The sequence below is a fragment of the Lichenostomus cassidix genome, chromosome 2 (genome assembly GCF_008360975.1).
Source record: "Lichenostomus cassidix isolate B80296 chromosome 2, HeHo_3.0, whole genome shotgun sequence".
Classification (NCBI taxonomy): Eukaryota; Metazoa; Chordata; class Aves; order Passeriformes; family Meliphagidae; genus Lichenostomus; species Lichenostomus cassidix.
In genome coordinates, this window is record NC_139482.1 from 89,886,748 (window position 1) to 89,938,131 (window position 51,384).

Consider the following 51,384-nt stretch of genomic DNA (forward strand, 5'->3'; position numbering starts at 1 on the left):
ATTCTGCTGCTGTCATCTGATGGTCATTACTATCTTCAGCTGACATTCTAGGCATGTATACTGGTATGATCACTCAGGGATTTCTGTCACTGATTGAGAATCAAGGCAAGGAAAAATGATCAAATTTCTTCTGAAGTTAGTAAACTGCTATGGAATATTCTTCTGGATGATGCAATACCAAACTCTTTGAAAAATATAGGACTTGGTTTCTTCACCAATGAAACAACCTAAGCCTCTCAAACTGTTCATTAGGGTAAGATAACAGAGAAAACTTAGGTTGGAAGATAGGATGAGACAAAACAAAACCAAGATTCTCACGTGCAGATTGTGTGTTAGTTGTTCAAAAGATTTGTCCAAACTGCATCTTCTTTGTCCAGTCAGTGTAAAATGCATTGCTTTTGACAGAAATTCCTTCACGTCAGTCCTGTTTCAGTTTGTATAGGTCAATATTAGATTGCTCCAAGGTTAAAATAGTTTTAAATGACAGAAAAAACCCTGATGAATGAAAAAATCACTTTCAAATAAAGGAGGTGAGAAAAGTCCAAGGAATAGAACAGGCCCACCAAAAAGTGCAGAACAGATAAGGCAAGAGCAAACATGGAAAGTCAATATTTGTGAAACTTTTCTAACATAAGTCTCCACTGCTAATGATCTCAAAACACCAGCAGGGAAATATAAGCTTTATTGGTGCTATTCATCATAAAATGTGACATAAAAGAGATAAACTTAGAGTCATTGTTCTACAAGACTCAGAAGTCATCATTTACCAAACAAAGCCTAGGAAACCATTAGAGCATGTAATGCACCTTTGGAACTAGTAAAGTAAGTATAATATGGCAAATATGCAATGATGTAGAACTACAGATTGGCCAAGTAATGACAAAAAATTCTGTTGCTCTTACAGAATGTAATATATCTGGATATATACCGTGACACATGAGCAAATTTCTACCTCATATATAATTCATGATCATGTAATATGGAAGACTGTAAAATTGCCATCATAATCAAAAGCATCTCAGAAATATAAAAATGCAAGTAGTCAAGCAGTCTGTTCCAAAGAAATCCATAAAACCAGAAACAGCTGACTCACTCATAATCTGCATTACCAAAATCTGGGGATGGTGGTATCTCAAATCCCCAAGTATGATGACATTTTTTCATGGATATTCAAGGAGTAAAAGGCTTATTTTCTACTGTAAAATCTTACTGATGGGAATCACAAGAAAGTCATACTTCTGAGAAAAAGAAAACTGTAATTTTTACTATGTCTTTTGTGTGAAGACCCTTTTATCTGCCTTAATGAAAAGGCAGACACGTATATTAGAAATACCATTACAGAAAAAAAATGCTTCCCCAGTATCACTGGAATCACATATGTTAACTGCAGTCGTTTCAGGCATAGAAACAGAAACAACTTTGAAAAAATTACTAAAAACCAAATGGTAGTAAGTGGCTTCAGTGTAGGATGACAAAGATTAATTTCACAACATAATATCTGTTTGACTTTGTTCAAATTTTAAATAATGGTCTTCATCTTGTCTATTATAACCAGCTGCTATAACCTTATGAGGAATTTACTTAATTTATATGTTTCACAATATGCCAGCCATAGTTCTGACAAACTTTCAAAAAGTATTTGCGACTCAGTATTTTAATTCACTGTGTCTTCACAAGGCTGTATGAAAGATCAGTCAGGTTTCCAACAAAACATACCTTCATTAGAATGTCATATCATACCATACTTTGTGGGCAGACCTGCGGTTTTGTTCAAATATTTTCTGCTAAGCTTCCTGGCCTCAGTTTCCTTTATGTACATTATCTCTTCCACTGCCTGCAGTTCATGCTTGCTATTTAGCTTAAAAGAACAAGTATATGCCAGCAATACATACCTACATCAAGTAAATATAGTGGTCAATGCCTTTAACATTCATATTCTGTTTGTCTTTATGCTATCCTGGCTTGTATGTGACCTTTTAAGCAAGGCATTTTGTGTGTATGTGTATATTTATGTTATATTACATTGTATTATGTACACATATGGATGTACATATGCATCTACATGTGCACATATATGTACTACAGAGATCTGCAAACTGCTACAGCTGAGGTCTTGCCCAAGTAATCCACTGAATGCCACCTCATTTTACTGACACATCACTAGGAGAACTGCACATCATTCATCAGTCTGATAGAAGATCCCCGAAATAGCCGACAGTTTCCATCTCACTCATCAGGTCTGGGGTTTTAACCTGTTTTATTTTCAGGGTTCTTCCTCTCATCTTAATTCCTGAATCTCTCTGCCTCTGCACTATGCACCCAAGGCCTACTCTTTAAAACAGGGTTTCTGCTGAAGCTCCGAGGACCCTCTGGCACAGACCTGCACTGGCAAAACAGGGTGTGGCTCATTCCGTGTTTTGCATGTGCTATGCAGCTGTCTCAAATAAAGAGACTTTCAATGCAAACACATTAATTAAAAAAGTCCTTGGCAGTGTAGTACAATGGGCTCAATAATAATTTTTAAATATTTGTGTTAACAAAGGAGAAAAAGAGCAGTCAAGGTGGCAACTGGGGGGGGGGGGGGATGGGCTGTTTCAGGGCAGTTCTATTTTATGCACCTTTAAAAAAATGGTGAACAATGATCCCATAGATCCAAAGCTATCTCCAGTGGGTATGTTTTATAATTTGAATTAATCCTCCTCTCCTTAAGCAAATTTCCTATTTGTGTCCAAAGTATTTGTACATCATGTTCCTATCATGTTCTTCTGATAATTTTTTTCTCTTTTTTTAGAATATGTAAGCACTGGCTGTTTCTAAAACTAGTAACTTTATTCTGAAATACATTATCTGATCATTTATTTTTACTCTAAAAGTGTGAATTCAGAGAACAGGAAGCTCTTCAACTTATTAAAAAATGCAGCCTTTATCAGCTGATACTTCTTCCCATTCCATTTCCATTTTAGATTTTTGCTTTGTTTTTACTGAAAACACAGATCTAACAAAAGAGAAAAGGAAAACTTTGAATGAGGTAAATTTTAAATATTTTTCAAAATTAAATGCCTCTATTTTTTTCTGTAATGTACATGTCACACTAAAAATAAGAGTTCTTTTTAATGATTATACATGTGTCAAACAGTTCATCTTAACTTACCTCTGTAGGTGTTTGATCTATGTTAACTATTCCTTCAATAAGCTCACATATTTTAAGTGAGCTAAATATTGCCTGCAATTCAAATATATTTCAGAAAGGAATAGATACCCTTAATTTCAGCTACTACATTCACTACAATGTGAATTCTTATGGACAATTACATATTGTTGCGGTTAGTCTTCTTCTCTTAGTGCTTTTTGAAAGGTTTAGTTAATATTTTTATTTAATCAGAAAGAGCTCATAGCTGTATGCTGTGACTCTTTGTGATGAAATTTTTTCCCTTCCTCAGTGTTAGTTTCATTTACTCCTCAGTAGCGCTGGTGAGCACCACCCAGTGCTGTGTACAGGGCTGAAGTCCATCTGTAGGGATGACCAGACTCCACTGCTGGGTTGATCTTGACAGGCCTCCAACAGCAGGGGATGTTGCAGTGAACAGTCCCTTTGTAAAATGCGTGGAGCAAATGACACCTCAAAAACAGTTTCAGCTCCCTGCTGAATGGGAGAGAGAAACTGTATTCAGTTGTGTTACATTTACATTAAAGCATTTCAAATGCAAAATCAGGAATTCTCATGTAATCTCACAGCCTCCAGATCACAAATTTAGACAGATGGGCTGCATCCTGTTAGGGGCTGAAGTAAAAAAAAAGCAGTATGGATATATTCTTGAGTATGATGCAAATCTGAAAGTTTTGACTAGTGCTACTGCTGGGTTTTCGCCCCATAATTCTGTCAAGCCTTAGAATGGACTTCCCATTATCTCGATAATAACCTTGGGATTTTCACTAGTCTTTCACTAGATTTCTCTCTCTGAGGCTACATTGGTTGATATCTTCAACCAAGAACACTCCTTTCTCTAGCAAAAGAGCTTGTTGTTAATGCCCATAGCTTCTTAGCCCATGTTCTACTCCACTTCTGAACCACATGCTATTCTAGAGGCAGCAGAATGGATGAAGCCTGGTGGCGTATCAATTTGTTTCCTTCAGCCTCCTAAGCTCCTCAGTACTGTCCCTCCCTTGCTGTCCTGCAGCTCTGTATAATTCTGTCCGTAGACAGCAAGCCTTGGCGCTGTCCCAGTCACTTCCAATGGCCAAAGCAGCTTGCAGAGGTCCTGGCAGCTCTGCGCCAGCCGAACTTCCTTCCCCTTGCTAGGGGGTACCCCCGCATATCTGCCATGCTTATGAAGGTCCCTCAAGCTTCAGGGTGACCAAATCAGCTTTCGCTTGAAGGGTGACAGCAAGTGTGCAAAGGGAATACGCCTTCCTCCCTCCTCCCCATATCCCAGATGTGGGTGACTCGGCAGAACCGGGATGACCTCCGCTCCCTCCCTGCCCCGAGATGGGTCAGGACCGGTATTGGTTACACCGGTTGTGTCCCCAGGGTGAACGCGGAGCAGGCTGGAGCCGTGTGCCTTCCTGGGGTGCTGAAACCCTCGGGGGGCCAAGCAGCCTTCCTACCACCAGGAAACCCAGGGGCATCGTTCCCTCGGGAGGTGGCTGGCGGGCGGCAGGGGCGCTGCCGCCCTGGAGGACAGGCGGGGCGGGTCCCCTGCCCGGGGGTACCGCTCCCCGCCCCGCAGCAACACCCGTGCCCAGCTCTTCCGCGCCGCGCCCCTCCGGGCTGGCCGGCGGCGGGGCGGGGAGGAGGGAGGAGCCGGCGGCGGAGGAGCCGGGCTGGCTTCCTGGCGGGGCAGCCAGCGGCGGGCGGGTGCGGCGGCGTGGGCGGGTCCGTGAGAACTTCGCTGAGAGTGCCCGGGGCGGAGGCGCGCCCGTGTCCGTGAGAGGGCAGCCGCCGCCCGCTCGGCATGGCCGGCCGCCTCGGCCGCGGGATGTGCTGGGGCAAGCGGGGCCGGGGCTGCCGGGGCGAGGGAGCACTGCTCGCCCTGGGGCTGGTGGCCGCCCTCGGCTTCCTCGTGTGGCGGCACGGCCCGCCGCCCCGCCACGCCGCCCGCCGCGCCCCGCCGCAGCCGCCGTCCCCCGACGCCGAGCTGCTGCGCCGGCCGGTGTACGCGAAGCCGGCTCTGGACCCGGGGGCGCTGGGGGAGCTGGGCCGGGCGGTGCGGCTGGAGCTGAGCCCGGACGAGAAGCGCCGCCAGGAGGAGAGCATCCGCCGGCACCAGATCAACATCTACCTGAGCGACCGCATCTCGCTGCACCGCCGCCTGCCCGAGCGCTGGCACCCGCTGTGAGTAGCGCCGGGGGCAGGTGGGGCCGGGGCGGAGGAGCCGCGAGTGCCGCTGCTGTGGTTCACAGAGCCGCTCCGCCAAACCGGAGTGTCTGCTGGCAGCGGGCAGCGCGGGGTACTCGTGTCTCTCTCGGGCGCCTCTCGCTCAGGAGCGTGGAGGCTTTTGGAAACTTCCCCATCCAGATGCTCTCGGACCACAAAGTTCGCTCTCAAAGTTAAGATCGTTGCTGACTTTGCCTGGCTGCAGCACCTACACAAGACAGCACAAAGTCGCGTGTTGGTGGTGGGTATGCAGGTCTGTTGTTTTACACCGAAGCCCTCGTAGTGTGGTTTCAGTCCTAAAGCAACGAAGCGCTGCCGCGTTTCTCCTGCTGCTGTCCCCTCCTGTTGCTGCTGCTGTCCCCTGGGTAAGTCACCATAGGCAGCGGCATTCTTTTCCAGTCACTCCCAGCTTTACGAATGTTACGCTTCCTAGACTTCAGCTGTGCATTGTATTCAAATGCCTTAAGACACACAGTTTAAAGGAGATTGTTTTATCAGCAGTTTTACCAGGAGCTGGCTAGAAACGCTGCTAGCAGAGGTGTGTAATCGTATCCTCGGGCGGGACTGTGCTTGATCCGGCATGGCATCAAGTTACTGGGACAAGTTACATTTACAGTCACGACACTAGTGACAGATGATGGCATAGGCAATTGTAAACGAAGGATTAGATACTGTTTGATGAGGTGGCTCTAGTTTACAGGTTCAGTGCAGCTGTGAAGCCAGCGTGGCACAACAGGTCTGACTGTTCTGCCCTTACTCAAACACTCTGTGTGGTACCATCTTGGGCTCTCCCGTGACTGAGCTGCCGGCTGGTGAGAGTGACGGACTAGCCAGTTCTGAGTGTGTGCTAGCCACCATAGGGGACGACATGGAGCCATGGCTGCTACTGACTCCTCACAGCCCTCTCTGATGGTACACGTGAGCTTGGCTTCAGCCAGTTTATTTCAGTGCAAATGGTTTGTACGATATGGTGGCAAAGAGCTATGGAGAAAGCAGAGCTCTGGCTCTTCTGTGCATTCACTTCATACCAGTGTGCTCTCCTCGGTATTTCACCGACTCTACTTGTAAGTGCTGAATCTAAAACATGAATCTTACTATGGCTTTCAAAAAGCTGCTGTGCAAATGCAAGGCCTTCTCATCATAAGTTTAAGCTTGACACTAGGCTTATTTTGCTTAGTTATTGTTCTCCTTTTATAAGCAGTCTGTAGGCCGTAGGTCAAAAAGGACCATTTTGGTTTCATTTCCATGGGAAGAATTAAATCATTTCAATGAATTAATTTGGACTTCTGCCATTTCTCTATGACAGGATGTTAGAAGAAATGGAAGGTCACAGTTGTTGAACAGGGGACATTATAGATGCGTGTGGGTGACTATTCTAGAAATGAAAATAATTTGAATAGGTGGATAGATTTTGCTACAACAGCAGACCCTTTTTAGATTTGAATATATGGATGCTGAAATGACAAAATATATCCAAACCAAAAGAATCACTAAGTGTCAGTAACATAATCTCAAAGATAATTGCCTTCTGAAGCTTGGGCTGTATTGTACTGTTGTATCTGCTGGCAGGTGCTTCATGCCTTTGTGCACAGTTAAATCTAAATTATGGCAGAAATGTCACAGAGCATCTCTCAAACTCACACAGCAAATGTAAAAAAAACTTCCCCAAAGGAAATTTTGCAGTGAAGTTTTTAACTCCTTCTCTAAAGAAGGACGACCATATAAGAGTCCAAAGGAAAAAAAATTGAAAAAGGTATCACAAGCACAAAGCAATAGAAAATTCATTGCACTTCATTCCAAGATTGGAGTGAATACAGTTTGAAATGTCAAATCTAGGGAAAATCTTACATTTTTTTGTTTTTTTTTTTTGTTTGTTTGTTTTTTTTAAGGTGGGTAGTGTTTGACCATTTATGATCTTTAATGAACATTTTGGTGATGAGTGAGGCTACAGTGGTGGGAAATAAGTAGTTAGAGTAGATGGCAACTAGTCTTCAGCTGTTCACCAAAATGATGCAAAGGCTAGATTTTAGGAGTGATCAGTGAAAAAATGTTGGTACCCAAAGACCAGAAGGTGACAAATGCGCCATTTTTTTAGTGGAATCACAGAGGACAACCAGAGAACTGTGTGCTGGCAAGCCTTGGATCTTTTCCAGGCATGTTATTTACAAACTGTGGTAAGGGAAAGAATTAGTAACAGATGGGTAGGTGTGATCTGCTGAGAAGGTCAACAAGGCTTTTGTCAAGGATGACGTGTCTCACAAACCTATTTGAGTTCTTTGAAGGTTGTAATTATATGGATAAAGAAGTGTGTTGTTACTTGATGAGATCCTTAAACAACTGTGAAATAAGGTGGAAATTCCTTGCATTTATTTATAACTGAGTAGAAGCTGTGAAGCATTTTTTTCTGGCTTTTTGTTTGTTTATTTGGGTTTTTAGTTTGTTTGGGGGTTTTGTGGGTTTTTTGTTTGTTTGTTTGTTTGTTTTGCTTTGTGTTTTTGTTTGTTTTAAACAGTGCAGAGTCACTGATAAAGTCCCACAGAAATCTGTGTTGGACCCAATGCTGTTCAGCTTACAGCATGGCCTTCATAAAGAAGTGGCTAATTTACAGGTCTTCAGCCTGAAAGGCAGGTGGGCTGCTGAAAGGGTACCTCCTGCAGGGCTGCTGCAATACATGGTTGATGCATGAAAGTGGATAAAACAAATTCTGCCACCTCTCTGTTCCAAAAATCCATTTACTGTAAAGCATAAGAAACACCATCAACTAGAAAATTTAAATCAAATATTCAGGAGATATTGACAGATACTATGCTTGGAGACTCTATTCTGGGCTATGGCCTTTTGGTCTGTTTCAGCATATTATTGTGTGTGTGGAGACAAGTCTGGAAATTTTAGATACCAATAAAATGGGAGAATAAAATCAGTTTAATGTGTTATGCAAAATGATTGCACAAGGTGTTGCTTTATCAGAAGCTGGTGCCAAAAAATGTTTTCCTAGTGCGGCAGGTTGTACATCCTGGACCTGGTATGGGAACAGAAATGTGGCAGATATTTGCTAATACCTATGTCTGGTAATACTGTGCAGGAAGAGAAGAATAGTTTGGCTAAAATTACTCTCTCAAATAATGTATTGATTGATGATATTTGACTATGAATCCAGGATTCATTTCAAATTTAGATCTTTCTCCTACTAACATATACCCGGCAGACAAAATATTCAGGAAATCTTTATTCCTTCTTGTTCCCCCCACCTCAACATGCTTTTTTTGATGACTGATCCTGTTTCTATTGACCCACAGACCCAAAGAACTCAACAACTACTATTGTTTCATTTAGACAGTTTCTGCTTCCTTTAACTGTCTGAGCTTGAGATCAGCAACTGATAATGTGTTTCATCATACAAGAACTCTTCAGTTTTATTGAAAGTATACAAATAAATATAACAATCCATAAAAATGTTCATTTGGAAAAATCTTATGGATAAGAATGTAAGTTACTAAACGATGACACAGTTTGTACAGGGCTAGAAGTGAAGTAAGCCATAAGGTCAGAGAAGGATAGAGGTTGGTAGAGAACTTTGGGGTGTCTAGTCCAACCTCCAAGTCTCCAAAGATGGAGATTCAACAGCCTTTGAACACCTCTTTCAAGGCTACATCACTGCCACAGTGATTTCTTTTTCTTTTTTTTTCTCTGATCATAATGTTGTCGGCATAGCCCAGCTTGTCTTCCCGACATTTACCCTTCATTTCATACTTACCCTTCATTTCTTACCCTTCATTTCAATACTCATAAAGAAAGCAACAATTATAGGAGGTTTAAAACCAACAAGTGTCCTCTGTCAGACCTTGACTTACTCAGGGCCCTGTTGGGGCAGATGCCCTGTAAGTGTGATGTGACGAGCTCTGGGCCATGGGGTTTGGCTGCTGCTGCTGCTCTGCCTTCCTCCCCCTGCAACAGCACATCTGCATCCTGTCCTGTGGGACTTCTTGTTGTGTGCTTGTTTTACAGGACTGTAGGACTAGGCAGACAACTGATACATTCTAGCCTTTTACAGCTTATCACAATATGTAAGAAATACATTTCCAGTTTTTCTATTTGGGTTCTTATAGATTAAGGGCTGTTTTCAAGCATTATTCCTGATTTTAGACCTTCTACCTTCTTTTTTTTTTTTTTTTTTTTTTTTCTTTCTTTCTTTCTTTCTGTTTTACTCACAGTAGGGATGGATTGCTCCCTTATTTTGGGGATGGTTTCTGTAAAATAACACAAACTGCCTTTTGGCTGACTCTTGGTACAAAAGGAACAAGTCAGGAATAGGCACTTCTGTGCCGATTTAGCATTTCGTGTTGTGTCTTTTATGGTGGAAGCCTGATTCAGCCCTTGGGGCTCATTTTACTTGTGATCACAAAGAAATGGATTTTTAATTCTTTCCTGTCTTTCCTTAACTGGGAAAATTATTTTAAGTAGCCACAAAAGCCCCCAAAATTTTGAATGGGGTCTGCAAAATATTTTTCAGCTATTAAAAAAAAAAAGCTTTAGAGGTTCATTCTTTAATTCTAGGTAATTTTCTGTGTTTTGGAGAGAGAGATTCTTTATATAATTTTTGTATATGTATGATTTTATGTATATGTTTAAGTATTTATGTATATATCTTTTAAGAGTCTTTGTATAGATAGCTAGATATATACAAATGCCTAAATTCCTCTGTCACCATAATTAATACCTACAATATTATTTATTTTGGGGGAATATTATGTTTGACTTTGGTGTAAAAATCTTGTGCTAAGATGTTTCAGACTTTCAAAACTGTTTTTCCTGTTTGTTCCCGTATTTGAATTTGATTCTTTCAGAGTCTTGCATTCTTCTATGGTTTATTTTGTTTTCCGGGCTATTAATACTAAATTATACCAGGATATTAATCTGGTAGTATCTTGCTAGCAAGTTCCCAAAATAAGCTTTGATAGTAGGTTTTGGTTTCTTTTCTGCTCCAAAAATCACAGCTACTCCTGCCAGCAGTTTTAACCTGACCCTGTTCTGGAAAAAGGCACAGCAGCTGAGTGTTTCCTCCTCAGCCCCCAGTGACTGTCTGACTTCACTCTGGAGCTTCTCTTTCATCTCTTACCTAAGGGCGAAACAACTGCAGTGACTTTTTTTTTTTTTTTGCAGCCCATATAGGAAATTTGAACTCTTTGAAGAGGTGAGCTGCAGCAGCCTGACCTTGCTGGCAAATCCCTTCCCTCTAAACATATACCTGACGGTGCACCTTGTGCCCAGAGCTGGCTTTGGCATGGGTATTCCCATGCTTTGTGTCTGATCAGGAGACACAGCACACTACTTCTTACAAGCAAAAGGCTTTGCATTAAATTGTTAAAGCTGTACTTGGTAAAGCAGTTTTGTAACGCTGTGATCATTTCTTTGGTGTTGGTATTTTTTGGTTTGATTTCTGAGCTTTTGTGAAATATGTAATTGGTTACTAGTAACTGTATTAATCATAATACCTTTTAGTCATTACTTTAGTGTTAGTTGGCAGGATTTCTTGCATATATAAACAGGCTTTAGACCTTCAAAGCAGTGTTTCTCTAGGACATTTCATTCTTTCCTTATACAGTAAGTGGGGTAAAAATAATTCTTCACTATGATTGTGTTTTTGTGTTTGTTTGTTTTTAATGAGAAGGCTTGTGTTTTATAGTACTGCAAAATGAAGCAATGCTTCCACTTTTGCTTTGATATTTAGGATATTTTGCTATTTTTGTTTTCTGTCTTCTGTAAAAATGTGTCACTTTTCTTTGTCATTATGCTTTTAACAATCCCCAGCAAATATTTTCCAGAAGAACTCACATGATTATTTTTTAACCATTTTTCTTTCCAGCTTTTGGTAGACTTACTGAACTTCCTTTGACATCTAAATTAGTGCTTGGTTTCAGCTGATTTAGTTTTTAAATTGACAAAGTTCCCAGATCTGTGATTGATAGTAAGCAAAAATTGATTTTTTTTTTTAAATTCAAAAAGTGCTTTTACCTGTAAACCATTATCTATAAGGATCAGGTGCATCCACACCTCACTTATAGTGATGGATACAATAACTTCTTTGAGTTATTACTTTGCAAAATGTTTTTTCTTGTCCTCAATCAAATTACTCTCACTAAAGTAAGTTTTTGCATGCATGTGTAGGAAATAGTATGTCTCTGTGCAAAGGTCAAGTGCATCTCACTATCTTAGATGAAAATCGAAAACACTTGAGCAAAGTAAAATAACAGTCAAGTGAGTTTCTCCACTGTCACATACAGAATTTCCTTCTCATCTGCACATACAGAATCTCGGTCAGCTAGGAGCTTCTGTAGTCTTTCTCTAACAATTTGGAATTAGATGGCCCTATGGATTTCCTAAATTTGTGGCTTTTATGATACAGATTTAGTCAGTTCTCATACTTGGTCTTTTTAGACATTTTTTTCTTAATGTGTTTTTAGTCTCTCTTAAACAGATCTGCTTTCTGTGCCCACCTCCCCCCCCACAACTTCTTAACAAATATTTTCTTCTGTTACAGTCTTACTGTCTTTCTTCTTTGCTTCTCACAATGTTTGTATATGAGGAAGCACAGCCCTTTATTATCTGAAATCTTAAGAAGGCTTTTGGCCCTCTGTCTTGTCAAGACCTTCTTGTCTTTGGGAGAATCATTCTATAGAACATTAAATAACCTGGAAAACTCCTTCACAGTATGGCCAGCCTCTGTTTCCAGAGACTTGATCGTATCATGGTGTTGTAGACTGTACAGGGCTGCTCTCTCTTTAACATGGTTTGTTCCAGCAGATATAATTTAGGGAGCATTTAGCCAGCCTGCTGGGCTGGGACAGGTGGTGGGGAAGTGCAGACCATCATCCTGAATTCACCTTCTTAAATGTTCCAGCCTTGGCCCTAATAATCAGGCCATTATGGCAGTTATCAGCAACTTGCTGCAATTTGCTTTGCTAATCACACCAAGACACACCTTCTGTAAACATATTGCACCTTTTGCTGCAATAGCTGAACACACATGGCTTGTGTAGGTGTGTAAAACTAGGTGGAGCCTCTCCATGCTCCGACGAAAGCATGTCTTCTTCTGCTTCTTTCTTTTTCTAAAAAAAAAAAAAAAGAGAAAATCCCTGAACTGACAGTTGGTTCAAGGTAGTTTTACATGAGAAAATAAATCTGGCATGAAAAGTTGGGTAGTTTTTGGAGGAGATAAGAATAATGTGGTTTATCATATCCTTCATTTCCACTGGAAATGTTGCACTTCTGTTTCCCAGGCTTTGGGTGGTGTTGCTTTTGGCTCGCATGCTGGATTTTATCCATAGGTTGCTCTCCCCCAGGGAGGGGTGAGGAGAGGATGTTCAACTCTGTTTTCAGCCTGGAGTAAGGGACATAGCCTTGGTGACTCTGTGGGTTGGCTTAGAAACCCGTGCTGCCACCTGTGTCATGCTACAGGCCTTGGGATGCTTGTGGATGGATGTGCAGAACCCCAAGCTGCTGCTTGGCCAAAAGTAGAAAAGGGGATAGAAGAACCCAGTACAGCTGTGTCCTCTGCCATGGCTTTGGGAAGGTGGGAGAAGGAGATGTTTTCTCTTGGGTGAAGATACCTAGCAGATTCCAGAGTCCACATTGCTGCCTCTGCTGTTTATGGAGTGGGAATGACGATGGTGAAACTAGATTGAGATGCCCATGGATGCTGCTGTTCATCCCTATCAGCCTTGTTTACTCAGAGCCTACAAAATGCAAAATGCCACATTTGAGCCCACCTCTTACTAAAAGAGCAGTTTAAGTCACTGTTCAAATTAGGAAGAAGAAAGGAGGCTGTGTGGTTGATGCCTTAAATGCTGATAAAAATTTGAGACACAGACACACAGTATAGGAAAAGGGTATTACCTTGGTTTAATAGGATTCCAGGTGCACCACAACAACTCAAGCTCCGACGATATCTCCCGTATACAATTTATGGACCCTGTAGATTAGCATACTTATCTAAAAGTCTCCAATGAGAAGTCTAACGAATGAAGTAATTGCCCCTTTATTAAAATTACCTCCCCCCAAAAAGGTTACAACTTAGTTTACAAAACACGTCTCAGTGATGGGGCTCTGTTCAAGGCTGGTGCCTCATGCTTTTGATATTGTGGGGATGTTTCATCTTCCTCAAAGAATTCTGAGCAGGGCAAGGGTACTAGGGCTATAAACATGTAGGGTTGAGATACAGGGAGTAAAAAGCACAGGAATGGGGAAGGGTAAAAGGATATATAAAAGGAGTGTAAAAGTATAAAGAAAAAAGGACAAAAACCCATCAGGCATCATGGTGAGTCAGCACAGCTGATGGTCTATGGCCCATCATAACAAACCCAGCCAACCTGGTTCCTAGCCCACCATGCAAAAGCTCACCTGAAGTACAACCCTGGCAGTGTTTTCTAGATGAGACTGTGATGGGGCATATATGTCACATACTGTAGCCACATAAATCATGCAGAATCAGCTCCAGCAGTGACACGTGCTGTTTTGAACTTCTTGAGAGAAGCTATGCAATCCTGAACTTGCCTCGGGTGTTCACACTGAAACTTCAAAACCAAAACTCATGTAGTATACCTTCAGAAAGCATTAAATAATTTATAAGCAATTTGTGTTCTTAACAAATCTTTGAAAATTCACACAACATTTCACATTTTTTTCTTAAAATACGAGTGCATATAGAAGATCAAATTTGGAGATTGAAAGTCTATTTTCCCTTTCTGTCTCATTGTCAGTGTTGTGGTGAAAGTCTTAAGTAAGAGCATGTCAGCAACCATTCCTAATTAACTCATGGCAGTGTGCCCAGTGTGCACACATTCATGCTCTTTCTCACTGTGTATAGATACACATCTCCAAGAGAAACAGCTCCTTACAATGAAATAAATTGAGCGATTACATTAATTGACACAAATGTTCTTGAAAACAACCCATTTAATTTTGTTTAGGCATTTTCTGAGTGATGTCTCCTTAGTTTCTAATAAATAACCTATTGTAAAACTTGCTAACAGAAGACTGTGTAGTGTAGTAGATTCCAAGGTTAATTTATTAAACTTGTCAGCTATGTACTCTCAGTTAAGACTGTGACTTAAAAATGCAGTGTAAAAAAAGGCAAAACCAAAAACCCACAGGAATTTGGCTGTATGATGATATACTTTCACATGTTTGGCTTCAGTCATAGAAAAGTTATAAAATAGATAAGAGAGAGGTGGGGACTCACTGAGGTCTCTTGTGCTGTGCTGGATCAATGGCTTAAGGAGGGTGAGGTGAGTTGCCTTATGGATCTGTGTTTATGGACCTGCAGAGTTCAGACAATCAGCTATAATGTGACACCTAGTTTTTAGGATGAATAATGTAGATACAGTTAATTGTGTCTTAACATGATCTTCTCTATTGGAAAAGATGGTGTTATGTGTTTGAGGGGGGCACTAGAGAGTGTCCTAGCCAGAAGCCAAAAGCAGGTTGCAGTATTGTATGCATAAATATACATCCCCAGTATCTGCAAAGACATATTTTGGGACTGCTGTCACCAGTTGCTGTCATTTTAATGACATACCAAAACTGATATGCATTTGTTTTTCTGAATAATCCAAAGGAGGAGTGAAATGATTCACTTGGAAAGTAGGAGCTGGGATATTTGGCTGGCACATGGAGAATAAAAGTACATCTTGAAGTTTGCGAAGGTCAATACAGAAGATGGGCTGCTAAGGTGCTTCTGTGGTAAACAAGAATTAAGAAATGGAAAAGATGAGTAATGACCACTAGGCTTTAAATCAGATGTCATACTTGTAGTGGGTTTCTTGATGCTTTTGTATCTTGTTGAAGTGGTAATGTTTAGTGTCCATATACATGCCACTTAATTGTTATTCAGCAACAGTTCCAAGCATTTCCATTTCAGGGATTCATTAGTATTTTAAGGTTTTCTCGCAGTATAATTTTTCCAGGGTTTAAATGCTTTGGGTTTGTAATCTTCCGAATGGGATTAATTTTTAAGGTTTAGCAAAACTCTTTCATCACAGAAAGATGAGGAAAAGTGTGCTTCACTTTAGCAACACTATTTCAGACTGCTAACTGTTGAGCTCTTGCAGCAGTTTAGCAAGAAATATATGTCTTGGAAGTTATTTCTGAAATAAACATGCAAATCTGCACAGAAGTTGAATAATGTTGGTTTTTTTCCTAATTTTTTTTTTCTGATAAGGGTGTCAGAGCACTGCTCTGGCCAGGGTGGCTGTGCTGGCCAGCAGCCTGCCCTGACACCATGGCAATTCATTTGTCTGCACTCCTGTGCTTCCTTCCACTACTGAGCTGGTAAATTAAACCCCTTTTTTAGTGTTGGCCTCTTTCTTGACTTTGGAAACCTAAGAAACATGTGCTGTGGTATGTCCTGTAGTAGGCTGACCTTTTCCTGCAGTGTGGGGTGTGCTTAAGGAAGGAGGCAGCAATGCACAGTGAATTACAAGCAGTGTGGGGATTGCCTTGCTCTGTGCCAAATTATGTTTCCCATCTCCAGCATGTAATTTTCAGGCAAATCCATTGAAGTCTTTAATCTATAATTAGACTTAGAAGCTTCTTTAGACCTTTTGGGTTTCCTTTTTTTACATAATGGAATACAGCATTATTATTAAATGAATCTTCCTGACATATTTTTCAAAGAATGCTTTCCTGGAGGGTTTTTTAATTTATTTATATTTTCCTTCAGTTTTCTAAAATGGGTATGAAAAGATCCTATTTTCATCGAGAAATAAACTCGAAATTACCTGGTACAAGTGACTGATAAATAGGGGGATTTTTCTCCTGGCAGCACTGAGCAGAAATGTTTTTCAGTAGGCTAAAGTAAATATGTATTTCTAAAATCGGATTCATACAGTAGGTTTTACTGCCTTAAAAAATTAATTAGAATGTCACTCCTTTTCATTTTTTATGTGTTAATATGTGAATGTTTGGCTAAATAAATCAATTCTGTCACTGGGTGTTGGTGTGAGACAGTTCTGTGCAAATGGCCCTGTTTGCCTCAGGACAAGTTACACCCTGGATGGACAGACATTTCTGTACTTCACTAGATAAATGTGTGTGTGATGTGTACCTACATATATATATATGTCTGTATGCAGGGGTGTTGTTGTGTGGCATTCCTCTAATGCTTGAGAAGTAGCCTTCTGGGTGCCTCCTTTGCCCAAATGTCATTTCTCCTTGTTGCTTCCTCATTTTCAGGTGTTTCTTACAGAAGTACTCTACAAACTTTTTGTTTTCCTTGTAATAATTTTAGTTTTAGGCATATTCAGTTTTGGACTTCCTTTTTTCTTTCTGTACAACAGATCTTAATAAATACTGCCTAATCTTTAAAGAAACCTATAAGTCTTCTTTAATTGCAGACACAGCAGCCTTAAATAGTTGGTAAAAATATTCTCAATGTGCTATTGGTAAGAAGTTTGCTTTTAATATAATTTTCTTAGTGTTTTGGGGAATTTTTGTGCCCCAAAACTGACCTAAGGGATTTTGCCATTGCATTTTCTACTGATCAGTTTTGATTTCCCTTTTCAGCTCCCCATGTCATGTTTTGGAGGACTGCCTGCTGTTCCATTTTGGTAGGAGGGATGTCCTGCCTGCTTTGGTGTCTGTTGTGACTTAACAGTCTACAGAAGTTGAGGTCTGTCCTCCTGCCCTTTGCAAGTCTTGGTGACTCCAGGCAATTAAGGCTGCTAATATGGAATGTTCTCAGCAAAGAGGAGAAATTGTAATAAATGCCATCATTATTTTAAAATTCTACTAGACCAGGGGATTCTTTTAAGAATTTATGCATTTGGCTCAGCTATAAGTTTCTTGGCATCCTTATGTTCATTTAGGGAAGTTCATATATGTATTTATAGGAAATACATTCTGGAGCTTAATCAAAAGGTTTGCAAACTTTCTGGCTCTCCATAGAGCCAAACCCATGCATTTCCATATCTGTTTTAGGTTTTTGTGGATTTCACTGTTAGTTTTTGCCAGTTGTGTGGTCTCTCCAAATTCTGCTTCAGTGTACATACATTTCAGTTTTGTTGCTGGTTGTTTGGTTTGGGCTTTTTCCTCTTTATATGTTGCTGTTTCTTCACAGTTATATTTTTTACTGTCTAACACTTGTTCTATTTTCCTAAGCATAAGTTATCAGTAGCTTATGTTACTGTTTTTACTTCACTTAGGTTTTATATTTCTTTTTTAAATTTTTTTTCCTTTAATATGAGGCACATTTTGGCCTTTACTTGTTCTATTTGAAATTGTGCAGACAGCTACTGCAGTTACACCAGCCCAGAATACCTCCTATAATTTTCCTTTTTGGACATTTTGGTAGTTTGCAGAATTTTAGTCATAATGCTTCTGTAGAAATGGAACCTCTGGAACAGCAATTTCCTAATGTGTTCTCATACACTTTTCCATACACATGTAGTTCTTTTAAGATCCTTTCTGTGTTCTCACTTACAGTTAGTAAATAGCACACAAATTGATTTGAGAATTGTTTTCTGAAAATTAATAAATGCTTTTGCACTAGTTCTGAATTTAATTCCCCCTTTACAGATGCAGAGAGAAGAAATATGATTATTACAGCCTGCCGAAAACCTCTGTTGTGATAGCTTTTTATAATGAGGCTTGGTCAACGCTTCTGCGAACTGTTCATAGTGTTCTTGAGACATCTCCGGATATCCTCTTGGAAGAAATTATCCTTGTAGATGATTACAGTGACAAAGGTAGGAAGAATAAGTCTAAATAATATTGGTTGTTGATGGGCTTTTTTGGTCAGCCAGTTCATAGGAGAAAAAGTTATGCTGCTCAGGTCACATATCAAAAAACTGTACAACATAGGCATCTCACTGGAAAATAACTTTTCTTGTAGTGTGCCAGTGAAAAATTTGACTTCTGGACCAAATTCAGTTTAGAATGGGGAAGCACATTTGCTGTGTTGTAACATAAATGCTTGCATGTATAAATAAACTACAATCTGCTCAGAGCACTTCAGGTTTCCTGAATCGAGTGTTTCGATTGCACTAACATTCCCCTGGTGTCCCATATAATGACAGTGACCTAGTTCTTTGGTCTTGTTGGAATAATGGGACATAAAGGCAATGCTGGCATTTTCCACCACACATTAATTGTTTTAAGAATAAAACCTTTATGCAAAAAGTTTTAAGTAACATTTGAGAAGCGCTTATCAATCTGAATGAGATACAGAGGCAAATGTGAAGAGTTCAATTTCTTAAAAGTAATTTGTGTCTGTCCAAGTTCAGTGCATTTTTCATGTCCTTTCTAAACTTGTAAAGCAAGCAGAATAGCACAATCTGGGTTCAAAATGCCAGAATCTTTAGAGCACTTCTATAAGTAATATGCTACTGAGGAGGGAGCTTCCTGTAGCATGACATAAATAGTTTCAGACTATATTATTCCCTCTTTTTTCGTTTGTTACAGAACATTTAAAAGAGACTTTGGAAAACTACGTGGCTGGCCTGCGCAAGGTGCGTCTGATCCGCGCCAATAAGCGAGAGGGGCTGGTGCGAGCCCGGCTGCTGGGAGCGTCTGTGGCAAAGGGAGACATCCTGACCTTCCTGGACTGCCACTGCGAATGCCACGAGGGCTGGCTGGAGCCACTGCTGGCAAGGTGAGGTTGTGCTCTGGGCTGGTTTTCTCTGCCATTGGAGAAGAAGGGGTGAGACAGCTTGGGCCACTTCTGCAGTGGAAAAATGACTCATAATTTACCAAGGTTGCTGCAGCCTGGTGCCTGAGGCACTGCGAGTGTTTGTCTCGTGGCTGTGGGGAAGCAAATGGAAGTGTGAAAGATCAGGACATGGTTGGTTTTTTGCTGCTGCTTTTTTTTTTTTTTTTTTTTTTTTTTTTTGAGGACCAAGCTGCTCTTTTTTTTTCAGACAACAGAAAGTTTTGGTTTTCAGGAAGATGAATCCATGCCCAGCTTTGAAACTACCTTGGTAAAGGAGGCTATTTCTGTCAGCCTGGGTGGTGGATGAGAGGAAGGTCATCCAAGATGAAAGATGTGTGCCCCTGCAAGGCAACATTTACATAAGCAGGTTGGAATACAAGTTAGTAAACTCCATGTCCTGAGCAAATGCACCTTTCCAGACTGGTTCTGATATAAAGTATTATGGTGTAGGATAGGGAGGAGTTAATGTTATGTCAACAGTGACTCTTACTTGGAACCCATCTGTCCTGGGACACTGTACTTTATGCCTGTGTGGTCTCTTGTCTGTACTGCAGATCCATCAGGCTGTTCAGAAAACTTCCATTAATTAAAGCAAGCAAACAAACAACAAAAAACCAAGGAACCTTCCCAAAGCTCTAACAAAAGCCCCCTGGAAACCAGAATACTATCCCTCTGTTACAGCTGAGAATATTTATTATATTGCTGAAGCCTCACCCAATGTGTAGTCAGCAGCCATGCACTTTTCCTGCTATGGGTTCAGCCACTGGTACCTCACCCCAGCACCTGCTGCCCCTACATTACAACGTGAGGCTCTATCACCTTTGCCCCTTTTGCTAACAGCTCATGTCTTTACCCCCTTGGATGCCACTAGCAAATACTGATAGATACAGTACTTGAATCAGACCTCCTAAATATTGTATGTAGCAAACCAGCTCTCTTAAAACATAATTAAAAGGAAAATAATCTTTCCTCAAGGCCAGTGGTTTGATTTAGATTCTGTTAAGATTCCCGCCAGGTATGGTAGACTACAGAAAAGGACCAGGGAAAACAGCCCTATACAAACTGGGGACAGAATTCCAAAAGCACATAGTGCTTTGATGTGTGCTAGTCTTCCTGTTTTCTAGTGGGACTTGTGCTCTTAAATTCCCCACATCCCTTTGAAATTGCATCCAGAATACTATTTCAGTTTTTTGTTTTCTTAAAGTTGTCATATTTACCTTGTTTCTAAACTTCACACCGAATGTATTCCAGGTAACTGTGGGTTAACTATGATTAACCCTGAAAAGGCTGAAGAAAAGGGATAAACATAAAAAGATGAGTGTGGGTTTAATGACTGTCCCCTGAAAACAAAAGTGTGACCTGGGAGACGATTCTGTGATTTCTTCACTTCTTTAGTCCACCGCTAGATGACAGTCTTGAGGAAGGATTGGGATTTTTGTACGGGTGCTAATCGCTACCTGTAAAAAGTTAGCCTTCTCTTGGAATTCCTGCCGTTCTTGCTGCAGATGCAGACGTACATCTCTAAGGGGGTTTCTCTGTGGTATATCTGACTCAACTGAATAGGAGCAATACAACAGTGTTAGCATTTTACAGTGCAAACATAGATGTATTTGTAAGCTACCTGTGCATTGTACAATCTAGTTAATTCTTACAGAAAACATGATGGCTTTTCATTTTCTTCATTCCTTTCATAATTGAAGTCATAAGCCAGCTACCTAATTTTTACTTCTTTTTCTACTTGTTACAGGAGGAGCAAAATATTTTTACATTTTATTGGAGTTTTTTCTTTTCCTCTGTGTGTGTATAATTTTCATTGCTTTGTACAATGAGGATTTGTACAAAGTTTTATTCAAGTGAGACAGGAGATAACAATATTTGTATGAGCCCTTTTGTGTGCTCCACCAAACAATATTTCAATGGGAGCTCATAAAGAAGTAAACAGCTGTTTCACATACTCCCTCGAGCAACAAGAGACCATTTCATACTTAAGGCAGTCCTTCTCAGCTACACAATACTTCTTTGGAATTGCTGTTGATCTCTGCTTCATTTAACTATCACAAGCTGCTCTAATTTTAGAGTAAGAGCCCTTGGTCAGTCTACAGGTTTTAAGATTAATAATAATCCCATGAGGAACTAGCTCCCTTTGAATGACAGATGCACTGCATCTCTTACTTGTTTGACAATATAATGCATTCAGTTTTCCTTCACCTTTGAAATATGTAAATAGAAGATGCAAGGCTAAAGTGTGTAACTGTCTCTTTAAGTCAAACAAGTTACTTCATTTTACTGAATTATCAGGGGATGTCAACACTAGAACAGGGAAGATTTAGAAGGAAGACCTTGGCTTGAGCTTGTGTGCTTGAAGTTGGTCCTAGTACTGAGGGAGGCTATTCTAGAAGGTGAGGAGAAGGCTAAGAATCCCACTGCCTTCTGCAAGGACAAATCCTTTTGGAAAGGAATTCTGAAAACCCTGCATGGTATTGAGAAATGGGAGGAAGGGATTTGTCTGCTTGTAGAAGTAGACCTGCAGGAAGTGTCATCAGTTCTGGTGTATTCTTAGTAAGATAAAGATCTTGACTATCCTTAGATCACCATTGGTGGTAGGAATTTCATTCTGCAGTACTGTCTTGTTTCTCCATTTCATCTCCATGTTGCCAGAGTTTCTGGAAGCCTCCTTCTGGTGTGTTTCATTGTTGGATGTCTAATTCCCATGTTGCATGTTTGTTTTTTTCTAAGGTCAGGGCTTTGTTTTGAGTTACTGATATAGTAGTCAGTATAACATTTGCAGATGATCACAGTTACAAGAATGGCCATGACTTTGAGGGCCAAGAGGCTGGCTAGTTTATTATTCATCATTGCAGAACTATACAATCATTCCACTCTCTTAAAAACAGCTACCTGCACAAAAGAAAGCAGACATGTTTTGTTGAGAAAGTGGTGCTGGTTATGGCTGCCAAGCCAGATGCTGAATGTGTTATCTCAAGCCATCTGGAATACCTTGCTTCCACCGTCCAGGAAGGCTGATGCTTGCCAGGTGCCTACAGTGCAGTCCATCCTGATACATCCTTCTGATGCATCCCCAGGAGGAAACTGGGGGTTATTCTTATAGGCATCATTTCCTTATATTGCAGCATTAATTGAAAAGGAGGCAAATTTCATGTTTGGTATTTGTAAGCATTCTTTGTTCTTGTCAATTCTAATTTCTTATTTTTAGAGAAGTTTCTAATGGAGGTCACCCTTTTGTTTTAAAAACATACCAGAATTGCTGAAGAAGAAACAGCTGTTGTTTGCCCTGTTATTGATGTTATTGACTGGAATACATTTGAGTACTTGGGAAATGCTGGTGAGCCACAGATTGGTGGATTTGATTGGAGGCTGGTCTTCACTTGGCATAGTACCCCTGAAAGAGAACAAAAGCGGAGGAAGTCCAAGACCGACGTGATCAGGTTAGATTTTATGCATCCTATGAAACTGTGAATGTGTTTTTGATTTCACATGAAAATGCCAGGTGCTGAAAGATATTTGGGAAATGAACATATTACTAAAAATTATATATTTTGTTTAGATCCCCATTTTTCCCAATATAGCTCCTACTTACCATACTCTTGGAGAAAATATTGCTTTAAAAGGCTGAAATTCCTGTGTCATCTTCCATATGGAAGACATTGCAAAGTAGTCTCTTGACTCCTTTAGGCAAACTCTTATAGATGCTTATCAGCACATGGAAAGAGTGTAACTGATTAACTAATACCAGAGGATGTCTTCTGTGCAAAGCAAAGAGCTCTCTGTTTTAAAAAATATATCTTGGGCAACGATGAAAAGGGAAAAAAATCATTGACCGGTAAGAAGGCAAAAGTAGTTTCAAAGATTTTTTTTTCTGTGCTGTAATGATAGCGGTAGTGCACCGTACTGTTTTTAGAGGTAAACAATTTTTCCAGTCCTTTATTGGAATGAAACAATACAGCTCTATCCACCATGGTTTCTGTGAGGGGCTAACTCTCAGAGCTCAGGCCAATGTCTTCATTATGGGTTTTAGTTTTGTTTTATTTTAAGACAAGTTGCCATCAATTGGTGTTATTTGTCACTTGATGATGTATTTTTAGGAGAGGTAAGATAATAGAACAAAAAAGGCATCTGGATAATGGGAACTGTAGACAAGATCCTGATAGCTGAGGATCTGCTATGTTCAACCCAGAAGTTGCTATATTCTAGCAGCTTATTGTGGTAAATTAAGCTGTCATACCATGCTTTTGTTAGCACTTTTATCATACAGACCACAAAAAAAATGGAATTATTAATTTTTCTCAGTCTTTTTGAGGTTGCTTATCATGATAACAATACCTGGTATTTCACAAATATTAATGAACTTGTCCTCAACTGAGTGAGCTATTTTTTAAATGGGAAAAGTGAGGTAGGAATTGAGTCTTTCTCAGCACCTATGAGTTCACATCCTCCTTAAAAAAATTCCAAATAGAGTAAATGTTTTTAAAACCTTTAGTTCAAATATGATGCTTTTTTTTCTTCATGATAAGAAGAATTGTCTTTGACATGCCAAGAAGAAAATGATGAGGGATAAAGTTTCATGGTAGCCTGAGGACTGTGAGCTCGACAAGTGTTTGGAGAAAGCAGCAGTGCTGGGAGTGGCATCACTAACAGCTGGTTTTGGAAAGACAAGATCTGGAGGGAGACAGAAGAACTTAAATGGTTATGGAGTTTATTTTTCCTTCTGTCTTGTCTCATCTCATTCCATTCTTTGAAACAGCATGTGACAGTGTGAGACAGTGTTGCTTCGAAAAGATAGCTGGTAAAATTGGTTTTGACAGATTAAGAGTAATTGATCACTGCACCTTGCATTTGTTAATATTTACCTCAACAGCAATTTAGTAAAATACACAAAATGTCAGCTGAACTTAGTTCTAATCAGCATTATATACTTGGGACTCTAAAGAGAGTAATTTTCTAATACTGTAAACAATTAGGAACGGTATTGAACAAATACAAGTTTATGTATATGTGCACACTCTACCCTACTGCAAGTACATTCCTTAAAGTGTGCTGTCACACTGGGCCTTGTGATCTTCAATGAGGACCCAGTCATGGCTCCTGATTTTTTTTTTTTCTTTTTTCCCAAACTTAGTAAAAAATTTAAGAACGTACAGATGGGTAGATTTTCTTAGAAAGAAAACAGATCTCTTTAGGGGATATATTTACTTAATAATTGATGTCTGAGAGTTTGGTTTTTTTTAATTTATATTAGTGGGATCAAGAATGTTGTTTTTACTTACTAAAGTAAAAGTGTTCAATTATTACTTAAATAAAATAGATAAGTATACAGCACTTAGAATTTCAGAGCCGACTAATACAGTTCTGCCACATAGAAGCTAATGTTCTGGTATGTGAAGAGGCTCTTCATGTACACACAAAGACACTGCAACTGAAAAAATTTATTTTAACACAATATTTTTACATTCTGGTGCTTGTTTCAGGTACAGTTTTTAATTACAAAGTTAAATTCAAATGGCCTCATGATGATTGATAAATTTCTGAGTTTACTTTGTATTTAGGAAAGACTGAGAAAATAAAAAAAATTATATATAGTTAACATTTTTTCTTTTTATTCAATTCAGAGTTACTATTCTCTTTTATAGGTCTCCAACCATGGCAGGTGGATTATTTTCTGTGAGCAAGAAGTATTTTGATTATCTTGGTTCCTATGACACAGGAATGGAAGTCTGGGGAGGAGAAAACCTTGAATTCTCATTTAGGGTAGGTGGCTTAATTGAAAGTTTCTTTTCCTCAGAATACAACAAGTTCCTATTTCTTTCTTCATGACCTTTTACTTAATGACATAGCTGTACTGTAAGCAAGTGTTAAGAAGGGAGTATTTTGGAAGGTGTTTCTTCTGAATCTTATTCTTACACTTCAGGATAGCTGTATTTTCCTTCCAAATAGCCATTTTAAAGCAATTTTTAAAAACATGCCTTTGTTTTGAGCTCTAGTATAGAATGTAAAAAGGGATGTGATACTAGTGGGTAAAGTTTACATCCCACAGCTTGAAGGAGGTCATTGGGAAGAAGATTTGTAGTGCTTTGATATGACTCAGAGTTCTTGCTGTGGTTGATGGAGTGAGCATTTCCCAGTGGGGCAGGAGAAGGCAGCCCCTGTATTAATTTTAAGGCTTTATTCTGTTTCACCTGAGAAGTTTGTGTAAAGGTTATAAAAGGTGTGAGGGAAGATCTCCAGTAACTGTAGATTTGTGCCCCATAGGAATCTGGACCAAGTGCTCAGGTGTGAGGCAGATAGATAGCTGTCATGAAAAGGATTTACAGCAGGGAAAGAGAGGAGACACAGGACAGTCCAGACTGATTAGCAAAGCAATGTTGTCCTCCTCAGCTCAGCTGTCACCAGTGCTGTGGCTGATTCTCACTGAGCACTGCCTGCCTGTGGTTTGCCCCATATCTCACTTAGCTCATTGAAGCCATTCGGATGTAAGAGAGATGCTGTAGTGCTGCTTTTGGCTTTCAGGGAATTCACAACTTATTATCCAGGATTTTTCTTGTTTGGTCTGCCCATCCTCTGTTATATTTGATGGTCATGTTTGCATTTCTGTGAGTCATTGAATTGTGGTACAGGAGGGTTTTTGGTTTTTTTACCAGGGGACAACTGATTTCAGGGATAAATAGCATTTTAGTGTTACAAAACCACTTTCTTGAGAACAGAGGCATCAGGAGACTGTCTCTCTTGATGTCTGTGTATTAACCAGAGAAGCATGGAGTTTTCCTGCCTGCTGTTCCTGTCTCCTACTACCTGCAGTGCAGAAATTGTAGAAAAGAAGGTATAAAAATAAGGAACAAAAAATTATTAGGAATGATAACAAGCACAGGCCTAGAGTTGGTATGGTTTCTCTTGGGAGGGAGATTTCTTAGCTGAAAACACTGTTTGATCTGAGTTCATGACCACCTCCTTTTTCACTTAGGGAAAAGTTTCTGGCACTTAAGCCCAAACATAGCCTACTTAGTAGTCTTGTTCTAGTTCAGCAGGCCTCAACCTTAAGCACAAAGCATTTGACCCACCTCCATCAGCCCTGTGACCCTCTGCAGCAGGAGTCTCCCGGCTGTCTCCAGTTTGGGTGCATCCAGAACTGCAACTCCTTGTAGAACACCTCAAATACACCACACTTGGCATGCAGTTCTTGGCTTTGTGATCTTCGTGTCTTGCTTTTGGGGTGACCAAGGCTTGCAGACAACCTGACCCCTTCCCTCTGACACAGAGTGCCCCAGCACCAGCTGCTACTTTAGACCCGACCTTTCATTGCCATTGACCTCTGTGAGGCTCTGGCAGCCTGTCTCATTTTTTGTGTTACTGCTCCCCCATGAACCAGGACTCCCTGGGGTGCAGCAGCAGATATGAGCAGAGCCTTTACTCCTTCAGCCTCCAGGACTGTGGTCTCCTCATAGGGCAGAGGAAGCATCAGAAGACAGAGGCCCAGCACACAGGAGAAGCACAAAGGGATCAGCAGAGTCCTCAGGAGACAGCACAAAAGCAAACTGCTGTGCCCTGCAGGGGCTAAGCCAACACAGGTGGATCAAGCAACTCCTGGGAGACAAATGATTTAACAGGACAGACTGTGCAATGGCCAATGAATATGCCTGGTCATGCCAATTTTCCTAGTGCAGATTGCCAGGAGCATCTGGGCATTTGTAGGCAACATGCTTTGCTCTGTTTGATTTGGAGCCCTTGTGCTTGTGCTCTGTGTGGTGAGGATTTTTGTGGAAGAGAGCTGAGTGCTATGATGTTGTTTGGTTGTGTTCTTTTGGCTGCCCACAGTGTTCCAAGAGGTCAGAAGGGATAAATAATTGTTAATGTTGTTGTCCTTGTGTTTTCTAGACTTGTCAGACCTGAAAATTAGGAGCAGAACTACTCAAAACCACTGTAAATTAATTTATTGTTGTTCTTGTCTCTGAAAACACCACTCTCTCCCAATGACATGAAAAGACTTGTCCTCAAGCCTCCTCTTTCTTGCACTTCGATTATTCTGAACTGAAGAAATTCTCTGTGGTTTTGAGAGGTGCAACAAGGACAAAGCTTTCGCTAAAAGCATGATGACTAATAGAGATGGAGGCTACGTGCTGAATGCAGAATCGAGTCAATGTACCTCAATTTTGGATTGCTTAATGCTATTTGGCTGGATAAAATTTCACTTCATGGGCATAATGGGCATTGAAACTCCTCTTTCTGAGGGATTCAAAACATGCTCTTTCATCTTCTGCCTCTTGTACTCAGGGCAAAGGGAACCTGGTTGCAGCTTCCCTCCCCTCTCTGCTCTTGGTCCTGCAAGTGGTGCTGCAGTGTCAGTTTGTTTCTGGGGACCAAGGCTTAATATGCCTGTGGTTTGTCCTTCAGCCCAGCATGTGCTAAAAGGCCTTTCTTCTCAGAAATTTTATTGCCCATGAGCCTGGATGATATGCCTCAGAGCACCTGGGGTCTTTTCCAACATTTTAGTGTTGTTTCTTTTTGTCAGGATATGGAAATCTGTTTTGCACTGAGAGCAGCCAGGATGGGTCCACGTGTCTGGAGTGCCTCTCCACCCACCCAGTTTCCAGCAGATTGTGCATGAGCACCACACTGGGGGCTCAGCCACAAGTCATCAGGAAAAATTTTAGCACAGAGAGCAGCAGAAGCATAGGGGTTTCCCCATTTTGCCCGTTTTTAGGATGTAGCATCCTTTTAATGTTTTTTATTTCTTCCAGAGAGTCTTAAAATGTTAGAATGATCTGGTAGAGCCTTTATACTTTAGCATTCATTGACCCAGCACTAGGTCAATTGTCCAGAGACCCTGGCAGGGACAGCGATCTCAAGGCGAGATCTGAACATTTTCTGTAGGTTTTCATGATGCCACCATCTGTCTCTGAAAGCAAATGAAAATATGCCGATAGTCTGCATGCATCAAGATGAAAGTGAAAGTAAAAAAAGGAATGTCACCTTGGTTTCTTATTGAAGTGAAGGAAAAATGTGTGCTTTTATAATAAGAGCTGTGAGTTAGCCAGACTTAGTAAAGAAACAGATCTGCATGTACGTGAGCTTGCAAAATAGACATGCAACCTAATGTGCTTTTCTGTTACAGAAGGTTGAAACAATTTTATGAGGAATATTCTGCAGAGCCACTTATTTAGCATTTAGTAATCAACTTTAGTTTCTCTATTAAATTCCTTGCTTTATTTTATGACTGTTCATTTGTACCTGATTTTATATAGAGGTCATAATGTTTTCCATTAAAATGAAAATGAATAAAGCTTTTGAGGAATTTTTTTTAGCTTAAATATATTTCATTTTCTTTTTTAATAGGTAGACAAGATAATTTTTGCACTGTTTTTTTGAAATATGTAAAATTTAATGAGCATTGCTTAGCAACCTACAGTTAGTTTTAAGGGAGCTTTAATTATTTAAAATTCAGCTGTTATGGAATTCTCTTTTTGTCATTAGTGTAACAGAGGTATGGTCAGTTTGTTTCATTCCTTTGAAATCAGATTTTTTCAAGGAAGAGTTGAAGCATGTGTTTCTTTCTTAACTTCATTTTTTTCAGTAGTCTTTATCATCTGTTCCTCATATCTTATTCAAAAGTAGATTGATCTAAACACTAATGATCCATTAAAAATTCTTATGTGGAATATAGCATTGGACATTGTTAAACTAACAAACTTCTGGTTCTTAATATTTGCTGACAAATCTTGAATGGTAAATGGCAACTTTAAAAAGGTAATCTTAAACATAGAAATAATAATTATGAAAAATACTGTTTTGAAACAAATCTCAGAAAAGCAAGTCCTAAAGTGAAAGTGGATAGTTGGTTTCCTAGCAGCTTTCAAAATGGCAGTAGTGTAACTTACATATGACAATATGCAAATTGTTTAAAAGACCACTACAGAATTCTAGATTTCTTGTATAATTCCTTTAATCATCTTTGTTCAAATGACAAATATACTGTTTCCCTGAAAAGCAGCAAAAAAAGAAGAGAGAAACCTCACATGAAAAACAAGAAAATGAAACTTTTAAATCCAGGAAGTAACAATTATCCAGTAGTCCCTATAGTTGAATAATGAATTACTTATTACTTTAAGAAAACCTTGTTTTCAAAGCAAATGTGTATATCAGAGTGCTTACACTTTGCTAATTAAGCCTCAGTATTTTGCCACGTATAAAGTCGGATGTCATTATGCAAAACCAAATCAATGGAGATATTTGTTAATTTCCAAATTTAGAAATTTGAGAGAAATTCTAAATAACTTAAAAAATAAAAAAGCAGTCTGAATCCAAGTCCCATCTTGTGTGAACTGAAAGCCTTCATCTTTTTAGATTCCTAAAAGTCCCAGAGAGAGGTAGGAAAAGTCCCATCACTGATCTTTTGACTCTGTTAGCAACAGAGCTTTTATTTGCTACCTCATAGCTTTCACTCTTGCTGTGTTCATTTGAATAACATGTAATTAAAAATGTATGTCCTACACAAGAAGGTTGTCAGGGAGCAAACTTCTACCCCTTAAGCCTATCCCAGCTAATTTCCTTTGTCTTCCATTTACAATGGAATGATGAACTGCCACTTATGCAAAGTTGAATACATGAGGAGAATTCTGAATCTTTTATGGAAGGTCTGTCAGAGCCACTGGTGACAGCCTCAAATTAATCCCAGTGCAGCAACATTTCCTGCCTTCCTCCCCTCTAACTAAATTTCAGGAACTTTTTTCCAGGCACCCTTCAGAAACAGGGCATCTGTCATGTTGTGGTCACACACAATATTAAATAGGAAATACCTAGCTGAGCTTTCCTTTCAGGTAATCAAACTTGAGATCAGAATGGGTGATGGGAGAGTGGCTGTGTAGATGAGCTGCCAAAAGCCCTTGGTTTTCAAAGGAGAAGAGTATAATTACAAAAATGTGCAGAGTGCTGAGGCTAATGGATCCGCTTGATGGTTGTTTCTGGAGTTTATCTTGTGGGCTGTGCACTTCCTGACCTGGGGATCCAGAGAGACAAGAGGGTGAGCACAAGGGCAGAGTGATGGTTGGCAGGGCTCTGCCAATTCCACGTTCAGGTGCAAGTACTTCCTTGGCAGCAAGCAAGAATATTGATTTAGACAGGGGAGGGTGTTTCATTGTTTTTGGTTGAACCATGTTAAGTTGTAGAAATACTTTGCTTTTTCTTTTCATGTGTTGGGTGTGGGGTACCTTTCCCAGCTTTCCAATGGAAAGGGTTAGTGTGGTTTTATCACCAGGCACCTATGCCTCCTTTCTAGGTTGGTGAATGTACAAATAGGAACAGAACATACTATTCTTCCATGATATAACAAGCTTACCTGTTTAGTCAAGTCAACTTTCCAGTAGAATATGTAGATGGTATATAGATCTTATAGATTCCTGGTAAGAATTAGTTATCAGCCATTGATTTCTTTCTGAGGTAGCTATTTACATGGTTAATTAGGAAAAGAAGTATGCCTCTTTTTTCTTCTTTATTTTTTTTTTTTTAACAATGCCTGCATAACTTATATTGTAGACCACATCTTCTCATGAGAAAAATAAAACTAAGAAAGGAATATTGCTCTTCAGATAAAACCAGAGATGTGGTTATCTCCTTGTGAACTCAGAGCAAATTATGGAGAGCAACAAGGATGTAATTTTACCCAGTTTAGTCATCAAATGAGACGCAAAATTATTGTATGTGTTACTTTTAGTATGGTGTGATATTCTCAAGCAGGTGTTATTCTTACATAGGCTTATTGTTACTATATCCTCGAGCTTGCGAAGACCCAAATTAATGATACACACCATGTCAATTCTTTGCTCAGATATGGCAGTGTGGAGGAAGCCTTGAGATCCATCCTTGCTCCCATGTAGGTCACGTTTTCCCCAAGCAAGCTCCGTACTCACGGTCCAAAGCTTTGGCAAACAGCGTGCGTGCAGCTGAAGTGTGGATGGATGAATACAAACAACTTTATTACCACCGAAACCCACACGCTCGCCTGGTGAGTTCAAGTGCACTGTTCCTGGAATTCCAGTAGAATTTGTTTTCAACCTACTGGCTATTGATCAAGCTAATATTTAACGTGAAGTGCTTTTTATGTTTGTTTCTTATTTCTTCCGAAACTTTTTCACAGGTGTAGAATAAGTGTATAATTTTTAGTTCTCGGATAAAATTAGAAATTCTGTTAGAGTACAAGGTGGCCCAATCTATGTCAGTATTAAATGAATAAATGAAAGAATAACACGAAGTGAGGTGATCAAAGCAAGGAGGAATTGTTTAGTCTAAATGTGCACTTCTGTGAAATGGCCGATACAGGATTCTCTCAAAGAGAATTACAGACACACAATTAATAAATGCAAATCAACAAGTTTCAGTGGACAGTAGACCTTCAGGTGAACAGCATGTTAATAATATTTAGGAAAATTACCTGTCTTGTGATAATTGTAAAACTTTGGACTGATGTAAAATAAAATAGATTTTTCTGTTTGATTTACTGCTGCACCATGTTTAGTTAAAAAAAACCAACAAAACAAACCAAAACCAAAATCAATATTTAAAAGATTAAATTAATTAAAATCAGTCATGGGATCTCAGATGGAAATGTTTCAAGGGGGTTCTTTTAAGTTAATGTTTTTATTTGCCTTGGAGTGAAAATACAAGATCATTTGCTTGCAGAATTTTTCAGGAGACAAATACTGTAAAAATTAAGTACATCAAAACAGTAAAGCAGTGTGCAAATTCATAACCTGGATATATTTATCATGAGGGGCTTGTAGGCTGGAAGACAGTAACACTGAAATGTCCTTGCAGTTCTAGAAATGAATTAAATGAACCTCTAGCACAAGGTCCGAAATTCAGGCCCTAAAGAGATAATTCTCTGCTGTTGCTTGTTTCTGGAGGTGCATGATCTCTTTCCATGCAAAGTTTTCGAAGTGCTGCCTTTCTGATTTTGTGCCTGGGGAGAGCTGCCCTGTGGTGGGGTGCTGGGCATCCACCTCTGGCTACACCAGACCAGAGCTGAGGGACCAGTGTGGGGCACAGGGAGCCACCCACTCATTTTAGGGGCCAATCCCAACAGACATGCCAAGGGAAAACTGCTCTTGAAAACTTTAGGCTCTGAAAAGATACGCTGGAGGATGCTGGAGAAGATGAATTTGGTTAGCTTTCATCTTGTGTTTCTTTGGATTAAATTGGGTAATTAGATTATTATAGTCCACACGTTTGTAATAATTGTTTTACTTTAACATCATAAGAGCCATTTAGGTTTTATTATCAGTCTGACTTAGAGAGAAATATGGGATTCACCCATAGGCAATGCCAGGCTGATTCGGCTTGTCATACACAAAAAGAGCAATAAACACTGACAGTTTTTCTTCTAAAGTGGTGGGCATCTTATGTCTATAATGACAGAGCTTTAACTTAAAAAAGTTAAAGCTATGTTATTTGTGTGTTAGTATTGGAAGTTTCATGTACTGGTTTATTGTAACACAGAGGATGTAAGCTGAACCTCATGCGGGTTTTTCTACCCCATATCAAAGCTGCTGCCAATGAACTTTGGTTTCCAAATACTCTGCACACCACTTGTTGCAGCAGTTGAGTTCAGACCTTTTTACTTCATCAAACCCAAATATTCAGTTCTGTAGCATAATAGGAAAATGATTGATGCTATGGCTGCAAAAATTGGTTCCATGAAGTTTCACTTCAAGATTAATGTTCAGACCTCAGAGCTAATATGTCATGCTGTTTGTTTATTCAAGCAGGCATCTCTGCCTCTGCTTTACATCTGCTTTGTGTTTTCAGTGGTATTTTCACAGCTTTGAGAAATGCAAATACATTTGTGGTTTGATGAAAGAGTACATCAAGTGACCTGTAAAAATCTGGGGGCTGCAAATGCTATCTCATGCCTAGCTATCTGAAGTCCCCAGTCAATATAAAGATAGGTTTTTGAAGACAGACATAAAAAGATGTGAACTCTGCTCCAATCCATAGGCAGGGAAAAGTCTGCCATGAAAGCTTTTCTCTAGGGGTTTAAGATTTCATACTCCCCACCCCCCCCAAAACTACAAAGTTCAAAGAATGCATTAGCAGATGTACAAATTTCATCACCTAAGTGTAAAACTGTGCAGGTAATCTGCAAGTGGATGGTGGTATAATTTAAAATTCTCAAGAATCATTCACTGCTTTTGCGATTTTCCATTATCTATCTAAAGGGAGTTTTATTTTCCAATACGCCTTCTCAGTCTCCAGCAATCTGTATTCAAGGGCTTCCTCACTTGCAGATTCAGGGAGTTTTCTCAGACAAACTGTCTTCTAGAATATTTCAAAGTTCTACTTGCACAGTTCCAATTCTTTTTTGTCAACATTTAACAAATGTAAGGATAATGAAATCAAATCCAGCACCCAAACATGGTGATTTTTCCTGGCTAGAAGTCCTACTCATCACTGTAGCATACGGTTCCTAATAATGTATACAGATAATTTAAAAGAGGGCATCTGTTCTGGATGGGTTTTTTTAAAAAATTTTTTTTCTCCTTTCTTTTCTTTTTTTTTTTTTCTCTAGGAACCATATGGAGACGTGACAGAAAGGAGACTTCTACGAGAGAAGCTGAAATGTAAGGACTTCAAATGGTTCTTGGAGAATGTGTATCCAGAACTTCACGTACCTGAGGACAGACCAGGCTTCTTTGGAATGGTATGTGGCTGCTGAGAAGGGGCCCTACTTGCAGTTCTCTGAGCTTTCCTACTAAGTCAGTGTGAAGGTGTTTTTGTGCCAAAATCAGTTTGGGATTTTGGTAGAATTCAGTTAAAATTTGGTAGGCTTTACCATGTGTCTTCTATCAGAATCTTTACTTAAGGGGGTGCTGTTTATGAAAGAGCTCTGTGACAGAGTAGGAGAACAGGTAATATTGCCAAGAATTACTCCTTCTAAGTGACATATTGGGACTGTTAAAGGCAGCAAAGGATAAGGTTTTTATTTCTTGAAACGTTGCGTAACAAGGAAAGAGAACAGTAAAGTGTTGAACTGAAAAGAACGAGAGTGTGCTTTGAAACATATGTTCATACATTTTGTCTGATGAAAACTATGATGCTCTGGTGATGGGAAAGAGAGCTGGTGTTAAGTGCTTCCAGATCATAGGGGATTCTCTATATCAAAACCAACATGTTAATTTTTAATCTTGAGGTCACTTTAGACCAGCAAGGGTTCACAGGCAGTGGGTTCAATATCAGAATCCTCTTCTCTTTTTAAGAGTAGACAGCTCTTTATGCTTTTTGCAGTTTACAAATAAACTATAGCTCCATGTATATCACATTACTGTAATCTCATTTGGAAGGGATGAAGGCAAAGATGATGCAGCAAATACCTGGTTCCTCTCAAAAATTGCCAGATACCTGCTGCATGTTAGGAATGCAAAACTGCACCTTTCTACCAGGCAAAGACATATCAAATACCTTCCTGATTACCAATGCCACATTGACTTAAAAGTATTCACTGGTAACTCAATCACTCTGCAGATCCAGCTAAGCTGCATTCCCACACTGCTGCATCACATCCAGCCCTTGTCTTGCTGCCATCTGCCCTTCAGTTACTCAGCCTCTGCTGAATCTCCTTCAGGAAAGGGAAAAAAATCTGATCTCTGTGGACATATAAAACGTTCAGGAGCCAAGTCTCCCCACAGCCTACCCTAATAGCTTTGTAACTTACTGAATTTAAATTATCCTACTGTGGAAATGCTGTGGTTACCCCTGAGAGAATGTATTTCCCCTGGGGAGCTGTGGGAGTTCCCACAGGGAGGGCAGCAGTTGTCAGAAAACCCCCTAGGAGCCTCTGGGAGAGTTGCCACCCTCCTCCACTTGTCTTGGAGCTTCCAAGAGAGGCATCTCTGTGTGATCACTGGTATGGAAGGTATTACACACCATTATCCAGTACCTTGAAGCAGTAAGATATTATAAGACTTACCATCCAGGAGCATTTCAGGAATTTTGTCCTTCCCTCCACCCCCATCCTTCCCCCTCCAAAAGAAGGAGTTATACTGGTGTCAGTGATAGTGCTTCAGCCTCCTGGGGAGGAGAAAGGATTTGTGCAGTTTCTTTCATGATTTAATTGTCATCCTCAGGCAAGGGGTTGACAGTATCTAGAATTAATAACTCTTGTTCAGAGCTGCTTGAGGTATCTAGAGTGTAATTTAGGTGTGCTCTATATATTTCTCTAAAAACAATTCATAAATGCTGTCATCTAGTCGTGAGCATAATAAGAATACACCATTTTTTGGGGGGAGGAAGAATTTAAAATGTGATTGAAGTACAGTTGTACTCTGAGAAACTGAGAGTGCAAAAATGACACCTACTGATTCAGCTGATTTGTGGATGCTGAGTCCCATCTGCTAGCTTCAATGAATCACTGATGATGTTCTTTACTCCCGCCTTAGCTGTATAGTGCTTTTCTGGTTCACAAAAATACTGTGTTTAAAAGTGTCAGCTTTGATAACAGCTCAATTTAGTGTGAGGTTATTTAATTGTTCAAAGAGAATACAAGGGAATATGGGAATTTTTTACCTCCCTTAAAAATCTTTTTGCTTTTGAACTGAAGTTGAAAATATTTCTAAGATTGCCCATAAGTCAGCCATGTGCTATTCAGAGTTAAGAATTACTGAGCAGCATTCGGTGCTGTGCACTGACAAGCAGAGACTCTTGTGCTACATGTTTTTTCTTGATACATAGATAAAAATATACTACACTTGGTTGTCTAAAAAGTTAGCTGCCTAAAACTTTACTTAAACATACTGAATTATGAATCTTTTTGCCTGAGATATGATTGCATTCCTTCAAACTGCCGGAGACCTAGAAATGAGATAAATATCTTCCTGCTTTCTCTTGGGCTTCATGCAGCTTTGCAACTTTGTGGGACATGGACTAAAGATTTTGGCTTGAATAAGTTCTTTTGGGTGGGCAGGAAGGAGTGAAGCTGGTAGGCACTCAGTGGGTTAAAATGAGACGTTAGCGCTTCTGGAAAGGCTGGTAATACCTTTTAGGCTCTTGTGTAGAGCACTGATGTCTCTCTTTTTCTGGCATAGCATCTGATTTGGCCGTCCTTGAGCACAAACTTACTGGCAGAGTATACACTATACTTGTGCTTTGGTAGGTGTGAAATCGTAAGACTTGAGCCCCAGCTCTGCACAGATTGCCCACCTAGACAGCACAGACCACGTCTGCTTACAAATCTCAGCTACCCTGGCAAGGGAGGGATGGTGTGGGTGTCTGTAGGAAGAACTTTGAGCTGGCTGGTGTGTTCAGTATTAGTCAGTCTGGTGACTTAGCTGCATTGTGCAGCTGGATGAAGATGGAGGAACTGGGCAGTACCTCCTGTGATCTTTTCATGTTATTGGTGGCTGTGGAAATGCATGGCTGCAAAGCAAGGGAACAGTCAGGGCTCTGCTCTCCTCTAAGGTATATGTAAGTATTGCTGGCATTGAGGTGCATATCTGAGGATAAAGATTATGGTCAGTCAGTGAATTTGACTGTGAACCTGGCATCAAGATTGCCTTTAAAAAACAGTGGTGACACAAAAATCAGGATTTTACACAAATTTTCTGTAAGTTTGATCACTTGGCAGTGAGACCATACTCTGTTCTGACATGATAAGTTTTTCTTTGTTCTTCTCAGTTTCTAGCTGATATTTTTTCCAGGTGAATGTGAAGCAACTAAGCTGGTAGATGTCTGTTGTGACTTTCTATCTGGTCACTCTTTCTGCCATCTATCTATAAAGGCATCTGTCACTGAATCAGCTGGGAAATCAAAAACTTGAATTTTTTTTTGACAGCTTCTTTCCCCATTTTCCTCCATGACCATCTTATCTTCATTTCCAAATGCTTAGCAATAATTTTCTTTTAATTTAGACTACATATAAACTTGAAAAAATTGGAAGGAAGATTTTAAATGATGCCTTTAACTAAACTATGAAGAGGTTTGTTTTGTTGGAACATGAAAGAGAATGTTATTTAAATTATCCAAATAACACATGATATATATGGACAGGCTTGCAGAAGAAGAGATCTTAGCTATGTGATTTAAATTACATAATCAAAGATATTGTATGTCTGGTGTTCCAAGTTCTCAGAGGTATTAGGATGCTGTCTCTAGGGTATACCTCAAAACTGCATTATAAGCCAATTTGTAGAGCTGCCACTTGAGATTGAATTGGTAGCCAAGATTAGGACTGACTAGACCTGGAGATCTTATGCCCATCACAGGAAAATATGCACCACTTGGTTGGCTGTACAGCCTCTGAAAGCTTGGGAGAGACTTTTAAAAGGAAATGAGAGAAATTCAAGTGTTTGATAATAGTCTCAAGTGAACACACCATTGTTTGAACCATGTGCTTATGTTTTTGAGTCTCCCAGGGAGATCTGGACTTGCTGGGGTGAGCCAATGAATCCAACAGCAGTGTCTCATCATAGGTTCCTTCAGGGGATTTTAGTCATCAGTGTTGTATATCCATTTCATCATTGCCCTTAAGAAGTTAATAGGTGATATGAAAATAACATTCACTCAGTAAAATCATTCCCTGTGACTGCTTAGATTACCTTTGGGATAAAAGCTTATGTCTGATCAGTGCTAGTGAAGCTGTTTGGCTTGCTGTAAATTCATATCTTACTGTGTCCCACAGTATCATCTGTCCATATCACTAATAGATCATCACCACTGCTACAATGGCAGAATAAGAGAGGATTCTGATCTATTTTGTGGATGTAGAGGATGGTTGGCAGTGCTCCGCTGGCCGTATTTAGCAACTAATATAATGAAGTTTTAATGTAAAAAATCCTTTATTGATAGTTTGTTTACAATGGATTTTATCATACAAAAATGCAACCCCAAACTCAGAATTATTCATAGAATGCCATCGGTATTGTATAGTTATATGCAAGTGTCCAGGTATTAGGAAACAATAGATTTAAATTTCTCCAAGCAGGAAGGTATAAGGTGAATATCTCAGTAGCTGGTGTTTATTACCTATCTCAGCCTCCAAGCAGTGCTAACTAAATGGCATATAGAGTAACACCAGCAATGTTTCAGTAGGAAGCAAATTTTGTAGAAAGACACAGCCAATAGTCCTGCATGGGTAGAATGTTTTAGATCTTAACAAAGTGTTTCACTGGCAAGGTGATCAACATTTTTTCTTGCTTCTGTTTCTCTAATGCAGCATTCTGCAAAAGAACTAAGGTAAGTTACAGAAAAAAATTCTTTTCTTATTGCATGACTTGTTTATGGTGGATATGGGAATAAACAGCTTCAGAAATGAGTGGATGATCACTGTTTTCCTAGAGCTGTTGCACGTAAAAGAAACTTAAACTATATATTCTCATTTAACAAGAGAAAAATATTTCATAAGTGCTCTCATACTGTTTTTTGGCCTTGGAACAGAGGGCAGGTTTGTTTGGTTTTTTTCTAATAAATGATGCTGCTGTCAGATTTTCAAACCTTTTTGTGTCATTTCACATCAGATAATTTAAAAGCTTCTAACATACTATTCCCACTAATTAGGTCTTGAATACCTATTGAGCTTCCTGATGAATTGTGGGCATATCTACCAGTGCCTGGCAAAATAAAATAAATATGGTCTACGTACATGTAGGAATATGTTGGCACATATCTCAAGCATTTATGTGTGAAAGAGAAACAGGAGAGAACACACATGGTAGCATCCAGGAGTACAGCCTCATTTTCAAGCCATCTGACATGAAGCTCAAGTTTAATCACCTCTTACACAGGTCCTGTTGTCTGTATCTGGGCATTGAGTAACAGGAGAGTTACTGTAAGTCTGGTAGTGCACTGCATTTTCAAACAGATTATTTAAAATTCCAGGCCCCAAAAGGGAGCACATGCTTGAGCACGTGCCAGGGGGTGATGGTAAAGAGTGATAGTGAAGGCATTGGAAGGGCACCATGGATGAGGGCTTTTGCTCTTGAAGCCACTGGACAGTCAGGCAGAGTCATGTTATTAAACACATTAATGGGAGACCCTCTGGTCTTGAAGACAGCTGCTGACAACAACTACTGTAGAGATACAATTACCATTTTAAGAGGTTATGACTTTTAAGTCGATGTTTCTTGATGCAGAATATAGAAACATGGGAAGCTTATTGTTTGGTTTATGTAGTTCCATGACAGTGTTAAAAATAGTCTGTGTAAGACGCTTCTCTTCCCTGTTTTTCTAAGTGTAATTCTTGCCTTCCATTAGGAAGGTAAACAAAATGTTTTCCTTTGACTGTTCAAGGAGGATTGCTGTGGTCTAATGTGGGAGTGAGCACAAGGCAGTGGAAAGAAGATGTTGGGTAGCACTAGAACTTGGCAAAGCAAACACATATAGAACACAAGTATTTAGTTTTCCAACTTGTGTGGTTTGCTCTGCAGTGGGTTTAGGTCCTGTGGGGTTTGTCTTGTTTGTTTGGTTTTAGCCTCCTGCAATCCCTATGTGTCTGCTCATTTTCCACATTAAGAACTGAGGATATGATTATCATGACTAGGGAAGAGCAGTGAAATTACACCTTTGTAAACTAATTCTTCTGAGATTTACTCTGCTCATTCTTTTTGTCTGTGATATAATTACACTCAGTAACAGGGGCATTTGGCTTCTTGTTTACAGAACTTGTTTTGCTCTCTGTAATTTCAAATTTGGTTACGTGACTAATACCAGGAATCAGTTGTTGTTATGTCATTGTGTAACTTATTTTCAGTTATTTTTGCATCCTGAATACTTAAATGCAAATTCTTGTTAACTAGCCTGTTGTTTTTAAAATTAGCTAATTTCATTTTTCAAAATTTAATATGAAAATTATGTGCCTCTTCTGTCAGAGATCCACAACATGAGTAAAGAGCATTTACTATCACACCTGGTGTCTCTTTCCAAAGATGTATTTTGCCCACTTTCATGATTTGTGATCCTAAAATCTGTCTGCTTGTTCTGCCTCAAGAGGGTACTGGAGTCCTTTCGAGAACAAATCCTCCTAACATTTCCCATTTGACAAACTGAGAAAAGTATGTAGTCATCTTTTCATAAGAAAATTGAACAAGTAGATCCTGGGGGAAAAAGGCATGGCAGGCTCTTTTGTTCTGCATGAGTTGCTGGCTTGTTGGGTTTCAACACAGTTTTTCACAGTTTCTACCTTCTTCCTTTGCAAATACATTGGAACATTGTGTCATTCCTAGGGGAAGCCATTGTGTCTGGCTGCTTCAATGCTCAAAGTGAGGATGGTCCAGACAGTTTTATTTCCCATTAGTTTGAGAGATGTTACCATTGCATCTCTTTGATCTATTCCAGTTAATTTGCACCAGCTTTGTGATGGATCTCAGAGCCCAGCAGGATGGCTGTAGAGTGACTGCAGAATATCTTCCTTGCTTTAGACTAATACTTAAAAAATATTCTTTTGTTTTGATTAGCTGAAGAATAGAGGAATGGAAAACTTCTGTTTTGATTATAACCCTACAAATGAACATCAAGTAACTGGACACAGGATCATACTCTACCCATGCCATGGCATGGGACAAAATCAGGTAAGAATAATGTTTCATTTTCCATGACAAACACTTATGGTTGTAATGGAGGTATGGTAAAATCACTGTAGTAGGGCTGAGAGAATATGTTGCCACAGTAAGGTGATCTTCATTCAAATTTTGATTCTTGCACTAAATGCTTTTTATTTTGAAGTGTCTTCAGGTCAGATTTTCTTTATTCTGAAGATGTGTCTACCCAGCCCAGGGAATTCATGCATACCTTTATTATGCCTTTCCACAGAGCTCATTAGCAGGGTTAATAGCACATCAGTGCAGCTATAGTCTCACAGGCCACTGTTTGCTCATCTCCAAAATCCCTCTGAGCTTTTGTCTGTCCATGCCTCTAAAGCCCTTAATAATGTTGCAAACCTCACCTAGTTCCACATGTGTCTGTCATCATGTGGTGCTTGTCTAACTGCACAAGAGGCTTTGGACCACATCTCCTGTGGCATTACAGAAATGTCCCCCTGGTCTTAGATTCCACAGTCCTGCAGAGCAGGGATCCTCTTTAACACTTTCATTCTTGCTCTCTTGGTTTTAACTTCTGAAGCTGAAAATGCTGTTGTCTTTCTCCAGGTTGATTGAAACCTCGTGCAGCAGTGGTTAGTTTTGATGCCCATAAACCTCTCTGCAGAATGCCGTGTTAAAAGTGTTGTAGGGCACTGTGCACCAAGTAAGAATGGCTGTTTTGCATGGTTTTGGCTGACTATTCTCCAGAACTGAGGTTTGGTGTTTGATGTGGGGCATGTACTTGCCTGTGTGTCTTGATTTATGGCTTCTAACCCAGATTAGACTAAACACTGTACTTGAGATGTGGTCTCACCAGTGCTGAGTACCAAAGCTCTTGTGACACCTCTTGTACATAACCCTGTGACAGCTTGAGTGGCTTGACTGTTTGAGTCTTTTTATAAGGAAATTAATCCAAACATTCAGTTAGGAAAGTTTGGAAAAAGGAAAACAAAGTTTGGAAAGAAAGCAGAGATGTGCCAGATAAACAGTGTATCTGCTATCATTCTGAACTCTGCTTTAAAAAACTCATAAAAGCACGAGTGTAAAACATATCTGTATTGAGGAGAAAGCTGCTAATATGAATTGCATTTTACATGAGAAGGGGAAAAGAAACAACAATGTACTTCAGATCTTAAAAGGAAATAGTTGCTCATAACAAGTTTATTGCCCAAAGTATTATAACTATTATTTAGTATTATTTATTAGCTCCCAAAGTATTATAACTATTATTTAGTATTATTTATTAGCTCATGTCTGGTTTATGTCTTAAGTTTCCTGATATTTCTGTCCTGGAGGCCAAGATGTAGGGGAAGGCAGGAGGAGAATCTTGCACCATAAAAGCCAAAGGATCTCAGTACTGGCAGATGTATGCCAATTATGCTAAATCATCAGCTTACCCCATACCTCACCCCATTTGGTCCCTCAGTTCAGTTTTATGCCCAAGGTAAGCATACTTCTATAGATCTATGTAGAAGATAAGTTAATAATCAGATAACCCAGTCAAGCCACTTTCTTACAAATAAGATTTGATTTCTTTTGTAGATTGAGAAGTATTTCATGTATAGGATTATATGCTAACATGCCCAAGGTATTTATAGATTTATTTTTTCCTTGTATGGCAGATTACAGAGAGCAAAGAGGTTGCATTTTTTTGTATTTCTCTGAACAAAAAGAGTTCGCTTAAATTTTATCCCTTTCCCCAAGAAAAAATAAAGACATAGGATAAAAGGTGAAAGCAAAAGAGAAATATAAATGAGAGGTGAATTGTGATGAGATGGCATTTTTAGTTATCCTTTGTTTATCTGGCACTAAGAGATTAACTGAATTTACTGCAAGGTATCACATCCCTGGATATTAATGCTCTCCCATCTCTGCTGATGGTGTGATGCATCCATGTACCTGCAGTAGCAGGCGTCAGGCTGGAGGCAGCGACACTCTCGGAACTGTGCAAACCACTCCCTCTGCTGGCATCCAAGCAGGAGGAGGAAGGAGAAATGGAGAAACTACCTGACTGCAATATAAACCAATAAAGGAAAACATGAGATGACTCAAGAGAACTGCAGAGCCTGAGGAGGGAAGGCCAAACACAGGAAATGGGTAAAACTAGATTAGTGAAATGGGCAAAAGGCATGGGAGGGCTGGCAGGAGCCAGGGAGAAAGGGCCAATGTGAGAAAGGGCAGTAGGAGTTTGGGACAGAGGTTGTGCAAAGGTGATGAGCATGGCATGTATGATGGAGGAAAGAGTAGGACAGGGAGCAAAGCAAGCAGAGTCATTGGAGAATATTTTAGTGGAGAGGGGCAGGGTTACTGAACGTGTGAGCAGAGATACCAGCTGGCAAACAGGGAGCATGAGTAAGAGTGATAGGTAGTTACGGGAGAATAAGTGGACATCAGGAAGAGTTGTGGGTGGGGGAACAGAGGAAGGCTGAAATAAGATAAGATGCAGAAGCACAAGTGAGATGGAGAACTGGAAGTCAGGGTTTCTGAACTTGCTTCTCCCTTTTCTGGCTCACAAATATCTGTGAAACCTACCAGCAGGTAATTTCTCTCCATTTCTTTCCCGTCCCACCACCTTCTTGACAGTCTTTCTTAAAAGATATCAGGCTGCTTCTTGTGGTGTGAATTCCTTGGCAGATGACAGTGTCAGGACGAAAACAGTCAAATCTTCCACATGTACATCCATCGCTGTTTGATGATGAAATGATGGTGGCAAGGTTGGTCAGCCTCTAGTATCAACAACCACAGAGTTTCAGAGGTGTTTACTGACAACAGGCAGCCCTTAATTTCTGTTTGGCACCTGGAAAAGAATCTGCCATCTTAGTCCCAAACTCTTCCCGCCCTTTCTCCTCAAGTCTGTTCCCATCACTCTACTCACTGCCTATACAGAGCTTTAGCAGCAAACCCTCATTCCAAGCTTCACTCCATTTTTCCCTGTCCCACACCAGGCAGGTGGCTGTTTATGCAGGGGACAACTGCAAAACTCTTCACTTAGTGACCTCTGAATATCTGTGTGTACTGTGCCAAGAGGAGAGAGCTCTGTGCTCCTGGTTATTTATAAGGTTGAGAACCTGCTCCTGTTTTACATCTCAGTGAGTAAAAACACTCTCAGAAAACTGAAGCTCCTGGTAATTTGTTGCTGTTCTTCCTCGAATCCATGGTCTAATTGAGAGAGTTTCCTTTAGTCTTTTTGTGTGAGCATAAGAAAACGAACAGGAGGTTGTTTAAAATCATCATGTTCATTATCACAAGAAGGTGAGGATAACACTGCAGTGTTAGGAGCTGAGTGTATATGGAAGAGAGGCAAGAAATAGGCAAAACACTGGCCACTGATTGCTTGTACCTTGGGCTGCTTATGATTTGTGGGAGTATCTGCCCCTGCAGATGAGAATGAAAGGCTTTGAAATTCAACACCAGAATTCAACACCTTTGCCTTTCCTGGTATGGCTGGGAAGCAGTACAGAGGACACCAATATGTGATGGCAAGAAACCAACATTTGATACATTTGAGGTAAATAGTGAGAGGAATACAAAGAACTTAGCAAAGCCTTTTGGTTTTCAGCAAAAAAGAGTATCAGAACTGGTAACCCCTCTGCTGGTTCTACCCATCAAGTGCAAACTTTTTCCTGCATGCAAAAGAACAGTAGCCCAGCATAGAAAGGTTTGAGAGTGTGTTTCAGGGTCCAGTGAGGTAGCCAAAATCTGCTGCTGGCCCCAGTACCTGAGAGACACTGATGCAGCTGAGGCATATCCTGTAGATTGTCCAGAAGCCATAGATACTGGGAAAAAGGCCTCATCAAGTTTCCCAATGGCACTTAAAGGAATCTACTTATTCTCAGAAGGAAAGAAATGCAGTAAGGCTACTAGTTCTTGGGCCATGGATTAGTTTGAAAATGCTTCCTTTCTGCTGACAGAATGCAAGAAAAGAGAACTGAAAAACACTTTACCTTTTGAGGAGGAGGAGATTTATTTCATGTATTACCAGAGCTTGGAAAAGCCCAAAGCCTGAAGTATTTATTCAATTTGAAGCAGTACAGGGTAATGAACAGTCTTATGTTCATTGGGCAACAAAGCAGGAGTGCTTGGTTGCTAATACTATTACCCCATTCCTTAAAGATACCCAGAAATTAACCATTTTACTTGCTCTTCTTTGGAATCTGGTGCAAGTCCTTGAGAGACCATTCAGGAATGATGTCAGTAGTAAGAAGTGCTCTGATCTAGTAGCTGCTCCATTTATTCTTGATGCATCTGGTGCAGTCAGCAGCTTGCAGGCTTTCACTTATAATACAAATTGCTAAGGAGTTATTATATCTAATAAATCCCCTAACGAGCAAGGCTCTAAATATGGCCTTGTGAAAGTGGCAGCTGTAAAAAGCGTCCATCCACACACAATTGAGCAGAGCCGAGGCTTTTTCTGTTTTCACAAGCCATAGGATTAAAATGCATAGGATTAAAATGCATTAAAATAGGCAGGGAAGAACCCCTGCCTATTAGGGTAAATAGTAATAATAATAATAGGACCAATATTTGCACAATTTACTTTTATTGTTGATGAGGTTTTTTTTTTTTTTGCATAAGGCAAATGTAAAGGTAGTGCCACCTTACATTGTAGGAACAGATCCTAACAATAGGTTTCAAGGGGAAATCATGGTTTCCAGGGTCTTATGTCAGGAGGGAGACCTCTAGCCTGATGTTGCTTTCTCCAAACACTCATTTCCCTTTGTGGTTTTCCACAAATGACTTGTGGTATACAGGTGAATTCTGGGGGGGTCAGTCACTTGCATCATTGCTGGAAAAGAAAAGCCATGAGGCTCCACAGGGTTATGCAGTGGGCAGTGTTGTTTGGTGTATGGCTGTGACAGCCACCTTGGCAGAGAAATTCCTCACTGTGATAATGGGAGGGGCAGATTTCATGAAGCAGCTATCATCAGTGTAGTCTAGATCAGACCTCTTACACTTGGAAATGGATGGCTGCAGATTTTGCAATTGCACAGTCCTGTTTATACTGAAACTCCATTTCCAATTTCTCTTTCAAGGCTATTAGCCTTGGTGGTGGTTAAGGATGTTTTTGTGCTAAGTTCAAGTGTATACATTTCTGAATTTGTATAGACTCTTTCACAAAGCCTGACAGTCTCCAGGGGTGAAACAAAACAAAAGAGGATTCCTTCTCCCCCTCACCCTTTTATTGGTCTCTGCTAATGCACCTGTACTGTTGGTAATAAGCAATTTTCTGATGTTTATAAAACTCTCCTCTACTTTATTGAGTATAATCTAAATCAGATCTAAACACACATCCGTGCACTATAGTCATCTAAATTATTTATAAGCATGCTAAATACAAACAACTCTCAAACTCTGCTGCTCTTTAATGAAGTCCAAAAGTTGGCAAATGTCCATAAGTATAAAATTGTAAGGAAGTCTTCAACCATAATTGCTACAGAAGCCAGGAGTTTCAGGGCATGTTCAGAACACTTCTGTAGAATATAGTGCAACAAAGATAGTAAATTGTATCTAAGAAAGTTTTGTTCATCTTCAAAAGCAGCTGTAACTGATTTACTTCAAAGAATATCTTAAAACTTTATAGAATAAAATGCTTATCACCATGCATCCTTAGTACATTATAACTGAAAATGAACCTGGACCAAACTGCATTTGAACAATGCAGCAACTCTTGAACTCTCTATTTGAACTTTGAACAACTCCTTAGCTAAAAGTAACATTACTTTGTGATGACTGAATTAAGAAGGTGTAATGTCAGACTAGAAATTGTTTTCCATCCTGTGTTTAAGGGGAGTCTAGAATGTGAAAGTCGAATACTACAGTTGAATTTTGTAAGTTCTTTAATGCCAGAATGCCTGTTTTCCAGTACATTTATTCAACATTTCTTGCATTTTAAGTGATACCAGAGAAAAGTAGTGCTGTGATGAGATTGTGATGATACTCTCTGTGTACACATGAAATGATTGCTGTCCTTTGTTTCTTCCCTTGGGTTTGTAGTTTTTTGAGTACACATCCCATAATGAAATACGTTACAACACGCGACAACCAGAAGTCTGTGCAGCAGTCGATTCAGGGACTGACTACTTGACAATGTATTTGTGTCAAGAAAATGTCCACAGTGTTCCTGAAAACGAGAAGTTTGTTTTCAGAGAGGTAAGTGTGCCTGCTTGGGTTTGATTTGTTTTGAGCATGGGTGAAAGGAAAGTTGTGGAGGTTTTTTTCTTTTTATCCTACTGCATACACATCATGCAGGACACAACACTGGCACAGGTCTCTGGGAGAAATGTGTTGTCTTGGCTTTTTAATACCTGAACACAGAAACAGGGTAGCAGGCAAAGAGTATGCCAGTCATAAAAAACAGGAAGACGAGAGGAAAGAAAGCACCCTTGTTAACATCAAAGAGGTTGGGGACATTCTCTCTTGCATGTCACGTCTACTGTCTTCACCTGAGACTGAGGTACCTCAATATACCCCTTCCCCAGCCAGTCATGTGGCTGGCCTACTTCTGCTCTCTCTTCATTGACTTATTACCCAGTATTTATATTACTATACATTCCCAATACTTCACACACCATCCTTACTTTGTGCTCTTTCCTGCTTTTAAGCAGCTGCCTCTACATGCTATTAGAAAAACTTGTGTTTGGCAGTTTCGAATCTCTAAAGAAGCTCCTGGATGCCTGAGAGAAAATAAGCTGGATGAAAAATTATGGCCTTGGTCAGGTTCTGGAGTGTTGCTGTTTGGCTAAGGGAAAAGGTCACATAACATATCAAAATGGTATATTTACATAATGTGTCTGCATAATGCATCTAAACTTTTCAGGCTCCATGGTTGACAAATTTCATGCTTGGGTACTACCACCAGTGACAGGTAGCAGGGTAAACTGTAAAAAAGTAAGATGAAAATTACTGTCCAAATCTAGTCCAGAGTGAAGCTCATAGTGATATTACTAAATAAAAATGTTTAAAAGCCTGATTTTAGAAATGATGCTTCATTTTTAATGCTGACTTTTAAGAAAATTGCTCAAGGGTATATATATATTAATCCCTAAGATGACATATATTGAGGTATCTTCAGTTGCTTCAAGAAGTAATTGAGAAAACTGAAATTTTCAAATTGAGAGAATGAAAAAAATGAAAAAAAGTTACGGAATCCATCTGTTTCCACTGTATTCCTAACCATTAATTTTAGCATCTGAAACTTTAGCAATTATTTTAAGTCATTGTTTTCGTGATCTCTTTGTGCCTGTGTGTGATTTGAGTGCACTGCTCTGCTTCAATTCCTCTTCTTCTGCTGCATAAATCAAAACCAGCAGTCCCCACCTTTCAAGGCGAGTGATGGGTGAGGTGTCAGCACCACATTTCTTTTGCTTTGTGCACGGTAGTGTCAGACAGCTGTCCTTATGGATGTAGCATAATCAAAAACTTGAACAGCCAGAAGAGAATTAAGTTCTTGCGGACGCTGAGTCAAGAACGAGTGAGATAGATACTGATTAATCCCCTCAAAAATTCGAATTATCATGACGGAAACGGGAAAGTCATTCAGCAGCTGGGTCTGTCAGCAAGCCTGTAAGCAAACACACGCTGCTGGGCATCAGGAGCTGCAGCTCAGGATACAATTAAGTGCAACATTCCTGATCACGGAAGGAGCAGACTTCTACAGGAGTCAAGGTTAGGCTCAGAAATAAGGTGCTGGCATTTTGCTTTCAAAGCTGCTAGAGGCTTTGGAAGTGCTTAGGGGAATGTCACCCAAGCTGAAGGGATGGCCTCAGAGCAGGGCAGTCCTCCAGGGCTGGCTGCACTGCCCTTCTGCAGCTCACCATCCTAGCTGACAGTGCTCTTGGACTGGAACAAAAAACTTGGACTGGAGATTACCATAAAAGGAGGACCTGAGGTCTCAAAATGTGTTCTTTAGGGAATTTGACTGTGGAGGCCTGTCAGACCTTACACCTCTGAGGCAGCTGTACTGCCCTTCACCAAAGCAAGTGAACTCCACGCACATCTGCAGGCAAGGGGCATGCCTAGATATTTTTACTTTTTCCACCAAACATATACCCTATGAAAAGAAGGGAAAATTTCTTGCTAAAAATATGTCCAACATTTACACTTAATGAAAAATATTTGCCTTTTACTTACAAGATGTGCAATAAATGGATAAATCTGGGTAGTGCCTGTGCTCGGCTTTGGTTTTATCTGCCATGTTCTGGTCCAGTAACAAAAGGCAATGAAAGTGAATGTTAGCACATCTTTTATGGGCTGAGATGTCACTTCATGAGTCACTCTAAAGCAATGTTGATGTAAGTTTTTGAGTAAGTTTAAAAGCAGGATCTTTTGATAAAGATTCAGAGATCCTCAAGTTATGCATTTTGGCCGTACTGCACAACCTCATTGGAAAAATATGTGTGATATTTATTTGTTGCCAATGTCTTCTATTACTTTAAAACACAGTGGTATGTCTGAAAAGCAAACTTTATTTCTCTTTTGTAGGATGGTACCTTGTTTCACCCCCAAACCCAGAAGTGTGTACAAGCAGAGGCAAACGCTTACAATGGGAACCCAGCACCATTGTTACGACCTTGCACCAACTCGGACTACCAAAAATGGTTCTTCAAAGAAAGAAGTTGATCCAGATGTTGTCTGGGATACAGCTGAATACAAAAATTCTGCTTTTTCTAGTCAGCAGTTAGTCAGCCTTTTGAAAAATCTCATAAGTGATATATTTTTGTATGGAAAGAACTGTAATTAGTTTACAAGCCTTGGATCTCGTTTCCTGGAGCTTTAGAAGGCACTAAGCATTGAGAGCTATGTAAAGTGCCACAGAATCTGCTCCTTTTCTCTTTATTTGGCAGCTACATAACTGCTTCTGAAGTGTCTTAGGTTCTTTTCACAAGTGACAATATATTTTTTTAATCTACTGTGTGGCAGTAAGGCAGTCAAAATAATTGCACTAATGTTAATCTGCCAATAATTTAAAATGTTTATTTTTCTACTAAAACATTCTGCAGTCGGGTCTCTTAACAGATAGTAATTAATAATTATTCTTGTCTTTTAAATACCAAGAAGGTAAATGTAGGCCATATTCTGCCCTAAGTGACTACCACAAAGCCTCCACTGAAGAGGGTGTGGATTTACATGCGAAGGCAGAGTATGTCTGCATGGTTTTGCACAAATAACAATCTAGATGCATACAGGTTGCACATGCTTGACAATACTATACCTTAAATGTTGTGACAATTTTAGATGCTCATGGCACTTGACAAGTTTGTAGTCATGCTTAAGTCTGGTTTGGGAGTAAAATGGGGATTTTGTCATCATTCTTAAAGGCAGAAGGCAACAATATTTAAAGGTGATGCTTTGGGAAAAGCTATTTAGATTCATATGGACCTAGCTATGTGGCTGTGTCCTAGAAGGCCCAATCAACTTTAACATCATGTGGATTTTTAACATGCGTAAAACTTGCAAGATAAGACCTAGCAAGAATTATTTTTAAAAAAATTGAAATTACAGTTAGAGAAAACAAATCTTAAAATTTAAGTGTTTAAATGATTCATGTAAGAATGATTATATTTTAAAAATGGTTTTGCAAGTGATTGTTATGATATGCAGCTAATATTAATACAAAAAGGATTGTCTCCTGGGTATACCTTAAATTTTGTCTGGGAGCTCCTTTTTGATGAGCTGGCCATGCATATGGTCCTGTTGAAAACATGGGGTATAATCTGCACCAGGACAAAATGGTTTGTGCAATGGTGAGTGGGATCTGCCCTGCCCAATCAGACATGCAGTGTGTGTACAGCAATGTATCTGGCCATTGACCATCAGCCTTACCATGTTGATTAGAAGGCTTTCAGCTCTTTCTCTGTCAGATGAAGGAATGCTTCTGTGTAGAAGGATGAAAATGTCCACCTTTTTTCCCTCAGAAGCCTTGGCATCTGTTTGGATTAATTTGGTATGTATTTTGTTATTTGCTTTTATTCATGTTTTCTATAAAAAATGTACAGCCTTTTCTTTGAATCCCCATAAGCTCATGCCATTTTGGCATACCTATTTATATGATTGGGGTAGGGGGGAGGGTTTTTGCCTGTAGGATATACATATATAGGTTCTTCCAATGTCTTTCTAACCCATGTAGATAGAATGTTTTTGTGAGCACCTTTAAAGTTTTGTCTCCGTGGGCTGAACTGATGAAATTGATGTTAGAATTAATAAAATATTTTGTGATTCAGAAGAGTGGAAAATGTCTTATCAACTATTTGTCTTTTTTTTTTTTTCTTGTGGTCAGTGGCTTTCATTTAATCATTTTGCTGATCTCTTAGACCCAAATCCCTGCAGCACTTGGGAGAAGACAGTTTTATTTTATCGTGTCTTAGGTTCTGTTTCCGGAACTCAGTAATGCTTCTGTTCACCTGGTAGCAGCAGTTGTTTACACTTTGTGGAGCCACAAATCAAAAGTGGGTGGCTGCATGAGAGAACAGCAAGGATTTTCTGTTAATTGCTTTGCATTCTTGACTGCTGATTGAGCAATATTAGTAAGCTAATAAAAGCCCAGCTACTAAAATCATAGCCAAAACTCTCACTGACCTCCCTTCTCAGTGGGGTTTTCTTAGTTTTGGGATTTCAAGATTTCATCATCAGATGGTAGTATGCAAATGAAACTTAGTAACTGGGAATTATTTTCCATTCCTTTCCACTTTGCCCTTGTTTAGAGGGAACTATTGATGTTTTTGGCTTCCTGCAGCTGAGATGTT

The 51,384-nt window shown here is 39.7% G+C and overlaps 1 protein-coding gene across 1 annotated transcript; it reads left to right on the top strand.

Annotated features, from left to right (window-relative positions):
• Positions 1–4,841: 4,841 nt before the first annotated feature.
• Positions 4,842–50,864, top strand: GALNT12 (polypeptide N-acetylgalactosaminyltransferase 12). The gene is made up of 10 exons (XM_085052321.1): positions 4,842–5,332; positions 17,945–18,114; positions 18,830–19,019; positions 22,337–22,522; positions 24,725–24,842; positions 30,910–31,086; positions 33,646–33,777; positions 40,520–40,633; positions 46,637–46,792; positions 49,124–50,864. The coding sequence occupies exons 1-10, from the start codon at positions 4,953–4,955 to the stop codon at positions 49,259–49,261; spliced, it is 1,761 nt and encodes a 586-aa protein (XP_084908447.1). The 5' UTR covers positions 4,842–4,952; the 3' UTR covers positions 49,262–50,864.
• The last annotated feature ends 520 nt before the right edge of the window (positions 50,865–51,384 follow it).

Bases quoted from the DNA above. Each gene is read 5' to 3' on its own strand.
- GALNT12 (XM_085052321.1), top strand. From the start codon at position 4,953: ATGGCCGGCCGCCTCGGCCGCGGGATGTGCTGGGGCAAGCGGGGCCGG. The intron at 24,843-30,909 runs GTAGGTGGCTTA...TTCTTTGCTCAG, and splicing joins ACCTTGAATTCTCATTTAGG to ATATGGCAGTGTGGAGGAAG. The intron at 31,087-33,645 runs GTGAGTTCAAGT...TTTTTTCTCTAG, and splicing joins GAAACCCACACGCTCGCCTG to GAACCATATGGAGACGTGAC.